The sequence below is a fragment of the Xenopus tropicalis genome, chromosome 1, assembly GCF_000004195.4.
Source record: "Xenopus tropicalis strain Nigerian chromosome 1, UCB_Xtro_10.0, whole genome shotgun sequence".
NCBI classification, from domain to species: domain Eukaryota; kingdom Metazoa; phylum Chordata; class Amphibia; order Anura; family Pipidae; genus Xenopus; species Xenopus tropicalis.
In genome coordinates, this window is record NC_030677.2 from 47,275,089 (window position 1) to 47,347,177 (window position 72,089).

General features: G+C 38.5%; 2 protein-coding genes and 1 long non-coding RNA gene across 4 annotated transcripts; 2 read left to right on the forward strand and 1 right to left on the reverse strand.

Moving 5' to 3' along the window:
• Window positions 1-5,087: 5,087 nt before the first annotated feature.
• aga (aspartylglucosaminidase) lies at window positions 5,088-26,341 on the forward strand. 2 transcript variants are annotated; one of them, XM_012955649.3, is made up of 9 exons: window positions 5,088-5,307; window positions 6,777-6,930; window positions 7,900-8,012; window positions 8,586-8,698; window positions 10,272-10,389; window positions 10,853-10,928; window positions 13,453-13,560; window positions 13,990-14,123; window positions 25,990-26,341. In XM_012955649.3, exons 1-9 carry the CDS (start codon window positions 5,181-5,183, stop codon window positions 26,034-26,036), a joined length of 990 nt encoding a protein of 329 aa, XP_012811103.2. In that variant the 5' UTR covers window positions 5,088-5,180; the 3' UTR covers window positions 26,037-26,341. The 2 variants fall into 2 exon arrangements, with proteins under 2 accessions (XP_012811103.2, XP_002934303.3); XM_002934257.5 differs by lacking the exon at window positions 25,990-26,341 and adding an exon at window positions 16,991-17,882 and having other exon boundaries at window positions 5,089-5,307.
• neil3 (nei-like DNA glycosylase 3) lies at window positions 20,240-34,135 on the reverse strand. The gene is given in 10 exon segments (NM_001017201.2): window positions 20,240-20,586; window positions 20,766-20,937; window positions 22,178-22,586; window positions 24,816-24,985; window positions 26,523-26,689; window positions 27,123-27,197; window positions 27,507-27,720; window positions 29,074-29,220; window positions 30,114-30,223; window positions 33,943-34,135. Coding segments are annotated over 10 exon segments (1,725 nt in total). The 5' UTR covers window positions 34,048-34,135; the 3' UTR covers window positions 20,240-20,430.
• A 28,540-nt stretch (window positions 34,136-62,675) lies between these two features.
• LOC116408295 lies at window positions 62,676-63,906 on the forward strand. Its single transcript, XR_004220854.1, has 3 exons — window positions 62,676-62,775; window positions 63,198-63,319; window positions 63,812-63,906. It is a non-coding gene; the product is annotated as an uncharacterized LOC116408295 (long non-coding RNA).
• The last annotated feature ends 8,183 nt before the right edge of the window (window positions 63,907-72,089 follow it).

Here is a 72,089-nt window from a genome sequence, read left to right on the forward strand (position 1 = left end):
TTTCCATAATTTGGATCTCCATAATTTAAGTCTGCTAAAGATCATTTAAATATTGAATAAACCCAATAGGCTTGTTTTCCCTCCAATAAGGATTAATTATATCTTAGTTAGGATCAAGTACAAGGTACTGTTTCATTATTAAAGAAAAAAGGAAATCATTTTTAAAGATTAGAATTATTTGTTTATAATGGAGTCTATGGGAGATGATCGGAAATGTCACGAAAATGCTTATGAAAAATCATAATAGTCACGATAATATCGCAATGGCGTTCCAAAAGTCACAAGATTTTCGTATCTGAACAATCGTAAATGGCGGGAAAACCTTTCTGACTTTGAACCTTCAGTGCATGATTTTGGAAGCCTCCCATAGGACTCAATGGCACTCTGCAGCTCCGACCTGGCCCAAGGAAAGTCACGATACTGAAGCTTGAATGAATCCGAAACTTTCTTGCTTGTTGCGACAAATACGATTTTGTCACGTAAATTTTGCCGCAAAGTACAAAAAGTTGCACAAATTAACCAAAAAATTGCAGAAAATACGCACAATTCTATAAATTAGAAAAAACACAAATATTCTGTATTCGGACTCAATCACACTTTGATAAATGTGCCCCTTTGTGTTGGTAAATGTTCAAAAAATCTTTACCGTATCCCTAAGGCTGATGCCACACGTGGCGTTTTTACGCTGCGTTTTTTCTCAGCCTAAAAACGCTGCACAAGCCACACATGGCGTTTTTCAGCCTAGAACTGGTGACGTAAGCAAATCCCGTTGCCATGGTGCTAATAGTGCGAAATAGCAAAAAACGCCGCGTATTTCCGCTAGGTCTGGCAGCTGCCTTTGCATATCCATAGGAATAGCTTGCTTTGTAAGTACTGGCGTATTTCAGCCAACGCTTGAAAAATCCGTGCTTAGGCGTTTTCTAGCGTATTTCCGCTTTGTGTGGTTTGCTGCGCGTCTTTTCAAGCTATTTCTATGGATGATGATATCAGGCGTTTTTCAGCCGCCGAGAGAATTAGAAAATACGCAGCGTAAAAACGCCACGTGTGGCATCAGCCTAAGAAAAGGATCCTAGGATACTATTATGGAAGACATTTTACAGTGTTTTAGTTACCATGTCCCAGTATCTTCTTGCTTATTTGCATACCCACCACAAATGGAAAAACATTCCTATATTTTCTCAATTTCTATTGAACTAGGAAAGACAGAGTAGGGGTAGATTCAAAACAATTGTTTAGGGGGTCACATACCACTTGAATGTAATTTTTGGAGCTCTCTCTTTTGTGGATGATTATATTCAAGTATCTGGATATCTGTTAACCAAGCACTTAAAAATAAACTATCTTCTGACAACAAATGTCTTATTTTTTTATAAGAAAGCTTTAATCAGGGGCAGGCCAATCTGTCCATGGACCCTTCTGGCCAGCCACCTTTCCTCCTCCCACCCTCTACTCCCACATGCGCAAAAGAACACATCCCATGTCATGGGGGGAGCAAAGAGTGTCAAGCGAAGGGGGGCAAGAGAGCGCAGAGTAGGGGTAGGCAAAAGAGGTACCTGCCTAGCACCCTGTCATCATTGTACCTAGGCAGGTGCTTCTTCTGCCTTCTTTGTGCACATTCTAGAGTTTAATATTATAAATCCTAGTGTGTTGGAGTGCAAAAAAGGGCATAACTTAGATATAATATTATGACTAATAGTATGTAGTAAGGACACCTGTGCAAAAGGGCTTTTCATTTCATTTTTCATTTCTTAGTGGTAGATTATAAAACATATTTCTAGACAAACTAAAATTAAATGATGCAAGCAATGCAAAATATGGTAATAAAATGAAACTTTTCTTAAGGATTTGGGGCACAAAAGATACTTAACTGGCAAATAAAGTTTTCTGCTGTGACACATATATATGAATATAAATGGGAGTTTTGATTATCTAATCAGCAATGCTCTGTTAATATTTTTTGGGAAAAAAAAAGCATTCTGAAAAAAATTCCAGCGGGGCCACTCCAGCAGAATATTATGCACCCATCCATTCCAACTGTGACTTCTTGATAGGATTTCAAATACCCTAAAGGAGTTTAACAACATGGAACCAGTCACCAGATGGTCATTTGCGCTACAGTCCTACAGCTGGGGCCCACACTGCACAGCTGGCCTCACTATCTGAATGATAATAATCTAGTTGCAACTATGTCATATGGAGAAATATGTGTACGCTGTGGGTAATGAAGACTTCACCACGCAATCCTTTACAGTTAATGCACACAATATACACTGCTGATTCATAGCCTTAATATTTTTTCCAGGCAATTGATCTTGGCTGGCTTAGGTACTATACGTAGTAAAACCAATGCCATGTAAATCTGACATCTCTCTGGGCTAATGGTCCTTCTGGGTAATTATCGTTGTCGGCTTGCTTTTCAAACAGAAAAATACAGTACACTTGAGCTTCTGTTTTGGAGCTTGATCATTTTTTAATTGGTCATTATGAATATGTTTCAAACAAGGAAGGCAAGCTTGAAAAAGTCATTTGATATAAAAGTTACGTAGGCTTAAAATTTTAAAAATTAAATTTGGACATTTTTTTTCAGGTAACATATAATAACGAATTTTAAAGAAACAGTTCCACTTTAGGGATTTGGTAAGGGTTTTAAGCATCACATTCAAAATTCTAGTAGCTTTTTGTATTTACAATAATGACTAAATGTATCACTAGCCAGTAAGCCCATCTAAATATGGATCTAAAGGGAGTTATAAGGGAAGATAAGCATTATTGCATTCAGTACATTATGGAATTGGGTTTGGGAATGAATAAAATTAAAAGTGTATATCATTCCAGGATAAGCGGTTTTATTATTGTTGTAATTTTAATTATTTATATATTTGTTGGGGGGTGCTCATGTAGTATGGCATAACAACTGAAAAACCTTTATTTCCTGATTGGTACTAATAATTATTTTACATCCCTGCCAAAAAGTGACTAGCTTCTGACTAGTAGGCTAAAATGATACCATTGCTTTATGTAGACAGCCTTTATTAAAAGTTCATGGTCATGTGCCCTGACTCATCAAAAATAATATATTTTATAATTGTCCAATCCTATCGACATCTCCTCCTAGCCCGACTCCAGAAGTCCAAAGTCAATTGTTTCCCTGTACAGAAGGAAGGCCAGGAAGAGATGTCGATCGTCGCATAGTCGGTTCTGCATCTTCTGGATTGCCGCATTTGAAATGACCGGATGCAACGTTTTACGAGGTATTTTCTAATAAAGAATTCAGAATAATAAACGCTGGGAAGCATAGGGCAATTATTGGAGCAGGGTAGAACAGATTTTTTACTTAAAAAATTTTAGTGTTACTTTTCCTTTAACATGATTTATGCTACTTTGCCTGTGGACTGTGAGTATCGATACCCTGCTTTGCATTGTCTTGGACAATAAATCAGTTCTGTTTAAGTTTGCTGCAAGAACCTTTAGTTGTTATACCTCCCCTTGACCCTTTTACAAACTGAAGGCTCATCCTGTGTGTTAGAATCCAATGTAGCCATTCTAGCTGGACATAGTCTTTTTCACTGGCACTAAATCAGTTTCACATTAGTAAAACCTATAAGCTGATATGAATTACCACTGCGAAGCCTTCTGATATAGTGGAGTATCTACAGAGGGCCAGACCCACAAGGTGCCTGGGAAACAGGTGGCCCTTCAAGGGGAGTTGCAGATGAAAAATTCAGTGGTTAAAAAGATCACCAGCACTCCTGGCCTCTTCTGTTTATAGAACCTGGGGTACGGCCTGAGGGAATGGCACCCCCTAGCATTCAATATATTAAAGAATAAAGCAGGCACAACAGGTCTTCATGTAGGGGCATTTACCCTGCTTGTTTATTTCAAAAAGGTAATGTTTCTGGGACACGTGTCCATCATGTCTAATAAAGCGGTGTGTCCCCAAAATGTCATGCTTTAGAAATAAACACGCAGGGTTAATCCCGCTGCATGAAGACCTGTTGTGCCAGCTTTTTTCTTCAGTTTACTGGGTTGCAGGTGAAGCAACGATTCTGAGCGTGTTATGGGTCACCTGTGATTTTATGCAGAGGTGGTGTACAAAAATAACATTTTGCAGGGGAGCCCGGACCCCTGAAAATATATCTACTTCTCTAATAATAAGCTGCTTAAAGGCTAAAATTTAGGGAAAGGAGGGGTTTGTTTGTTTGTTTAAATGGAGATTAGGAACTCTAAACAATTTACTCTGTCTATAAAGTGAAAGGGTAATGTCCAACTAAACATGTGGGCACCGGGAATAACCACGGTGGGCCCCAACCAGTCCAGAACCGCATCCTGCCAGGGACTTGGGCTGAGGGATACATTTGCAGAGCCCCTAGTGTTGCAGAAGGTCTTTAAAGCTAGTAGGAGGGGGGCCCTAGGGTGGCAGCACCAGGTGAGCCCTGCCCATCCCAGCCTTAAGGTGGCCATACACGGGCCGACTATAGCTGCCGATATCGGATATTCGGCAGCTAATCGGCCCGTGTATGGGCAGGGCAGAGTGGCCTGGCCGACCGATATCTGGCCTGAAATTGGCCAGATCTCAATCGGCCAGGTTAGAAAATCCGGTCGGATCGGGGACCGCATCGGCTCGTTGATGCGGTCCCCGATCCGACTGCCCCATTGCCGCCCACATAATCCGATCGTTTGGCCCCATGGCCAAACGATCGGATTATTTTTTTTTTACCTAAATGCTCCGCGTTATCGCCCACCCGTAGGTGGGGATATCGGGGGAAGATCCGCGAAGATCCGCTCGCTTGGCGACATCGCCAAGCGAGCGGATCTGCTGGTGTATGGCCACCTTAACACTGGAGAAGGGAGAGGAAGTTACGTGGAAAACATTTTGAATCTATTTTCTACATTTCTAAAGTATTTTTCTCATTTAGCCATGGTGTTTTTAAGTGTATACCGTTGCTGTTATTTATATAGTGTCACTTTAAGACTAGACGAGTATACTGTACTACAGTGTGCTGGTTTAATTCGTATTCAATAACACATGTATTTATGACGGGTACTTCTGTGTGCAGCATTTGGCACAGCTACTTGGTAGGATAATCATGTAAACCAGCGACAGCGGCGCGCCCGGCATCCCTAGCCCCTCCCCCTGTACGCGAGTGCGCGCATACAGCAACTTCCTGAATGAGCGGAGCATGGAGGGGGCGCCGTGTATCTGCCTTGTACTTTTCCTATTGAAGCTGTTAGCCTGCGTTGTGGAGATGAAAGCTGAGCTGCCCCTGGTTATCAATACCTGGCCTTTTCGAAATGCGACCGAAGCAGGTGACAAGGGGCACGGCTGGTGGAATGGGATAAAGGCGCAGAACACTGCTTCCTCATAGTAAATGCTCTCATTCCATTAATAAATGCCAACAGCAACGGCGGGTGGCACTTGGGCTAGGCTTTGCGTGCTTCAGGCTGCAGGGCTATTGTGGCGCTTATACGCACTAAATGCTGTCCGGGTCATTGGACCCTATATGGGGCGTCACAGAGCATTGACTGTAAATATGGATCTCCTCTGGCTACAGCTTAGTTGTTTCTTAAGCTTCTGCAGCTCCTCTCTTCCACTAATATTTAGCACAACAAATGACATTACATACCCCATCTTTAATTCAGTTTGGGCTTTAGGCTGAGCAGAACCCCCATTCAGTTATCTGAGCTACCTTTATGTCACAGATCTTTATTGAAGAATAAAAGTATGATCATAAAGGGGCTATATGTTAGGCACATTTAGAATCACTTCCTGATACTCCAGGCCAGTGGAAAACTGCACCAGGGTACTTTCATGATCTTTATTCTTCCCTGCTGCCCCCAATACATGTGCAGTAAAGTGAAAAGTGGGCTTTTAAATTCTAATTTCAGCTTTTAAACCCCCCCCATACACCCCATGTATAAAGAAAGCAGCCCCTCCCCCATCTGTCTGAGGGAAGACTTGTCATGTGACATTTACCATATGACTGGTATTCACAATTTTAAAGAAGAATTGTACCATTGCTGTCTTTTCATTTCTATATAATTAGAAAGCAGCCCCTCCCCCTCCTCCTGAGCAATGTACATTTATTTAAATATAGATTTTTTATTTGCATTTTTTCATGCCAACACAAAAACCAGAGCTGTCAACAACCCCATGTCATGAGGGAGGTAATTACCCAGTCCTGATGTTTTTTTTAGGCCTGAATTATTCTTCACTTTAAAATGAAATAGGGTCTCAAAAAAGCCTGATGTGGATCATTATTTCTCTTATGATGTGGGGTTGGTTGACAGCTCTGCAAAAACACAATCAAAAGTGTAACTATGTGATGCTCTAGTCTTACTACAAAGATATTACCCTAAACATTAAATTAAAAAGGGGGGCCACATAGTTAACTGATTTGACTATGAGGCTGTAACTTTGAGAATGGTTGGAGGGTATTATCGGTTTTCCTCACTGCAGGCCAAGTGCATTAAAAAAAAGGTGTAAGATCTTCTAGTTACACCTTAAAGCCTAGCTTGAAGGTCAGTTAAAGGGAGAATTTGGGGGAACACTTTTACCTTTTCTAGATCTTCTTGATCCAGTTGCTAAATGGATTATACACTGATGTTTTATTATGTCTGTAACCTTCTAATGAGCTAAGAGGATACCAAAAATGATGCTTCAAAAGGTGCTTCAACCAAAAACTCTAAGAAATTTGCGGTATTATTATTTTGCTTAAAATAATCTTTAAAAAGTGAGAATAAATGTTAGTTTCTTTCCATGTATTCTTTTCATGCAGCATGGAGGGTGCTGGAAGCAGGCGGTTCTGTTTTGGATGCTGTTGAGAAGGGATGCGCACAGTGTGAAATTGATCAGTGTGATGGCAGTGTTGGATACGGTGGCAGCCCGGATGAAAATGGAGAAACAACTTTAGATGCCATGATTATGAATGGGTATGTAAATCTCAGACTTAATTATACTCTGCTTTACTTCTGTAATCTTGTCATCTTTCATATTTATTTCAGTTGTCTCTCAGAGGGTAGCGTAGACTGGCACACACCCCATCAGCATTGCTTTAGGAGATTAGACCAGTAGTCCTTTTATTACATTTCCTATAAATCAATTTACAGAAAAACTATTTACCCAGAATAAATACTTAACCAACAAATAGTTTATTTCACAGTAAAGGCACAGTAAAGAAACTTACCAAACTGGAATATATATATATATATATATATATATATATATATATATATATCAGTAAATATTGCCTTTTTTACATATTCTTCCTTGAACCACCATTTTGTGATGGGCTGTGTGCTCCCTCAGCTATCACCTGACCGGAAATAATGCAGCTCTAATTGTAACAGGAAGAAACGTGAAAGTAAAAGCTAGAACTTTGTCCATTAATTGGTTGATGTGACATAACATGTATGTGCATCCTTTGTGTGCATCGTGAATCTTATAATCCCACAGGAATCTTAAAACGGCAATTTTCTATTTAGGATTACCCACTGGCACATACTACAAGGTTTTACATATGAGCTGTTTTATATCAGAGGGATATTGAGTACAGTGTTGCCCCAACAGAAATGAACCTCCACTTTTAGAACTGGTGAAAGAAGTACTAGAGTACTGTCCCAAGGTCCATCAAGGTCCTGCTAACAAAAAACTGATTAGTTTACTGTGAAATGAAAGAAACTGGCAACTTAAAGCATATTAGTATCATATTGGTCAGAACTGATGGTAATTCTGGCACAGGGATGCACTTGGAACTCTGACAATGGAATAGTCTGTGTCATATAAAACCAACTCTAATATTTCTGTAACACGTTGTTTCATTCAGGTGCTGCAGGATCTTCTGCCAATGCAGGACAGAAAGAAAATATTTTAAGTTTTATAAATATTTGTGTATATTTCAGTAACACAATGGAAATTGGAGCTGTTGCTCAACTGAGAAGAATTAAAAATGCCATTGGTGTGGCCAGAGCAGTTATGGAGCATACCAAACACACATTTTTAGTTGGAGAATCTGGTATGTGATTAAAAAGTCTTATTTTCTTTTTGCTTATTTATTACAGCAATTACAATTTAAACAGTAAAATAACTTAGTAGTTTAAATCAGAAGTAATAAAATGGATTAATAATGAGCCCAATTTTCCTAAACCTTTAACAAAAATTGCAGTGTGTTGCCTCTATCTTAAAAACACATAACACTGTGTTATACATTCCTATACATGTATATGATGTATATAACTATCTTCTCCCTGTATTTTTATCTACCTATTATGGTAAAAAAAACTAAACCCTGGGTGCCCTTAACATGCAATATTATGAAATATTATTTTCTCTGCAAATCTTCATACATTCATTAAGGTTTTCTATATGTACATACTGATATAAAGCTCTAAAGGGGAAAATGGGCCACATACAAAGCTATGTATATAAGGTCAATTGAGCCCTCAATAAGGATCACTAAATGTACTCACTGGCTACTATTATTGTGTAGTTGTAAAATGAGTAACATTGTACAGTATGCCAGTTTTAAATTAGGTATTAAAACAGACTTGTGTATTACAACAGATGTACTGAATCTTCCACATTTTAGCATCATTGTTTGCTGAGAGTATGGGCTTCATGCGTGAAGATTTAACAACCAACCATTCACGGTCCATTCATTCTAAGTGGCTTGATCAAAGCTGCCAACCAAATTACTGGAAGGTATGTTATGCATGAAATTCTGTATACATAATTGCTTATTAGCTTCATTGCCAGAAGTGGATTTTGTATTTGCTTAAGACACCATTGCTTATCGTTTATAGGTATTTGTAAAGGCATATGAGCAATGCAGCATGGCCAAATGAAATGGGTAAAATATAAAAGATAGATGCAACAAAGCATTGCCATAATGTATAAGTGCTGACACCTTGTTCAAACATCTCCATGAGGTTTGAAAATATTTATTTAGTGTAACACACACACATAACCCTGGTACTGCCAGGCCATAATGTTCCTTTAAAAAGCTCTTCTGTGTAACTTCTTAGAACAGTGTGTTCTAAGTGATCTTACTTGAAAACAATAATGCTTTATTGTATAGAGTTTATACAAAACATGATTAAATAACATAAATTAAATAACATCCTGTCCAATCACATGCCAACATAGTCCTTAACAGTGTGAAATTGAAATTATAGTTAAGATAATTTATGGACACTTGAGAGCCTCTTAAAATTAACAAACATGACCAGGCTTAATTCTGAAATATGTGTGCCTATGGGGCAAGACACACATTATTCACCAGTGAGTTGAATATATGTCAACTGCATGGCATCCAATAGCCATAGATCAATTTCCCCAAACCTCAGCAGCATATTTATAATGAAGTAGAAGTCATACAATATCCAGCATTTTCACATACTTGAAATGCGTTTTCTGATGCTACATATTACTAATAATAGACAATCTTTATACATCTATCCTATGACATGTTCGATATTTATAAGTCTCTTATGGGCTGATTAATCATATTTATTGGATGATAAAAGTACCATGAATGTAAGTGTTCCATCCAGTAACTTACTGGAATGGGCCATAAACAATGTTTCCTCAAATTTCTTTTTAGTCGCGTGCAAAAAAACCAAACAAATGTGCATCCTTTGAAAATTGTAAATAATTGGGGGTGTTGAACTGCAGACCCCAAAACCATGTTATACTTAACAGATAAACTGTTTTCTGCTGACATGCCTGGGCAGCCTGAGCTGCCTATAGTCTGGAATCAGAACAGTTTAGCTCAGTGGAAACACAACAGACACGGATAATCTAAAATGACTTTCTGATTTAGAAGACAAGAAATGTTAATCTGATCTGTGCCCATTCAAACCTTTAAGTAAAACCTAAATCCAGCTTCAATACCAGTGTTGCAAGGAAATAAATTCAATATACATGTGGCTACTTACCTAAACATATTATAATATGTTTATATAGGTAAGCTCAACTTGGAAAAAGGGTTCATCTCTGTAGATCCTTTCATTTCCATCAAATATTTCAGGGATGTACATTAGAATTTTACATCCCATAGTATAGAATGGTGCTATTTCATTGGTTAGGTGGGCAGGCTTGTGATTTTGCAGTAAGGGCAGATTGAAGCTACGCACCTTTGAACACTCCTAAGCATATGTTTTGTCTCTTGCAACAATATTCTGCGTATCTCATTGGGAAATGCTCCTACAGTAAGAGCACAAGTCCAAGTCATTTCTTGTTTTGGTAAATTATATATACTTGTTATGCCTTACAGAATGTTGTTCCAGATGCTTCAAAATCGTGCGGCCCTTATCATCCTTTTAAGGGAGTCAAAAATGAAAAGCAGTCTCCTCTTCAGCAAAAAATAAATGTTCATAACCATGACACAATAGGTAAATACATTTTTCTTTCCAGTAACAACATCAGTGAAAATGATTCTTTTGATTTGAAATATTTTTTTTCTATTCTGTACGTTTGGTGTCACCTCTGTCGTGTTCATCTTTTCATAAGTCGTCTACACACAGCCCAGTTCTAGCGTCTGTTGTGTTATAACATACATATTTTAATATATATCTGCTCAATTTTTTATATTTACAATTTATGTGAAAAAGACAATTTAGCGGCCTTTTACCCAAATGTTTAAACTTTTTGGGTGTAAAATTTCATTGGTTTGATTATAGTTGTATCACGAATATTCAAATTATATTTATTTTATTTTAATTCCTGGTGTCACTAGCCCTTTAGTGCCCACTTTAGCACAATATTATTTACATTTTCATTCAGCAAGCCAGCAGATGGCACCTGTGAGTAATGTGCTTGTTGTATTAGTCACATGATTTATTTTCTTCCTGTTAGGGATGATTGCAATTGATAAAGCAGGGAATGTTGCAGTAGGCACCTCAACAAATGGCGCAACTCATAAAATTCCAGGGTTAGTATTTTTTTTTTAACATTTGGGCATTCTCATTTTTTACATATAGGTAAGAAAAAGTATTTAAGTGCAGCTAGTGCATTTTGTAAATTTCCTACATTCCAGACATTCGAGTTTTTAAACCAGAAACAAACTCGACAGTTGTTCAATCACCCCCTCCTTATGCTCAGTGGTGACTAAGTAGTGCAGAATAATCAGGGGACCGTGTATGAATTTAAGGCAAACTATTCCCATACCGCAGTTGTTCATTTGGAAATAAGTCCAGATAAACAGATGAAACAAGTCTGGAAATCTCAGACTTAGAGGCATCTATAACCTTCTTAATAAAGGCCTTAAAGAGTTCTTCAAATCTAGGGATAAACATTAACTTCAACATTAAAGAATAACCTAACGTATCATCTGGGGGTTTAATAGGACAAGATCCTCTCTACTGATCTGGGGCACCTGATACTAATTTTAAGTATTTGACCTAGTGATAACTGTAAGGGTTACTGTGTACTTTTCCAAATGAAATGCAGTAATTTCATTTATTTTTATTTCAGTTACACAACTGACTACAAAATATAAATAGTGTCTGATATTTGTTATATTATGTCACCTTTATCTGTCAGTATTCTTGAAATAAGATTGAAGGTCTATATGTTGAAAAAGTCAAAAATTGCATGACTGAAGTATTGCGATTGCTGACTGTTACAACATCTGAGTTTGTGATGATTAGACAGTATGATTTACTGACCTGACAGTGCTTAACGGTAGTATCAAAAGGCCATACACAAGACCAAGTCAACAACTTATCAGCCCATGTATTGGGACCGGTATCTTTCTGGATATATCTGCCAAATCAGATAATCTGACAAGGACTACATCAACACATCAGAGCTGTCCAAATGGCCATCATAATGGGAGCTTAGGAGGACCTAACTATGGGATAATACAGATGTGGTCCAGCACATCTACAAACCGGATTCCAAAAAAGTTGGGACACTAAACAAATTGTGAATAAAAACTGAACGCAATGATGTGGAGGTGCCAACTTCTAATATTTTAACAACATATGCTCCCATCTAGACGTCATCTCTTTCAGGGAAGACCCTGCATTTTTCAACAAGATAATGCCAGACTACATTCTGCATCAATCACAACATCATGGCTGCATAGGAGAAGGATCCGGGTACTGAAATGGCCAGTCTGCAGTCCAGATCTTTCACCTATAGAGAACATTTGGCGCATCATAAAGAGGAAGGTGCGACAAAGAAGGCCCAAGACGATTGAACAGTTATTAGACAAGAATGGGACAGCATTCCTATTCCTAAACTTGAGAAACTGGTTTCCTCGGTCCCCAGACGTCTGTTGAGTGTTGTAAGAAGAAGGGGAGATGCCACACAGTGGTGAAAATGGCCTTGTCCCAACTTTTTTGGGATTTGTTGACACCATGAAATTCTGAATCAACATATTTTTCCCTTAAAATGGTACATTTTCTCAGTTTAAACTTTTGTTCCGTGATTTATGTTCTATTCTGAATAAAATATTAGAAGTTGGCACCTCCGCATCATTGCGTTCAGTTTTTATTCACAATTTGTTTAGTGTCCCAACTTTTTTGGAATCCGGTTTGTACATAGCAATTACTTTTAGACAAACTACAATGGTGGAAGTGACTGTAAACAATTTTCAATATATTTCTAGCCCATATAACGCCTTCTCAAATATCTGAGTCTCTATAATGTATAATATTATAAACAAAGTTATATGTTTTATTTAATGATATATCTTATTGTTTGCTTAAAGGAAAACTATACCCCCCAAACAATGTAGGTTTCTGTAAAATAAATTGCATAACAAGCTCAAATGTAAAACCCTTCTTCATCTAAATAAACCATTTTCATAAAAATATATTTTTTAGCAGTATGTGATGCTGGGTACACCGTAATAAAAAACTGCCATTTTAAGAATTATGGACGCATCTTGGGATCTTAGAATTCACAGTGCACACAAACAGGCCAAGGCAGACATACATGCTAGGCCCCATCAGCCAATTAATGGTCAGTGTTCTGTCTTTTGCTTCCATACTTCTCTGAGGGAGCACAAAGGCCAGCACTAAATGGCGGCTCAAGGGAAGGATGTAAAAGGGCAATATTTACTGATATATGTATCCCAGTTTGGCGAGATTCTTTAGGGCACATAACATAAACTATATTTTGGTAAGTATTTATTCTAGGGGTATAGTTTTCATTTAACAAATTCTATGACTTTTGACTATGTTTTTGTTTGTTTGTACATTGGTGCTGCTATATATTTTATTATGCTAAATAGATAACTTGGATATAACCGTCCTCCATAGTTTGTCCTACAGGATAATCACATTACTCCCAGGATTTTAAAGCCAGTGCAGGACTTTGCACGATCCTAAGGCTGCTATGAGACCATGTTTTTGACAGAATCCTTAGAAGTAGGCTGATATGAATCCAGTTGTGTTGTAATTTTTAGCGAATCTATTATAAATTTGTAATTTCTGAAAATATTTCAGCCGAGTTGGTGATTCCCCAATACCGGGTGCTGGAGCATATGCAGATAGCGTGGTGGGTGGTGCTGCAGCCACAGGAGATGGAGATATCATGATGCGTTTTTTGCCAAGGTAAGCTTGCTAATACTGCTTGCAGAGTTTGTATTAAGCATTTTATACTTTTGACCTCCCATGTCTTGTAAAGAAAGGTAAGGGAGGAACAAGTTAAAAGCCTTGTGCTTTTTTTATTGATGTTTCTTAGAAGAATGCTTTTTTAGTGACATGCTGCTTAGCTTAACTGAACAAAATTGTGTCATTGCTCAGACACTTCGTCACTTGATGTATGCCAATGAACAGAGCAGTAGGAAATGGTGTATTAACATATTGTTTCTGGAAAAAGATTGTTCTCATGCTTTGATTGTGTACACACACACTATCAAAGCATGAGAACAATCACAAACAATAAATATTGTGTAAATTATATCCTTATAAACAATGCTTAGTGAAGTCATCATTTACTATGTTGCATCCTAAATTGGTCCTGGTAAATGTTCTTTTTAGTTATCAAGCAGTGGAGTACATGAGGATGGGAAGCGATCCTACTGCAGCATGCCAGAAAGCTATTGGTAGGATCCAAAAGTATTTCCCAAATTTCTTTGGAGCTGTTATTTGTGCCAATTCAACTGGAAGCTATGGTATGTGTCTCCTACTCTTCTGTTTATTTATTTCTATAAAATAATTAAATCCCTGCTCTTTCTTGAGTACACTTTTAATTCCAGACTGTATTTCTCTCATTCTTTCATTTATCCAAGATGCACAGGGTGATTTGGCTATAGTAAAGCTCTGGATCATACAGAAGGGAACTCACAACCTTTAGTTAGACACAGACACATAGCCCAGATGTGCCATTTGTTAGCTTGTAAACCCTTTGAGACTTTAGCTTTTGGTAACTACTGTTTCCATGATCCTCATCCAGCTCCCAGTGACTTAAAGTATTGGCTAAACCTTTACTTTGTTCTTTATAAGGCATGAATGGGAAAGCAGTAGCCAAAAATATGTTGTAACTACTACCACACACACATGATGAAAACTATTATGAATATGTCAATAACTGTAAGATTAACCCTGACATTACACTGGGAAATCGTGGCAGCTTTTACCTTTAGAAATTAGCACAGATATACAAATAAGGAAAGAAAGGATTGGCATAGTTGTCCATTGTTAGTATATGAGTGAATCATTTTAAACTGTTAATAATAAGGATCCTAAAGAGCATAACCTTTGCTGTGATAGAATAACAAAGTACAAAAACTGAGGTAGGACTGAATTAAGTTTATTCTCTGAAAATATTAAATGCATTTGGATCACAAAAAGTTCTATAAATAGGGCAATGCATTTCTTCAGTGTCTCTAACAATAGGCTCTAAGCCAGCTGTTTATGGGAAGTATAGCTTTTTGAATTTCACACATGAACATATCAAGGGGGAACCAAAGGTGGAAAAATGAAAGTTGTTGAAGCCAAGACTCCAGTTCCCACAATGCCCTGCATACTTTGTTAGAATTGTAGAACATGCAAGGCATTATGGTAACTGATATCTTGAAAAACAAAATGTAGCAGAATTTAGTGCTCCTCTATCTGAAGCAGTGTAGGAAAAAATTGCTTTTTCCCCCATTGTGCAAAAATTTCATTTTTCTTCATACAGCTGGTTACCCTTTAAAAAAAAGGTAGTGGCATCTGTTTGCATTGATATCTTCACAGCCTGTAATTCACCTTTTATTCTTTTGAGATGTATCACATGAGCATTGACACTTTTTCTTTTTTTTATTGTGCTCATAGAACAGGATATCTGTATACATGAGATTTAGTTTTGTATCGCATCCAGTAAGTGATTCCAGTTTGGCAAGTACCTTAAGCAAATCCTTGAGAAATCCATACTACAAATTATTCACAAGAACTACACACAATGATGGAACATGACATTTAATTCTGGCAAAGTTTGCATAAATCTGCAGAAAGGCCCTTCGATGACTCCATAACCACTTCAAAGCCATCTGAGATCAGTCATTGTGCAGGGGGCTCATTAGTGTGCTTTAGTTCAGCAGCGAGTACAATTTACCGATCAATAAGGCTTATTAGATCAGACTGCTTATTTCATACTTTGATCTTTCGCTTCCCACAGTTTTGTGCATGGATGCTGCGGCAGAGCAACTCATTACTCTTTAATCATTATTAAGATGCACTTTTCATAAGTTACATGGATAGTTATGCGCTAGCATTTCCATAGCTCTAAATGTGCTACATCTCGTAAATTCAGATCAAGAGGGCATTTGATGTTCATTTTGAAACTTTATTTTAATAACTCCACTTTTGATTGGAGTTTACAATTTGTCATGCAATGCAGTGGTTTAACTCCTTACGTGCCACAGATCATAAAATGTACTTAATGTAACTAGATTTTAAGATCCTGGGTTACAGGTTAATCAGTATGGTACACTTCTCACAGCAGTCTGGCCATTTTATCATACTGGTTCATTTTCACTGAAACCATAAAAGTACAGCAACAGACTGATATAAAAAGCATCAATGAAAAAACTTTCAAAAAGAATAAAAAAAAATACGAAAACCTCTAAAATCACAAATTAAATAGTGTAATAAATTTACCTAGGACAACTCCTGTTGACTTCTACATGATAGTAACAGCTTTTAGATGGCTTAGAGAAACAAAAAAAAAAATACAAAACGTTAGGGCTGGGCGATATACCGTTTAATACCGGTGTGTTTTTTTTTTTTAAAACTATATTCATTTTTCAGATACCGCAATACTGGGGTATCAGGGTACTCACCCGTGCGGCCTGGTCTCGCGTGCGCGCGGGACGTTGCACACGTACATGTCAAAGCGTGCTTGTCCGCGACGTGCTGACCGCGCCGGTTCTGCGCATGCGTGGGGGGTATTTAAAGCTATCAAACGCCTCCTCCTGTGCTATGTTGTCTGCGGCCTTGCCTGGGAAACTAAGCCTGCCTGATTTACCTTACGACTTTCTGTTGCTGATCCTTCGCTTGCCTGACTTTGGTTTTCAATACTGCAGTGATTATTCTCTAATTTTTTAGGAAATGGGGTTAACACCTAATCATGCATGGAAAAAAAAAATACCGTCAAATACCGTGACACCGATATAATTTTAAAAAAAACCGTGATATAAATTTTTGGTCATACCGCCCAGCTCTAAAAGACGTTGATAAATCTGGCCCAAAGGGTTAATGGAATTACTGTCCTTGCATTAAAATATATTGTTTTTTTCTTTTGAGGTGACCTACAATTTTGTAGCAAGTAAAGGACCAAAGATAACAATGTATTTGACCTAATAATATTTTTGACTTTTTAATGTTAAAGTTTGTTGTCCAAACAAGCCAATTTGTTTTACATTTGGAAAGTAAATATCATATTTATTTTATTATCCAGTGGTAAATAAAAAAGTAAGTACTGTCTATAATTAGCAGAGCTGTATATAATAATTATTATAAAACCAAACCTTTTCAATCATTTTTCCCCTTATCTTTCTAGGTGCTGCTTGCAATAAGATTCCTGGTTTCAAAGAATTTCACTTTACAGTCTTTAGAATGGGACTTTCAAAACCCATAGATGAAGTAGTGATTTGCATTTAGACTCAATATAGCACGTTAGTATAGGTATGGGACCCTTTGGAAACCCATTATCCAGACAGCTTCAAATTACGTAAAGGACATCTTTTATAGACTTTATTTTAATCAAATAATTGACAGCTATAGAAAGATCCTATATAACTGCATCTTTGAATTGGCATAAATGGATTTCAAAATGTTATTGCCCCAAGGGTTTGGTTTTTTGTGAGCAGATATAAAAGCCCACTGCTGCTAGGCTATCTATCAGGATATTATGCAGTAAATTCAGATTTGTTTCATTCGATTGTCTCACATCCAGGAAATTTGCAATAACATTGATATAAAGCACCAAATTCCTTTGCCTAGTTAGCCCCTCTATTCTGAAGATTAGGCAAATATGGATGATTTTAGATAAGTCCACCAGCTACAGAGAACCTCTGAAATTAAATTAGAAAGGTTATTAATGCAATTAAAAGTGGTCATTTAAGGCACTTGAATACTAAGAAGCATTGCAAGACCAATGGGAAGCTGACAACCACCTTGGCAAGGCTTAGGAAGACAAACAAAAAGTCTAGAACTGAACCAGCACAGACCTGAAGGAGCACTGATGATAATGAATGAAGAAATGAAGGGTGTAAAACTGGCTATACATGCTAAAATTTGCTCATTTGGCAAGGTCACCAAATGAGCAAATCTTTCCCCAATATGCCCACTTTATGACAGGCATAGGAGTTGTTGGACCACATCAATGAGGTGATGTGCTCCCTGATATTCGGCCAGATATAAATCAGGGAAGCCCGTCAGGGGTTCCTATACACAAGCAGATAATCTGCTGAATTGGTCTAAGGGACTCGAATTGGCAGCTGAAAGGAGAAGGAAAGGTAAAAATTAAGTAAGCCATAAGCACTCACAGAAAAGCTGCTCCTCTATCAAAAGAAGCACTGGATTTCTTGTCTTTTTTGTGTATACATGTACTTTGGTATCGGACTTCCTCTCAGAAAAATTCTTCATTCCTGGGGCCAGAGTCTGTGCAGTTCTCTCCTCTTCCCCCCTCCCATCAGAATGTGTGATCTGAGCTACCAGTGGCTAGAGCTGCAGCAGGAAGCTATGGAGACTAAGCTAAAATGGCAGCGGCCATCTTAAACAAATGGAAGGAGCTTCTAGGGCTCTTTACTCAAGTATGATAAAGTTTTCTGCAGAATAAATATAGTGTTCTAGGTGGCACTAATGTGGCAAATCTATTGCCAGTAAAATACCAAAATGACTTTCCTTCTTCTTTAATCTGTCTGTGTATTGCCACTTTAACACTGGTACCTTGCTAGATAGCCAAACAAAAAAAGGGGCTGGGGAATAATTTGGATATACAAATTAATGTTTGTGACAATGGGGATGTATAAGTATTATAAGATAACTATAGGTTGTATACAATTCTATTAAATATGTTAGCACATACAACAGCTGAATCTACCAAATGCACTCTGATTATAGCTATTGTTCTATAGTTGACAGATTGTGTTAATGAAGGAACTTTGCTTGTTAATAGTTTGGTTGTACATGATTAAAAGTACTGTGCTGAAACTATGGTTTGTACATACGAGATTTGGCAATTAAAATATTTTCATCTTTATTTCAGTTATATAAAATGGACCCAGAGTATAAATACTTATGTTATGGCTAATGGTAAACAGGTGTTAATCGCTGCTCGATCTATTATTATTTTATGTATTTTTTTTGCACAAATGTGGCTGTGACCAGGCCACTCCACCCAGCAGGCCATGTTAATGTTTTAATAAAGGTTGCATAATTTAGAGCTCCGACTAAGCAAGTGGGTTCAAATTTTAACTTGTGTCTAGACGTATAGATTTTTGAGGTACTGGCACAAGAAGCAGTAAAGTAGCAAATGAGTTTTGTTATCCTTCCAGTAATAGATTTGGGTCAGTGCCAACCACATTTATGGCAATGGAAAAAAAAAATTATTATACACAGAAGATTATGTATTGCAACAGTCGATGCTATGGCATTTGATACTCCTGGCTGTTAAGTACACTTAAGGAATACTGTCCTGGGAAAACATGTTTTTGTTTTTTTTTGTTTTTCAAAATGCATCAGTTAATAGAACTTCTCCAGCAGAATCCTGCATTGAAATACATATTTCAAAAACGCAAAGAAGTTTTTTTATAATTAATTTTGAAATTTCTAATGTGTAGTGCTGGCTCCTTTTGAAAGCTCAGACTCAGGCACAGTCCACTAAGATGGCGCCTACACACCAATATTACAGCAAAAAAATACATTTGTTGGTTTAAGAATAACATTTATAAATGGTAGAGTGAATTATTTTCTATGTAAACAGTGTAATTTAGAAATAAAAAGTATACCATAAAAATCATGACAGTATCCCTTCAAACTGATTATTAAAGTAGATGGTAAATAGTAAAGTTTTTTTCTTACACAATTATTAAACAGGTAGTTAAAAATTATAATTAGGTTTCCCTCTAGGTCTGTGTGGCACTTTAAAGGGGTTGTTCACCTTTAATGCCCAAACCTTACTAAACCACCAACAATGCTCTCTTGATTTAAAAAATCAATTTTCCATAAAAAAAAAGTAAAAAGGCTGCTGTAAAAGCTACTTTTTGTACCTGTTAAATCAGTCCTTCTGTCTCTGATCAGTTTTCTGAAGGGATGGGAGTGGCCTATTTTGACTGACACACTGAACTTCCTTTATCCATCACGTCAAGGCTTTGCCCCCTTTTTTTCTCCCTATGGGACCAATTCATTGGTTGCTTTAGCACTCTAACCAGTTGCATAAATTTAAAGGTCATTGGTTAATTTCTCCCTTGCAATGGCATAGGCAAACAGACTCAGCATATCACAAATCTAACATACTGTTATGTTAGATTTGCAGCACTGCACTGGCTCGGGAAGCAGTGTCACTGACAGGAGACACAGCCAATAGGAGTTAAGTCTGCTGCCAGTACTATGTGTGGCATCATATAAGGAAGTAAAAAAGCAACTGTAGTGTTTATAGGGGTCACTGACCCCCCAAGCACAGGGACAATTCTGAGGTGAATATCTCTTCAGCTGCACATTTTCTGTTAACTATGTATATGGCAAAGATTGTTCTATTAATGTGAACTGTTAGATTTGTAAATTATGTACAGAGGTGAACAAACCCTTTAAGTTAAAACAAGTTTAATATATGCTGCATCAGGCAACATCAGAACATAATCTGAGAAAGACACATAAAAGAAATGACACTTTGGATATTATGATCTCTTCTATTAAAAGCTAGCACTGGGGTGCTTTGTCTTTAGAAACAGAAAAGTAAAGAGTTCATAAACAGGTAACAGAATATCTGCTTCATGTCTACTCAGTTTTTGCCCATTCAAAGAAGTTACACTGTTTATCTTTCCCCATTGGGCAAACGTAGAAATTCTTCCCATTGTTTGGGCCAAGCTTCAGCACTGTTCTTACAATACACCGTTTGCCATGGTTGCAGAATGGAAAATGCAGGTCTGCCCACTGTAAACAAAATAAATTCATTATGATCTGTTTGTGTTTGGTTTGTTCAGCTCATTGCATTCAAATATTCCAAATGGCATCTGTTACTGTACATAGTATCCATTCACTGAATAGAATAAAAACTAGTTTACAAAAGAACTAAAATTTAAGTCTCAAGAAAATTAGACAAATTGACTTACTTCAAAAAACTGACAACAACGTTCTCTGGGTAGGGAACAGGTATAAAATGATCTCCCCTTGTTTTCTCCCTCCTTCCTCACAACCTGGAGAGCACAGGGAACATTGTGTGTGCTGCAGTTTGGGCCGCCAGTGTTTGTGGCAGCATCTCTTGCCATTGTACTCTGAGAGGAGCTGCAACGCAAGTTACAACATTGGTGCCGTATCTTGTAACAAATACATGGAATTATACAGAGAGTCTGGGACCAAAATTTTTCTGAATAAGGAGTCTTTCTGTAATGTGGAACAGAACACCTTAAGGCTATTTAAACTGAAATATTTGAAATACCAAAAAGTAAGAATTTTTTAAATTACTTTTGGCTGTGTAAATTACAGCCCTGTTCGGATAGCTATGCCAGTAAAGGCAAGACATGGCCATGGCCTGCAACGCCATATCACTCATCTGCATCTTGCAATAGGACTAAGATACTGGCTGGCAGTGAGAAAATGGCTCCTTACATAAGGTTGCAAAACTTCAATATGAATATTTTATTAAAAATGAAGCATAATTGAGCTTTTTCAACTTTTCCACTTTTTTTTTTTTACTTTTTGCAACTTCATTGTTTATGTATTATGTAGCAATGGAATAACGACACATAAATGATAGCATGTACAAATGATAGTACTACTGAGTTCAGCACTAACAAAATCATTGATTAATTAAATACCAAGCATTCATTCTTTTATTTTCTCTTTGCACTTGTTTACCAGATATCAGAGGGGAAAAAATCTTTTTTTCTATCTTCTATTCTACTGGCTCAGGTTTCTGTAGCCTTGCTTATAAAGCTACTGTCTCTAACTAGCTGTCAAAGACCTTACTTATTAAAATCTTGCATTGCACTATGGGCAGCTGTTTGCGATTCTATGTATTCATTGGCCAGGTTATAATAAAAATGATATAATTCACATCTGTCAAACAAGTTCTTGGGCAGTCACTGGGCTAAAAATATCTGAGAGAGCTGGTAGTTACCAGATATGATGCTGTAAAGAACAACTTTTGAATCTATTTTCAGAAATGTAATTTAAAAAAAACAAAAAAAAACTTAGTTTGGAGATACAACTTTACGGAATGTGAAATAGTCAGCATGAAAGATATATTGAAATCCTGTACATATTTAAAGAAATTTTTCTTTCAAATTCATCAGTGTGGTATGCCAATCTCGGTTATCCAGTCAAACCCTCACATGGCTTGTTGTGGTGATGTAACCTTAAGACACCACATATTAATGAATAGTGGTCCTTTCATAATTGATTCTGTATAAAAGATCCCATCCATACACACTATAAAGTGTTTAATATAACCTTAATTGTATCATTAATTATACACTTAAAGACAAATGCTATTACCGTTTTGCACTAGTTTCTCAAAGTTTACCTTATTGTGGAACGGATATTGGTTTTGTTTGGGGTTTGGTGTACAGTCTTAAGTTTCTTTTGTGGATGATTGAAAACGTTGTTGCTTGTTCCTGAACCTCCATTTAGTGCATTTAGAGTGTTTGTCCAGTGCTCATTTTCATTACTTCTCTTATTTGAGGAGTTTTTCCCATTAAAGTGCTTGCTTAATGGCACATCAAAAGTGGAGCTGTTCAAGCTGTGCTGTTGAATGTTTTTATCACTAAGATCTTCTTTTGCACCAAAATCAGTCAGCACCAAGGTTGTATTTCCAAACGCTGTTCTTCTGTTTAATTTTAGTTCAGGAAGAAGTTTTGCAAAATTATTACATGGGTATTTCACAAGGTCAGCGTCGAGTTCTGCTGCTTTATCACTTTCTGCAAGAGACGAGACTGGAAAAAAGGAGGAAAATAGATTACAAACTTACAATAAATTAAACCCTCAGTAATTTCACGCAATTTCAATAAGACCAGCCCTCGCTGACTTTCATGTCAATTGAAATTACAACTGAATCTTGCGCTCTACTTAAAGGAAAACTAAACCCTAAAAATCAATACGGCTAGAAATGTCATATTTTATGTACTGAAGTTAATTGAACCAGTCTAAAGGTTCAGCATCTCTATAGTAGTAATTATCCAGGCCTTCAAAGTTGTCACAGGGGGACACCATACTGGACTCTGATAGCATACTCAGTGTGCTATGAGCAGCTGTTGAGAAGCTAAGCTTAGGGGTCGTTGCTAATTTTCTAGCAAAAAATGAGGTTGGCCTGTCAGAGGGTGACGCTACAGGGCTGATTATTAATTTCTGAAGCTAACTGTATTGGCTTCAGAGCCGCCATGCACTAATAATCTGTAATTATTTACTAATCAGCCTTATATTGTGACATTTATATTCTATACACACAATATATTGTGAGTCTGTCACTACGGTAAGTGACAGCAGCACAGAGGCATGTGGCTTTAGTTAGGCTTTAGTTCTCCTTTAAGTTAGGTTGTTGTGTTCTAATGAAGCCTACTCAGCACTACACTTCCATGGTTTTAAAAAGTTGCAGTTGCAGGAGATTTACTGGGAAGGCATTGAAGTCATGGATACTTTGCCTGATCACCTGATTACCAGAAGGTTTAATTATGATTGTGCAGACAGAACATGCCCAAGGCCCTTTATTGCTTGAAGTAAATTGTAAACGATACACTAGATAATGATAGTGAAAAACATTTGTCACCAGATTAAACCAGGGATCAGTGCAAGGTTATACTCAATAGACTGGGTGCTTATTTTAATCTTAAGTCTGGGCTCCCAGAATATTCCTGATCACCTACAGTGTCCAGGTTGGCAGTGATTAATGGCCAGGGGCATGGACTGCTGACCTGTTTTTTTTTTCTTCTGCTTTAAGGGCTGTGGCACACGGGGAGATTAGTCGCCCACGACAAAACTCCCTTGTCGCGGGTGACTAATCTACCTGATATGACATCCCACCGGCAATTTACATGTAAATCGCCGGTGGGATGGCATAAGCTCCACCGCGATTTTAAGAGGCAACTTTCGCGCTGCGCGTATGCCATCCCACCGGCGGCGATTTACATTCTCGCCGGTGGGATGTCATATCGGGGAGAATAGTCGCAGGCGACTAATCTCCCCATGTGCCACAGCCCTAAGAAAGAAGTGTGTATCGTCCAACTAAGCTTTTTTTTAATCAATGTTTATATTTTTCCCCCCCGAGATTAAAGTTTTTTTTTGTGCTAAAAATCCTAAATTTGAAAAATAGTTTTTAACAAACCCTCACATTTTATTTATTAAGCAAAAAATATGAGAAAAATGAGCAGCAGCATCTGAAACCTTGCGGGATTCAAGCTTGTTGACATATTAATATGAGGAGTAAAATACAAATTTGTGATACTTCAAGTTTTTTTCATGGCTGTATTTAATTGTGTTTTTTTTATTTGCTTGTTAAAAAAAAAAAAAGGGTAAAATCTGTTTTTTTCAAATTTGAGGTTTTTCGATAAATAAACCCCTTAATGTAAGGAGAAGTACTATATAAGCAAGCTATTTTTGTTCATGGGAATGCCAGAAATTAAGATGGACCATCTACTTGGGAATACATTTGACAAGCAAGTGTTTTACAAAACAGTTAAAGAGATTTATGGCTCAGTTGAAATTACATTCTAAGGATGCATGGGCCATGCATTCTTAAAGGGTAAACTGAAGCCAATTTATCAACAGATAAGAGATTAAAAATTGTAATTACATAATATAAAATTCCTGGCCCATATAGAGAAAACATTTAAAACAAATTATACGACAAGGTTCCCGTTTGTTTTTATAGCATGGTATAAAAGGTCCATACAGTTTAAATAAATGAATGCGATGTTAGAGCAAGGTTTTTACCCCCACTGCAAGTAGCAATGCATAAGGGCTTAAGCTTTTATAAACTTGGGTAAAGCAGACATTTTAAAGAATAACCCAGGGATAAGTTATTACATATTCACGTTGATGTATCTCATATGTGCCACTATTCAGTTTGTGACACTAAAACAATCTTTATATAAGAAATAATTTCACCCTATAGGTTTGCAAAATAAACCCTGGGTTGTAGGTGTGCAAATTTTACATGCAAACAATACCTTCTGGTCTCTGAGTGAGGCAGGCATCACATTGTTTATCGGATGGCTTATTTATGAGTGTACAGACTGTACATGCCCAGTGCTCTTCTTTACTGGTTGCCACGTGTTCATTTGAATGTGGTGGTATTCTCTGTACCCATCCAATAAGGCTATTCCTTTTTGGCAATTTGCTTTTGAGATAAAACATCATTTAATGCTATACACAAGTTACACCAATAAAGCAGAAAAAAAGTAGTAGAAAAAGTAATATGCTATAAACCTAAGTGACTTAACGGCAGTGACAAAATGCCATCCCACTGGAGATTTACATTCTAATCGATTTACACACTAATTTTCACGTATCAGAAAGGTCTATGTAAATATGCCCATAAGCACTCCTCTTTCAAAAGATACAGGATGTCTTGTTTGTTTTCCTCTGCCAGAGACACGCAGCTCTCTCCTGCTCGCCCCTCTCTCAAGAATGCTAAGAACTCCCCCCCCCTTAGGAATGTGTGATCTGAGCCAATCAGCAGGAAGCTTCCTCATTGTCTTACAAACTGTGTATGTACAGTATGTCTTGGTGCAGAAGCGAGGTATTATGGGAACTTTCTTTACAGAGCTCAGGGTTTTTTTTCTCTATGAAATATGGGGAGACTTAAGGGCACTATTGAGAGAACTGAAGGTAAGCCTGCAGCTTGAGATTAACTCCCTTTTACATTTAATGGAGAAGGAAAGGCTGTCAGTAAAATGAGTGCAATTGTGCTTATGGACTTTGTATTGTTTCTAGCCTCAGCATCTGACCTGTTTCCTTCCACCCCCACTCCCATCCCCATATTTTGAGAAAGTTTTATTAGTTCAACCCAGTTCCCAACACAGAAATGCCATGTGATAATATGCTGAGGTGGGTATAATCATTTTACACAGAAGGTAAAAAAAAGGAAAAAATTCAAGTGCATTAAAATAGTAGTAAATAATTTGTGTAACTTAGATCAGTACAATGATGCTGGCTAGTGAATAGCAATAAGCAGAACATTAACCCAAATTCCACATCTTCATCACTAAAAAATGCACCCATCTGCCACAGTAGAAAAGTAAAATTTAATGGCACATCAATAGCATTCATGCTTTTGACAAAAAAAAAGCTGTGTATGAACAGCAAGAAATCATAATTAATCCTTCCTTTTTTATTTTCCAGTGACTATTTGTACAGTGGTTTGTCGGTCACTGCTCTCTGCCATCTGAACAACTTGACAGCTTTCCTGCCTGTGTATGGGGCCCTCGGGAAGGTTTGTCCAATCTTTATCTGCCTGAAAAATTGGATTTATCACTGAGCAATTTTGAAAATTCTGCTGAGCGAGTAGATGGAGACTTCTTCTTATGGGTCTCATACCCCATTATGATCTGATCATTGGCCTAGGGGCTAGACGAGAAGATCTTACCATTTATGCCCAACTAAGTATAAATCTAAAACTATAATGTGAAAGAAAATAAGACTACTAAAGCTTGTTTAAAAAGTGTAATAAATATTATAACCCATTAGAGTTCAAGATAATAGTATTCCTTTATGAGGAGTGTAATAAAATAGTTCATAAAAACAGGGCATTTTGACATTTGTCTGGTCTGGTGTGAGCCACCTATGAACTAGCATTTGATTTGGCTTTTGGTGCTAAAATGAACATTATTTCAAAGACAAGCTCTGTACAGAAGCAGGAAAATACCAAGTCATACCTTACATCAACATGCTGAGGTTTATCATTTTGGCACTTGGGACAAAAATAGGTCATCCTGTTGTTCTCACCAAGACGACACACAGTGATCTTTTTATCACACTGGCCACAATTAGGTCTTTTGTAAACTTTGTAGTGTTTATAGAGGGCGGAACCAGACTTTCGACACTGTGGGAACATTGCATAAAAAGTAATTCTAGAGTTTGTGCTCACAAATACAAGCATTCTAAACATTATCGTGGTATATCATACTAAGGATATTTACCCACAGTCAGTTATAGCCAGTTTAATACTTCCTTTGCTTATGGCTATCAGCTATAGAATTAGGGTTCTGTCCTTTCAAAAGGAGATTGAATCATCAATTGCACTAAAAGGTTGCCTATTGCTGACAAATGAATGTTTCAAGGGACATCAACTGAACTGTAGCAAAATCTGTCCCCTGAGACAACAGGAAACAAGGAATGTACCATACAAGGAATACATGTACCCCTAAGCCTGAAATGTGCTTGGAAAATCGTTGCATCAGTAATCAGTAGCATATTATAAGACAATGCAAGCAAATTCACATATTCAAATACAACTGATAATAGTAGGGATTTACCTTATAAAAAAGCAGAGTGAAATCACGAGTCATTTTCACAAGGTGACTCACTTGCATGTCTGTAAGCAGACCAGCCTATTAGAAACAAAGTGTTGTTTTACTTATTAGTTCTCAATAATAAAATCAAATTATAAAAGCCTACGTAAAAGGAATAAAAGGAATTAGCCAATGCTTAGACATTAAAATTACTGATGCTTGAAAGAGTGGTACTTTTAATAAAATGATTGTCCAAAAAGGAGGAAGAACAGAAAAAACTTCCTTGTTTGGTGTCTGATTCTCCTGCTACACACCATATATTTACTTTTTTATGAGTAGAACTATTGCTACCCTTCGACATAGGGGTTCTTAACCATTTTTCCTTGAAGCCCAATAAAATACACATACCTGGACTCCAGGGTGTAGACCACTGTCAAATAAGGCTTCATTTTTAATAATGTTCCCAACCCCAGGTAAAATCATCTGATCAAGCAGAATGTCGCACAGCATACGAGCCTTTTGCTTCTTGATCTCACACTCTGCTCTAGAGAAACTAAACTTAGAAGAGCAGACATCTAGTTCCTCCAAGAATCTTATTTTTTCTTGACATTCTGATACATTTCTAAAAAAAAAAAAAAAGTTTTCAATGTTAAAGGTTGTAGGAGGGCTTGGTGGCACAGTTACTCCACAGGTTTTATTTCTAATGAATTTTTGTTTTCCCCTGACCTGGCTGATCTGCCTTCTGAGTGATGTCTCTTTTGGATTTGTGGTTCCCAGTTTGGAAACAAAGTAAATAAGAAAGAATATTTCTAGTGAATGATAATGGATTATAACCCAGCCTGAAGCCAGTCCATGTATTCTTTAGAAATGACCATATATTCTGTTATCGATTAGAATGCATACATATAGAGAGTGACTACAAGTTATTGTTCCTACAACATTTATTTATAAGTTATATCAAAAGCAAATTGTAGTTTTATGGGAATGTGCAAGTGAATGCCCTAAAGTTAATGTTTAAAGGAAAATTATACCCCCAGAATGAATACTTAACAAACAGTTTATATTATGTTAAGAGACCTATTAAAGAATCTCACCAAACTGAAATAAATATCAGTAAATATTTACATCCTTTCCCTTGATCCACCATTTAGTGATGGGCTGTGTGCTCCTTCAGAGATCAGCTGACAGGAAATAATGCAGCTCTACCTGTAACAGGAAGTAGTGTGGGAGCAAAAGTCAACTCTGTCCATTAATTGGCTGATGGGGCCTAGCATGTATGTGTACCTTGGCTTGTTTGTGTGCACTGTGAATCCTATGATCCCAGGAGGCGTCCCTTAATTCTTAAAATTGCATTTTTTTATTTAGGATTAACCAATAGCACTTACTACTAATAATGTATACTTCTTTGAAAATGGTTTATTTAGATGAGGCAGGATTTAACATATGATCTGGTTTATGCCATATATTTTTTATAAAGATCTACATTGTTTGGGGGGGGGGGGGGGTATAGTTTTCCTTTAACTATAACTCCCACTTCACTTGTCAGCTCACTTGGCATGTATGTTTTAAACTGCTGAGCTTTTGTGCCAATTAACTTGATTGCTGCTGCTCAGCAAAGAAAAAGCAAGTGATATATGGTTACTTTCATGTTTCTCATAAATAACCAAGAAATAAAGTTCTATATGTGCCTTAGTGACTCAGGTGAGTGAGACGGAATGTGTCAGACAATGTAAGGGGGAATTGGGTTGAATTTTTAGCTCTTCTTCAAAGTCTATTCCAGGTCTTCTATCAGATAGAAAAGATGGGCAGGTGGGGGTTCTCCTTTTAAACAGTAGACAGCAATTGGAAAAAGTAGTAAAAACATGATGTCCAGAGGAGTCAAGAGCTATGATATTACACCATGCAAATATCTTATACGTCACTCCCCCTCAAAGGGGATATTTTTGTGAATTTTCTTTAAATTAAAATGCCTTACCTCACATCTACAGTGGACTCATAAAAGCAAATTAAGTCTTTTTCAAGCTGTACTTCTAAAACAGCTACAGGCATAGGTCTACTGTTTTCTTGGCCCTTTTTTACTGCTTGATTTAGCCGTATTGATCCATTCATTCCAAAATGTACACTACAATAAGATAAGGGAAAAGGTTTAGTAAAATACAATATAAAGTCAATAAAAAGTGGACCGACCATTTATACATTACACCTTCTAAGATGCGATTTGAGTAACTTGGGTTACAAAGTTAAAGGAGCATTCAAGAACTGAAAATCCAATTTCACCCTGCACACAGAACAAGAATGTTAGTGTTTTGTTTATTCAACTGCCTCTGAATTATTTAGAGTTACTTCATCTAGTACTGTTGATATCTTAAAATATTTATACAAGGTCATTTTAAGAATGCTACATCTTAATGTGTCTGTAATGACACTGCTTTGTTACAAAATGTGTAGCTACTACTTATTGGAGTTACCAGCAGTAATATCTTCATTAAGTGCTTCATAAATGCATTTTGGCTCAAAGGTCCTGAGGCATAATAGGAAAACGTCTGGTCTAAACACCTGCATCAACATAGACAATTTATTGGTCCTGGCTTTCATTTTTTAACACTTTAATATGGATTTCTTGGAAGACAGTTTAGAAACACAGGGAGGCTACACAGACCCTGTTAAACGTCAGTGGACTACAAACTCAGCTAATAAGCATTCTTCCACAATCATGCTCAGTCAAAACAACAAGTGACATGTTGGTTCAGTATTAAACTGAAACCAAACTGTACTACTTGGGACCCTGAAAGTGCCCTGAATGATCTACCTGATTCTAAAAAGCAGAGTAACATAGCAAGGATGTGATCGCTGACCCAGAGCATGCCAGGTCCGGATTGTCTTCAACTACAAATGTCACTGTCAAGAAAATGCTAAGAAAATGAAGCGGAGTGGGACGGTGCCGATCAGTGCCACTGCACTACATCATCATCCACAGAATGATGTAATACAAAAGAAAGAAAAAAAAAAACGTACCGTATTGCTTTCAGTCCAAAATACATAAAAAGCTCCTTTCCTAGTGTTTGCACTCCTGTGTAGCTGCATCCGGTAAGTGAAGATAGGGCATTATAGCAGGAGGAAGGAGGCTAGAAACAAAAATCTATATCAATAAAAACTTCAATAAAAATATCAATAAAAACTTTATATGGCTGGGGTAAACACAGATGACATAAAGGCCCTACGTGCTTAATATATAATGAGCAGATTACCGTATTTTTCGCCATATAAGACGCACTTTTTCTTCCCCAAAACTAGGGGGGAAAAGTTGGTGCATCTTATACGGCGAACTGTCTTCCTCTCTGTGCCGCGGCTCTCTGCCGCATCCTCGCTTTTATAAGGTTGCGCCCGTGGCTGGGAGCCGCGGCACAGAGAGGAAGACATCACGGGAGCCGGAGGCAGGTGGGGGTAGGTTAGGGGGGAAATGGAAGGTGCTTGGGGGAAGCTGAAAAATGCTGGGGGTGCCGTGGGGGAGCTGGAGGATGCTTGGAGGCCCTGGGGGACGCTGAAGGATACTTGGGGGGGGGGGCCCTGGGGGAAGCTGAAGGATACTTGGGGGGGGCCTGGGGGAAGCTGAAGGATACTTGGGGGGGGGCCCTGGGGGAAGCTGAAGGATACTTGGGGAAGCTGAAGGATACTTGGGGGGGCCCTGGGGGAAGCTGAAGGATACTTGGGGGGGCCCTGGGGGAAGCTGAAGGATGCTTGGGGGGGCCCTGGGGGAAGCCTCATTATGTGCGAGCCCAGAGACAATTAACTTTATACAGTTGATATAAAATATTTTACTACAGTATTTGGTTCTTTTTTTCTAGATTTTTCTCCTTTAAAATTGGGTGTGTCTTATATTCCGGAGCGTCTTATAGGGCGAAAAATACGGTACTTGCTACTACGTCTGTTCTCCCAATACATATTTTGTTTTGGGCTTTAGATGCCTTTTGTATTTACAGTTAACTATTATTGCTGAAAGCATGGGCACTGGTAGCAGGCAGGAAGCATAACTATTTGAAACAGTAGGTCAGACTAAGCGGCCAATTTACCAATGTTCGTATTTTTTCGTTAGGGTATAGTCTGATAGCACTTTGAAGCAAAACAGCTCATATGGAAAAAGAGCACATTCCCTATATGAAATTAAATACGATCGATGGCAAATCAGTCCAAGAGTATAAAAAAAAAAACACAGTTTATTAAGCTAAACAGGTCACCCTGTAAACATTCCAAACACTAGTAATACATCTAGAAAAATGTAGGTCTGCAAAGAAACATCTTTACACAGGCTAACAAGGTCTCAAAATTCTCCCTATGGTCCATATACTGAAATTAAAGAAAACGTAATGGGTATCAGAGGAAACGTTATTAACATTACTTCCCACTGCATTCTATCGTTCCTCCTTCACTTATCCCGTCATTTCTCAACAATGTATGCTAGTCACTGATATGTATATCCCATGCCATTTCTTTGGAGAGTGTGTTTCATGCTGAAACGATCCTTTAACACTACGGCAGTTATCCAAAACAGCATTGCCAGAATATTTGTTTAAATAATTTAAATGTAGTGAAATGGCTTGCAAATCACCACCTGCAGCCATCCAAGTGCTAAGCACTCCTTACTATGCCCAGGAGGGTGACAGCAGCATTGACATGAAGTCAAATTTCTGTAATTCCACTGAAGTTCAAAATAAAATCGAACTTTAAAAAAGTATTGGACTAGAAAAATAGCCTACCTTCTCTTAATGAACAAGTACACTCCTACGCCTGCTTTATTGCTTGCTTTCTCTGATTACAAGTGTGTTATTGGCATATCAGGTCCTGTGCTAATTACAATTCAAGACGGCAACAAGCTATAGAATATCAGAACTAAGCCATATGGAATACTTAAATGGTTCCTCCACCAAAAACTGCATAATGAAACAAATTATAATTCCAAGCAAATTTTCAATGTAAATTAATTAAACTGTAACTGGTTTTAAAGTTATTTGGAAATCTAATTGCTATTAAATGCAGTACCTGTCTGATGTTAATTGACTCCTGAAACAAAGTTGCAGTAACCAGCTGTTAGCAGCCCAGAAGGAGAGCAAACATCTGGAACACTGTCTTAAGAGTCAAGACCAGCAATGCAGAAGGGGTCAACAAAAATACTGCTTACATTTGCTATGAATTTAAAAGTAATAACATTTCTTTTATGAGTGTAGGTTGGAAACTTGCTTAGAGTGACATTTTCTTTCATTATGCAAAATTTTATGTCTCCATTTAGAGCCTATTTAATGTGAATCAATTATAATAAAATGAACGAAAAACAGAGTAAAGTGCTGGAAAAGGGTGAAAACATGATGCACCAGAGTACATTGATTGGTAACCTAGCTGTCTCACTAAAGAAATAGGGGCGAGGTCACACAAAGCATATATCCACTTCTGTACGCTCCTCTGTGTGCCTTCTACGACAACCGCCCAAGTGCAGGCACGCAGAGCGGAACAGATCAAAGGTTGACCTCAAAAACACGAAAGTGGACGTTTTTTGGCTGCCTGCCGATCCACTCTCTCTGTGTGCCCACACTCGGGCAGTTGCCATAGTTTTTAATAGGGATGCACCGAATCCAGGATTTGTTTCGGGATTCAGCCTTTTTCGGGAGGATTCGGCCGAATCATTGCCTCTAGCCGAACTGAATCCTAAAAAACACGTGACTTTTTGTCACGTAAACACGGAAGTTGAAATTTTTTTCCCATTTCTTTTCCTAATCCTTCCAAAACCTAATTAGCATATGCTAATTAGGATTCGGTTCAGTATTCAACCGAATCCTTCACGAAGAGTTTGGCCGAATCCAAAAAAAGTGAATTCGGTGCATCCCTACTTTTTAATGCAGGGGAACCTTGGAGCTTCTGTCTGGTCCAGAAGAGATAGTAGCTGCAGGGTTCCCTGCATCAATAAGCCTAACTACATTTTATTGCACCTTCTGAAGCAAATACCTTTTTGAATGGGATTTTTTTTCGTGCAGCCGATTGTAAATTTATGCAACTGCTCTATCATGTGTAAATGAAACCTGCAGTTTTCTTAAAGCAATACCAACATCCAGTAAACCTTTTTTTTTCCTCTCTCAGTCTGAAGGAAAAATGCAGGCTGCGAGAGAATAGGAGCATACGCTTTGTGTGGCCCTAAGGCCAAATACCAGGAGGACTCTCCGTCACACTTCTGTACTCGCATATTAGCTGCAAAGTTACGCTTGTTTAGAGCATCTTCTGACTAGTTAATAGTAATTTTATATCAATTTTCACATATATTATAAACACAGTGTTGTAATATGCTGTAACATAACAGAAGTTTGCATTACCTACACATAGCTACATAGCAGTGGCCCTACATCTCACAGTAATGACTTGTGTACTCAACAGGGGTAACAGGAACATGAAAGCTGCCAGCTTCTAACAGCAGTTTATGGCAGTGGCTTTCTTATGTAATAAGAACTGATTACTGATGACCCAATTTAACTGACGTGTGAGATATCAAAGGGAAGCTGAGATTCAGCCTGCCACAGTAACTGATGCTGGCCTGTAAGTGGGAGCCCCTGCCCGGAAGTGGGAGCCCCTGCCCGGAAGTGGGAGCTACTTTCCAAGAGAGATGTGGATGGCAAATGCTTTTGGAGGTATAACTTGGCTTACAATGCAGCTGTATCATTATCCCATTAGCATTTGCACATCCTCTGAGATTCATTGACGCCTCATCATCCCTTACTGCAGTATTTGCTCACTGCTCCTATTTAGGGAATGGTAGTAGGACTCCCATGATGGGGGGGGGGGGGGGGGGGTGTTTGGAACTCACCGTCCCGCTCACAGCGCTTCCCCGAAGCTCCACCACACTCTGACCCTTCTCAACCCGCGCTCTGATCTTCTCCCCATTCAGCGTGCAGCCCGGACCCTCCACCATAACTCCACTCTGGCTGTGAGACCAACCAGCAACTACACTGTCATTCTTCCCGCCACAGTTACTCAAACGCGATGGCAAAGTTCCCTGACCCTGATTGGCTACACCAGTTTCTCTCCTTACTGGCTTAGAGTTCCACTACCCTGATTGGAGCAGGAAGTGAGACGGAAGTATCCGCACTTATGATTGGCTTAGGCTGCGTGTCCATGTGGTCATGTCGAGAGAGACATAATGGTCTTTTGGTACTTGTCGTTTCTGACGACTGTCACGCCTGACTGCGACTCTCAATGGCTGTTTGTATTTATTACAGAACTCCCTGGCGCCGTAGGGCAGGGATTCCTGGGACATTCAGTTCCAAATTGACCAAGTGGGTTGATTCCTTATTATCAGCATTCAGCTCTGCCCTCTAACGGGGCATGTGTAGCTCATTGAGTTATATACGCTTGGGACATGGCGTCCCGTTGTATCAGCATAACTTGTCCCTTTGAATCTACATGGTACTTGGCTACTTCTAAGTGCCATACATGGGAATGAAGAGAAGATAATGGGAAATGGGCAGAAATTAAAGAGTGCCACAAATGGCACAGTGCCAGGTGTTTTGCTGCCCAGACATATATTAGGTTTTGCAGGCAGGTAACAAAATGCCTGAAGTAATTTCCTATTAATTTCAGTGGCAGTTGGGCCTACTCATGCAATTGTTACACTGAACCCTAGGTTTTATCTTCTCTTCATTCCCATGTATGGCACTTAGAAGTAGCCAAGTACCATGTAGATTCAAAGGGACAAGTGCTTCTGTGCTAATTCTCAGAAATAATCCCCAGCACCAATTAGGCTACATTCTACAGTCACAACAATTACTCATTTTAGCGCAACGGAGACTAAAGGTGTCTGTTTACTAAGGTGCGATAGCGATAATGACTTGGGCCAGAAAAGTTTTTATTGCCACCTAGCGAATGGCTCTATGTGAAAGAAAGCAAGAAACTTGTACAGTGATATGAAAAGGTTTGGGAACCCCTCTTTATTCTTTGGAGTTTTGTTTATTATTGGCTGAGCTTTGAGAGTAGCAACATCCTTTTAATATATAACTTGCCTTATGGAAACAGTAGTATTTCAGCAGTGACAAAGTTTATTGGATTAAAGGAGAAGGAAAGGCTAAGTCACTTGGGGGTGCCAGAAAGTAAGTGACTTTAATCGCTTACCTTGTACCCCGGGCTGGTGCCCCTGTTAGGAGAAAACCGCACCAGCCCAGGGTACCTGTAGCGACTTAACCCTTTTAGTGCCACAGGACGTAGAATCTACATCCTGGGTACCAAAGTACCTAAGTGCCACAGAACGTAGATTCTACGTCCTGCTGCACTTCCGGATTTGGGAGCGGAGGAACGGCTTTCAAGCAGCTCCTTCGCTCCCTGCTCGTTCCCCAGCCTCTAGACAACAGTCAGAGGTGGGGAACGAGTGGCCCCCTGGGTCGCGATCGCCCAGGGGCCCCATAGGAAGTACCTGCAATCCTCCTGGCTGTCCCGGCAGTGTTTTTCTTTCTGCAGCTTCCCCCTCTGGCCCCCCCTTCTTTGCACCCCTTCCCCCGCACATGGACTGCTGCTGCTTCTACTGCTGCCTGATCGTGTTTCTCCTGCAGATCCTCACCTAGACCTCAAGTAAGTGGCAAATACACACACAATCACACACTTATTACACTAATACACACTTATTCTTACACTTACACACATGCATTTTTGGGGGGGTTGGGGGTTTTAACATATTCAGAACACTTAGAACACTCACACTTGCTTGCACACTCACACACATGCACACAAAACACATTTTGCCTAATGTACACACACACTTACACACTTATGTAATTTTGTAATTTTTTTTTTTTATCGCATCGTTTTTATTCTTGCCTGAAAAAAATGTTTTATTGCCATTGTGGGTAGTGTATTCGCTAACCGCACTGCACAATACCTTTTGTGTATTATTTTGGTATTTCTACTACATTTTCTGTGATTTTGGTGCATTTTTGGGTATTTTATTGCATTTTTAGCCATTTTATTTTCAGTTATGTATAGTTGTTGTTCGCTTGACTTTTTCTGTAAAACTTATTTGCCCAAGCCAAAATACTCAAACTGTGATTCTGACTGCAGATATTATTAAAAAAAAATATATGATTTTAGTGATTTTTTTTTATTTTTTATCAATTTTATTGCTTTTTATATTGTTCTTTGTTACTTGTCTTTGCACATGGACATTTTGTCTGCTGCATTTCAATTTGGCATCCTCTGTACCCCACATAATTTGGTAAATCTATTCATATTGGGCATCAAACTGTTCAGTAGACCCCTGGCATTCATATTTAGAGTGTTTTATGTTGGTACGTTACTAAATGGGGGGTACATAATGGGGCAACATGCAAGCTTTGTGACGAAATGTCAGAAATGTCACAAAAACCGTTCTGTTTAGCATGGCTTTGTAATTTGGTAGTTTGCAGTAGAAAGTTTTATTTACCCATTTTTGTTTTGTCAATGTGTACTTTCGGAAAATATATGGTTTTCTAGGCTCTCCTTACTGTTTGGGGGGTCTTATGGCACATAATACACATACCGGGTGCAAAAACTGCATGAGCCTAAGCATCTTATGTGAAAATTCATATGCACTATTTTTACTTGGGTGCCTCTGTACCCCACATAGTTTGGTAAATCTATGCATATAGGGCATCAAACTGTTCAGTAGACCCCTGGCGTTCATATTTAGAATGTTTTATGTTGATATGGTACAAAATGTGGGGATACATAATGAGGTAAAATGCAAGCTTTGTGACAATTTTCAGAAATGTCATAAAAACCGTTCTGTTTAGCATAGCTTTGTAGTTTGGTAGTTTGCAGTAGAAAGATGTATTTACCCATTTTTGTTTTGTGTGTACTTTCGGAAAATATATGGTTTTCTAGGGTCTCGGTACTGTAAGGGGGTCTTATGGCACATAGTACACATACCGGGTGCAAAAACTGCATGAGCCGGAGCGTCTTATGTGAAAATTCATATGCGCTATTTTTACTTGGGTGCCCCTGTACACCACATAGTTTGGTAAATCTATGTATATAGGGCATCAAACTGTTCAGTAGACCCCTGGGATTCATATTTAGAATGTTTTATGTTGATACGGTACAAAATGTGGGTGTACATATTGGGGTAAAACGCAAGCTTTGTGACGATTTTCAGAAATGTAAAAAAAAAAAACGTTCTGTAGAAAGTTGTATTTACCCATTTTTGTATTGTCAGAATGTGTACTTTCGGAAAATATATGATTTTCTAGGGTCTTAGTACTCTTAGGGATTCTTATGCCACATAATACACATACCAGGTGCAAATATTGCATGAGCCGAGTGTCTTATGTGAAAATTCAGTAGAAAATGCAGTAAACGTGTTGAATTTTCAGTAGCTAAAGAGACCTCTGGGGCAATTTCTAACACTAATTTCTGCACTAACTTCCTTATGGGGTCTCTAAATGCCAGATACAGTGGTGATCCTATGCACAATGGGCATCAAACTCTTGGCTTTCATATTTAGGGTGTGTTTTCTTGATACCTAATGTTATGTGGGAGATAAGGTGCTTGAAAGTGGAAGATTTGATGTGATTTTCAGGTATTTCACCAAAACTGGCAATTTTGGGAAAGCACCGCGACTCTGTAGTTTGGAGTAGAAAGACATGGGTACCAATTTTGAATTTGTCCGAATGTGTACTTTCCAAAAATATATGATTTTTGGGGGGGTCAATGTATTTTTTTTTGTTTTTACCCCACAGAAAATGCAGTAAATGTGTTGAATTTTCAGTAGCTAAAGAGACTTCTGGGGCAATTTCTATGCACTAACTTCCTTATGGGGTCTCTAAATGCCAGATACATTAGTGATCCTATGCACAATGGGCATCAAACTGTTCAGCGGACTCTTGGCTTTCATATTTAGGGTGTGTTTTCTTGTACCTAATGTTATGTGGGAGATAAGGTGCTTGAAAGTGGAAGATTTGATGTGATTATCAGGTATTTTACCAAAACTTGCAATTTTGGGAAAGCATTGCGACTCTGTAGTTTGGAGTAGAAAGACATGGGTATAAATTTTGAATTTGTCCGAATGTGTACTTTCCAAAAATATATGGTTTTGGGGGGTCAATGTATTTTTTTGTGTTTTTACCCCACAGAAAATGCAGTAAATGTGTTGAATTTTCAGTAGCTAAAGAGACCTCTGGGGCAATTTCTATGCACTAACTTCCTTATGGGGTCTCTAAATGCCAGATACAGTGCTGATCCTATGCACAATGGGCATCAAACTGTTCAGCGGACCCTTGGCTTTCATATTTAGGGTGTGTTCTTTTGGTACCTAATGTTATGTGGGAGATAAGGTGCTTGAAATTGTAAGATTTGAGGCGATTTTTTAGAATTTTCATAATTTTTTATAGAAAATGCTAAATTCAGTAAAGCATTGCTGTTTGGTACTTAGGAGTTGGAAGACATAGTTACCCATTTCAGATTCGTCAATGTGTACTTTTTAAAAATGTACGGTTTCCTGGAGTTAACCTAATGTTTTAGGATTTTTGGCTTTGGAATCTAAAGTATGCCGTATTCTGCTTTAATGCTTTGAAAATTTAGTAATTACTGCTGGGAGTTTTTGATCTATAGAAGTCAGAAATCTCAATAAAACTATACATATCAGGTATTGGCACGTTCTGGAGTCTTTTCTAAATCAGTTGAATTTTTGTCCATAAAATAAAATATGTTTCTGGTATAAATCCCTATATCATGAAAAATAGCATTTTTTCTTTTTTTTTTTTTTTTTGTATTTCAAGCTCTAAATCTTGTTCCAGAAGTGGAAATACACAAAAACTCAGGCATATTTGGAAAGCTCAGGTTCTCCTGAAAAAAAACAATATATAGTTTGCCTACCTAAACTTAACCCTGCCCCCAGTAAAAGCCCCTAAATTGAGAGAGCACAGAATGTTTACAAAACGTCTGGCACTGAGGGGAACCGAAATGTCAAATTCTGCTGGCACTTAAAGGGTTAAAGGAGAAGGAAAGTCATTTTGGCATTTTACTGCCAATAGAGTTGCCACATTAATGCCACCTAGAACAATATATTTATTCTGCTTCTAACAGCAGTTTATGGCAGTGGCTTTCTTATGTAATAAGAACTGATTACTGATGACCCAATTTAACTGACGTGTGATATCAAAGGGAAGCTGAGATTCAGCCTGCCACAGTAACTGATGCTGATCTCTCGCCCTGCTAATCTGTAAGTGGGAGCACCTGGTTGTCTGCTTACCTTGTACCCCGGGCTGGTGCCCCTGTTAGGAGAAAACCGCACCAGCCCAGGGTACCTGTAGCGACTTAAAGGAGAAGGAAAGTCATTTTGGCATTTTACTGCCAATAGAGTTGCCACATTAGTGCCACCTAGAACAATATATTTATTCTGCAGAAACCATTAACATACCGGAGTAAACAGCTTTAGAAGCTTTCTCCTTTTGCTTAAGATAGCAGCTGCCATTTTAGGTAGCTTCATTCCTGCAGTCTGTAGCCGTTATAGCTGAGATCACACATTCATGGGGGGGGGGGGGGGAGGGAGAGAACTGCGCAGACTCTGGTCCCAGGAATTAAGGCTGTTTCTGAGAGAGAAAGTCAGCCACTGGAACATCATGTTTACAAAAAAAAGAGACAAGAAATCCTGTGTTTCCTTTGATAGAGGAATAGAGCAATACTGTAAGTGCTTATGGCTGTATTTACATAGACCTTTCTGAGAAAGCTTACTTAGTTTTTACCTTTCCTTATCCTTTAACATAATATAAACTATCTGTTGGTTAAGTGTTCCTTCTGGGGTATAGTATTCTTTGTACAGAAGTACAGAATACTATACGTTGCACTGCACATAACTTTTCTCTATATTGCAACTACTTTTGAAGCTACTACTCACATTGCTGTTCCCATAAATGAACAGCCTGGCAGAAACTTAAAGCCTAAAAAAGTGATTCCTGTTATTATATAGACAGAGAGCTGTCAGACTGTAAAAAGCATTTGGCTGGAAAGTGTATTGCCATCAGAACAAACATGTCCTTACCTAGTTCTGCAAATTAAAATGATTATTATTTTATCCAGACAGAGGTCTGGCAGCTTCTGACTTCTACAAATTGCTATGTATACCAAGTAAATATGGTAAATTATTAAAACATATGGCTAGTATTATCCATTCAGATCACATTGGCTTGATGCCTGGATACTCTTCAATGACAATTATATGCCATCTGTATGCTAATCCTAAAATAAATAAACAAAGTTGATGTAGCTAGTTTTCTTTAATATGTCTTTCCAGCATTCAGTAGAAAAGTTTACTCAAGATCAGCCACATCATGTCAATTATTCCTCAGTCCTGCAGGTGTATTCCCATAAATATAATATATATATCTTAATCCTATTATATCAATAACATGATGTATTGTGTTTAAGATTACCTGTGTTAATTAACATGCGTTCAGACCCCCTCCTTTTAGCTCATCCCCGTTGTGGGCTATTTGTCAGCTACAATAAGGGACTATTCACTAACAGTGGGATTTTTTTTCCCAGTTGGGGTTTTCAGTGTTAAAAGTCACCAAAAAAGGGATTTTTCCAAGATTTGCTATGCGACAAAACTGCTGAAGTCCAATTCCGACAATTCACAATTGTACAAATCTTGACACAGTATCCAGAATTGCATCAGGTGCATCTACCTCTGGTGATCTTATTTCAGTATCATATAATGAATGGAAATAACGACATATATACAGGTATCGGACCCCTTATCCGGAAACCCGTTATCCAGAAAGCTCCGAATTACGGAAAGCCTGTCTCCCATAGACTCCATTATAATCAAATAGTTCAGAATTTTAAAACTGATTCCCTTTTTCTCTGTAGTAATAAAACAGTACCTTGTACTTAATCCCAACTAAGATACAAAGAATCCTTATTGGATGCAAAACAACCCTGTTGGGTTTAATTAATGTTTTATTGATTTTCTAGCAGACTTAAGGTATGGAGATCCAAATTACGGAAAGATCCCTTATCCGGAATACCCTTGGTCCCGAGCATTCTGGATAACAGGTCCTATACCTGTATCTCAATATGTAAGATAACAGCAAGATGCTTGACAAAGTGCTGAGAGTCAGCATTTTCATTGGTCAATTATTTTGAATTTAAAATGAAATTTTTGATCAGTAGAATTCTCATTGGTGAATTTTCTTGCATTTATAATTACGTTTTTTGGCAACTTCTATAGGAAGACTAGGGGCGCAGGGGGTTTATTTAAATCGTGAATGGTGTCATTTAAAATGTTCAGTATTTCAAGGCAGGGCCATGTGTGTTGTTAAAGCTGCACATGTATGATCAGCTTTTCCAATGAAGCATCTATCTGTAGTGTCAATTGGGTGATTTCATTGAATTGTGTGTGCTTGCTCCAGACACACAATGCTCTTGAAGTAACAGGGAATTCAGCATCTACCTTTGTAGAAAACTGCATGCAATAAGTTCAGTAAGCCCATGGTCTGACACATGAGGGCTCAAGGAAGTCCACAAGTGCAGTTGTGGTAAAACCACAGTTGCACATAAAACCACTAACAGGTGCCAGAGTCAAAATGTACTCCTTCCACTTCCATATACTCTTTGCTTGGTGCTACTTTGCATTTGCTTCCTGCCTTCCGTGACAAATCGAGTACTACTGTTCCTACTGACGCAGGAGAAGCCTAGAGCTACTGCCACATTCTGACCAGGAGATAGCTTCTGGAATATCAAATATCAAACACTGAAGTGACACCAGCAATTTGAGACTAAATGCTTGCAGTTGCGGTAGACACACTGCAATTGTGCCAAATGCATCACCCCCTTGCAACCACGATGATACTGGAATTCTAGGGAAAAACGCTTTGTATTGGAGACCTTTTTTCATGTAATATATAGCTCTTTACAGTAGGGATCAAGCTAAAGTCATGGTAGTGGTGTTCAGACAAAAATACAAAATCATTGGACAGGCAAGCTGGTTGCATCTAGAATAACAACTCTGGAATAGTTACCTGTCTGTCTCATGTGCTTATGATCCTGTTGCCAGAAAACCTGGAAAATCTTATGGACTGTTGCTAAGGAATCCCAATGCCAACAGCATGCAAGGGCACACGGAGAGGATCATACACTTTCCTCTGCCTATGCTTTTACCCAGCCGTAGGAAAGTGGATGCGCTGTCATGTGCCCCCTCCTGTAGCTCCATTGACAGGCAAGGTGTCAGCCTGTGTGAAGTTACACAGATCAGATATTGTCACAGAAACTCACGAGTATGCATTTTCATGCCAATATCTGCGTTGTGAAGCCCCACACAAGCTGACACTGCCTGCCAGTGGTGCGACAGGAGGGGGCTCATGACAGGATCCATTTTCCTTGGTAAATTCAGGCGAAGAAAAACATATGATCAGCTCTGTGTGCCCCTGGCTCAAGTGACTTACTGTGTCTAATCAGTCTCTTCTTAAGGGATCCCTAGAAGATCCTATAAAACTACTGTGAAAACCCTAGCTTTTGCTTAGCACTATGTTTTGTCTTAATTGCACATTCCCCACACTATGCTGTATCCCTTTCCCTTATAATTGAGCTACGATTTTACACCTCACACAAAAAGATGTTTTCCGAACACTTTATGCCATAAGTGCAGACAGATACGCAGATGAACGTTGGTAAACCAGAGTGTTAATTCACTAATGAAAGTCATTCCACCTACTCAACATATGTCTCACCTTCCAGGAGACAAAAGCGGGAATGCATTTGGCATTTTGTGAAGCTGCTAGTTAGAATAAGCTTGTTAGATTTCTATATGACAACCTTTGGCATATTAAATTCAGTAATATATCAAATTATCTTTCAAACAATGACATTTTTTGTATCCCTGAGAGACAGCAACACTAAATAAGTGAATATGTGCTATAGAGTCTGAGAATCAGCATTCATTAAATTTGATAAGTGGGCTACTATACACTCACAAGAGATTATTATTATCTTTTTCAGAAACAATTTTTCAAAACAGTGGGGATATATGCCTTTCTTCTGAGCTCCTGCACATGTGCAACAGGTAAAGTAGATGAGCACAGTTTTAAATAATCCTTTGTGCTGAAACTCTGAAATTATTATTACAGTATCTTCCAATGTATAGCCAAGTGGTACAATACATATGAATCATACAAGACGTATTACATTTTTGAAAATTAAATATTGTATCCATGTAATATAACAAAAGAATATATTGTAACTAGGGATTTAGCCTTACTCCTGATCCTTCATAAAAGATTCAGCCTAATACCAAAGCAAATCCTTATTTATATATGCAGATTAGGCTATGGAAGGGTCACAATTTTTTAACTTTGGTATTTGTGTGATGAAAAGTCACCTGATTTTAAGAATTTGGATTAAGTTCGCCCAAATCCAAATCCTGCTGACAAAGGCCAAATCTCAAACCTGGGGTTTTCCGAAAAAGGGGTCTTTCTGTAATTTGGATCTCCTACCTTAAGTCTACTAAAAAAAATTAGTAAAATAGTAATTAAACCCAATAGGATTAATTATATCTTAGCTGGGATCAAGTACAAGGTACAGTTTTATTATTACAGAGAAAAAGGAAATCATGTTGAAAAATTAGAATTATTTGCTTATAATGGAGTCTATGGGAGATGGCCTTTCCGTAATTCGGAACTTTCTTAATAATGGGTCTATGTAAATACTGCTGCACTGACTTCTCTGTGAAAAGATTTCTTGTGTCTGAAATTCATGTGCCAGAGACACGCAGTTCTCTGCTGTCTCCTCTCTCCTGCTCCCCCTCCCTCAAGAATGAACTTAGGAGCCAATCCCCCCCTTAGGAGCCAATCAGCAGGAAGCTGACTCAATAGTCTAACTGAGCATGTTCACTTGGTCTGCATGTCTGTGCATGAGCGAGGCATTATGGGAACTTTCTTTACACAGCTCAGCGTTTTTTCTTCCTGTTTGGCTTCTGATAATCTGAACAGGTGAAATATGGGGAGACTTAAGGGCACTATTAAGACAACTGAAGGTATGCCTGCAGCTTGAGATTATTAGCCTTTCCTTCTCCTTTAAATAAGAGCTTGCACTCATATAATAATAATGACAGGCACAGTGGTAGTATTAAGAAGTAATTATCTTTTATATAGTATAGAAAAGGATTAACAAAAGAATACATTAATTAGTTTTAATCAATACAAGCGGATACACTTGCCAAAGATGAGAATTACCCCAACGTTTCGGCACAGAAATCCTTTCTCAAGGGGACTTTCTCCTGTGATTATTTAAAGGAACAGTAACACCAAAAAATGAAAGTGTATAAAAGTAACTAAAATATAATGTGCTGCTGCCCTGCACTGGTAAAAGTTGTGTGTTTACTTCAGAAAGTCTACTATAATTTATATAAATAAGCTGCTATGTAGCCATGGGGGCAGCCATTCAAAGGAGAAAAGGCACAGGCACATAGCAGATAACAGATAAAACACTATTGTATTCTACAGAACTTATCTGTTATCTGCTATGTAACCTGTGCCTTTTCTCCTTTTTTCCAGCTTGAATGGCTGCCCCCATGGCTACACAGCAGCTTATTATATAAATTATAGTAGTGTTACTGTAGCAAACACACCAGTTTTACCAGTGCCGGGCAACAGTGCATTATATTTTTATTACTTTAAAGCTCTTTCATTTTTTAGTGTTACTGTTCCTTTAAGTGCAAGCCCTTATTTAAGTAAAATATATTGGGCCCGATTCACTAAAGTCCGAAATAAGGAGTGCTACTTATAGCATGCGTTAAAAATCTTATCACTTCTTATTTTTCACTCGATTCACTAAAAGGACACTTGTCATAATTAAGAAGCGATGTTCTTGGCGTTATTTATCTTACGATGACATATTTTCAAGCAATATATTACGCAGCGCACAAGATATTACGCAGCGCATGATATTTTACGCAGAGCGCAATATATTACGCACGTAACCATTACTTTCTGAAAACCACCATTTCCCTGAAAACTGGAGGCTGCATCACTCTAGGGCCAACATATACTTGAAAAAATACGACTGCAAACTCCATGTTGTGTTGCCAATAGCTCACGAACCGCAATTTTCTTTAAGTACCGCCTGCCCCAAGTAGGGTTAATATTCACACAGATTAACACGATATTTTGCACGTTTAACGCTTCATATGTGTTTGTGAATCATGCGTTAGTACTATTTCTATTCGCTAATTAACGCAATGCGTTTTTTTTGTGCATGCGATATGCGGATTAACACATGCGAAATGACTTTGATGAATCATTACTTAATTATCGCATGCTTTTTAATGAAAAAAACTATGCCATAAGCGTTATTGACCTTTAGTGAATCGGCCCCTATAACGCTTATCGCATAGTTTTTTTCATTAAAATATGTCGTCGCAAGATAAATAACGCCAAGAACTTCTTCTTAATTATGACAAGTGTCCTTTTAGTGAATCGAGCGAAAAATAAGAAGTGATAAGATTTTTAACGCATGCTATAAATAGCACTCCTTATTTCGGACTTTAGTGAATCGGGCCCATTGACTCTAGTACCCTATATGGGGGTACAATTTTTGGGTTGTTTTTGCACCACATTCCTATATTGCTATTTGTGATGTGAGTGCCCTCCGTTCATTTCTATTTATTATAGGCAATATATGATTGACAGCTGGAATTTTTAAATACCTTTATAATAGGTATATTCTAATTTTTTTTTTTTTGCGAGCACCGGCGTCCTATTTTTATTGCAGCAGAGTGGTGTAGTTTAAAAACACCATCTTCCTTCCTTTGTCCATTGTGACCCATGTTCTACCATCACTAGCTGGTAATGCTGGTAAAACAATGCACTTTTAGCCAAGACAGAGTTACACAAAGTCTGAGTCAAACAATATGGTTTCTTGTGCAAGTCCAGCAAATCCAGAGAATTATTACATAAGTTTTGTGCCCCATTGTAAAAAAGTGGTTGTCACCTCAGAGTTTCTAAGTTGTTCAATAAAGAAAACACAAAAGACAAATCACAGAAAAAACTTGTCCTGCATTACAAACACATTGTTTGATAGAGATCGAGCTAAGAGAGACTTCTCAAACTTTGATAAATCTGTCCTTAAAACTTAGTCCAGAAATACATTTTTCTCATCCCATTGAATCTAACACTTTATCACAGCTGTGATCTGCGATCACGGGGGCCCTGCTGTGATCCGAGCTGTTCAGTGTAGATTTGAGAGCAGATACAGAATAACATCTTTCATGGTTTTTTGTGATGGTTCATTTAAAGGTACCTTAATCTGCGGAATTCTGCTGCACTGATGGAGATAAAGCACACCAAGCCAATATGAGTGCATGCCATACACACAGCCTTATTTTAATTAGCTTTAAGATTCTTAGTTTAGATTGCATAACAGGGGTCCCTAATTATCTTCACAAGGCAATAATTGTCACAAAATGTGAGGAGCAATTAAGGCAGCAGGTAGTTGGATGCCAGTGTTCAGTCACATAGTTATGAGCTGAAGTTCCTAGATAAGTGCAATAGATAATAAGACTGCCAACTAAATACGGGATGGAATGTTTTTGCTGAATGGGTGTTTAACAATGTTATCCTTGCAATTACATTTAACAGTGCACGATAGAAATACGCAGATAAGAAGGACAGTATATTCACCAATTAAATATTTTTGGCTTGGCATTATCATAGTCTGCCCTTTCCTGATTTAGAAAAAATACACTTGACTTAATTCTGCCTGAACCAGATATTTTAGGCTAATAGGTATATTGGAAAACAGGACTCTCTTAACCAGATGGAACCTAGCCATGTGCTGTGTACAAAATAAATAAATAAAAATAGGATGCCATATGTTCTTGCAAACAAACATAAGGGGTTTTATTAAACCGCACACACTGTATGGTTAATACTCATAGCCCAATAAGATAGTATAATAATTAATCAGATACATTCTTATCTAGAGCAGAATTGTGTGGCTATGAAGATGCTTGGTAGGTAACTGTTGCCATTGATGCTAATGTCCTTGAGAGAGTCCAGAATCAACTGTGAGAACACCCATTAAGACTAACAGCTAGTGGCCCGGATCCCCTACAATGGAAACTATTCAGGAAGCAATATGCTAAGCCTGAATTCCTTCTGCACTGTGGTCCCTTCACTTTAGGCCAGTGATGCCTAAGGAGAGCTCAACCAAGGTTACCCTTTTTAGCTATGCTTAGCTATTTTACGTTTTTAGAATGGGCAGATCTCTTCACTGGGCCTTGTTGACACCAAGTCTCCTCCCCAATTGGGCAAAAACAAAGATATGTAAATAAGGTCACTTACCGTATTTATTTAATCCAGGGATCCCCAACCAGTGGCTCGTGAGTAACATGTTGCTCACCAATCCCTTGGATGTTGCTCTCAGTGCCCCCAAACCAGGTAGTTATTTTTGAATTCTTGACTTGGTGGCAAGTTTTAGTTGAATAAAAACAAGATTTCCTACCAAATAAAGCCTCCTGTAAGCTGATAGTGTGCATAGAGGCTACTTCATAGTCAATCTTAACTTAACTTATTAGTTAGAAATATCTAGGGATTCTTGCGACCCCACAACAATTATTATTTTGTTCAATTACAAATACCTTGTGCAACTCCAAGCAACTTGTGAACCTGGATATCCATGACAAAAATAGTGTAAAGATCTTTCACTTTTTTTAATCATTATCATATAATCTTTGATTTTACCCAAACATGCTGGGTACTTGGCAGGTTCCATTTCCTGGTGATGCACAAATGTACTCTAAACGGCTAAAAGAGAAGCTAAATTGGAAATTGTATTCACTGACCTGATACTGCTAATGGATTTGAATAGTTATGCAGAAATTCAGGGTTACATTTAAAATCCTTGACTAAAATAGATGCACTTATGCGCTTGTTGTAAAAAATAATAGCACAAAGCTAGGGAAATAGGGTAACTATAGTAACACCAAAAATAATTACTTGGGATATGTCAGGTGCATGTTTATTATTTTGACATACTGTGTTTGCATACAAAATAGAAAACCTATGAACTTGGTAAAATTACACATCACTTCATGATTAAAATATGTTGCAGTATTCCTCCTATAGGGCAGATCCCATATAAACAGAGCAGAATTTGATTTACAGATCATTATAGAAGCCTAGGGTGCAGTCGCTGCTTATCAATGTCCTTGTCTACTTTTCCTTTGTGCTTTGATGCAGTATTGATATATTGTGTATAAAAATACACCTGGGACTAAAGCTAATTATTTTATGGCGCAACCATATATTTGCTTATTTTTTTTGTATCCCAAGTTGTTCATATATTGCGTTCCCATTAACAGTATCCCTAGCTAGTAGAATTAAGTCTAAAACAACTGGGCTTTTCTGAGTTTTTTCTTGAAAATGTTTAACCTTAACTCATCTGAGTGACTTCTTCAGTTCAAATGGCTGCTAGGGAATTCCTTGGCATTTTAACCCTTGAGGATAGTATAGTCTAGTGTTCCCCATCCAGTGGCTCCTGAGCAACATGTTACTCCCCAACCCCTTGGATCTTGCTCCCAGTGGCCTCAAAGTAAGTGCTCATTTTTGAATTTCTGGTAAGGAGGCAAGTTTTAGGTGCATTAAAACCAAGTATAATGCCAAACAGAGCCTTCTGTAGGCTGCCAGTCCACATAGGGGCCATTAAAGAACATGTAAAGCCTACATTTGCCTACAATGTATATCAGTTGGGCACGTCTCCCCCACCCAAATGGCATCATTTGTACTGCATATATCCCCTCCGCTTGCCAGCACAGCTCACATTTTCCTAAAACAAATAGTAGCTTTCACCCGGTGGCTATTTTTCCTCTGATACATAATCAGATACATTTATATCTGCAAACAGCATACACACACAGAGACCCTTATTCAACATACATTTCATCAAGAATACAGGCTTACACAGGCAGAACTGTCTGATAAAAGCTCTGCTTTGTTTGAGCTGAGCTCAGGAGAGGAGGTTAGGGGAAAAAAAAGCAGACAGCTATAGCTGAGTTTCTATGGGAACCAGCAATGCCATCTCTTCATTGGCTGCTAGACTGGAGTAATCTGAGTTTAGAACAACTGAGCATGCCCACAAGCTAACAGCCAAAAAAAATTCCTAAGGGAGGGGACTGAGTGGGTTACAGGAGGAGAAGAAAATCTAAGTCAATAAGGGGATGTTGCAGCCTTACCTATTAACCTCTGGACAACCACAGAGGCGATTATTGAAAGATTTAAAAGAGGCTGTTCACTGATTACATTTTTGTGTGTGGGGTTTACATGTTCTTTAAGTAGCCAATTATAGCTCTAATTGGCACACCCATGAACCTTTTTCATGCTTGTTTGCTCCCCAACACTTTTTCCATTTAAATGTGGCTCACGGGTATAAAAGGTTGGGGATCCTTGGTATAATCACAGACAACCAATCACAATGGTTTCATTTAACTTATTTAGTTAGGCGTTAGCTGAAACTGACAGGTGTAAGAATGTATGATCCAGTCACAATGGTACCATGATTCTCATTGATGCAGGTGTTAATCCTTGAAAGTACATGACTGGAAGTGTGAACTGTTGTGAAACCGCCAGGGTAAGGATGTCAAAGCGGCATTGTATGTTGAAGACAAGGGGTGTTGCAGGCCCCCTCCTCTGTTCAGTGATGTTTTTTTCCAAGCTGGCATAAATGGCCTCTTTCACAACTCATTAAAACCATCTGTCCTCTTGGTCCAAAATAAGCACATCCACATGGTGAAAGGGTTGAAAAGAGCACTTTTCTGAAAAAATTATTCTGCTTATTTTATTACCTTTTCAGTTATAAAGCACTGATAGAAAATTGTGCTGAACTTCCTACTCTAATATGTTTAAATGTAGATGATGAGCTCTGTTTAAACAAACAACTCTTCTCCCACAGCTAAGGCCAGACAGGACAGGCTTTGAGATATGCATACCCCAGAAGCACAGTTAAAAGCCAATCTTTAGTTATATTGGCCATACAGGGGCCAGTAACAGTTAACATCCTGGTTCCACCCAATCCATGGGTCCCTCAGGATTTACTTTCTGATGTCTGGCTGAAAATCACCCAGATTTCTACCACTGATGTGGCATTGATGCAGTCTTTTTCCAACCGATTTCTGTAGGCCCCCGAGCTAAGGATCAGATCAGCTTTAATTGGCGCAGGTTGCGGGTGGCAGAGATCCACCTGTTTGTAGACCCTGCAAAATGAGCATTTTTTCCATATATTGCCAGTTGCTTCCAGTTCCTTGCTTCTTTTAAAAAAATCTCTTTAAAATTCTTAGTAGTGGTACATCCTGGCAATCCAAAAGTCTTAAGAGGCTTTCACAATTTTCATGCAAATGGTACGCCCCGTGCTCCATCCAACTGCAGCAACGTCACTCATAAAGTGATATAAAAGATAATAATTGTATGCTTCTTTATATGATAAGAGTATTCTTTATTTTACTATGTATGGGTAGAGCTTTGCTTTACTAGAACATTGCATGATACAGCTACTTCATTTCAGTCACCAAGTGGCTGTAACCATCCCATACCTTTAAACCAAACTTCAGAGGTTGTTGTTCAGGTATAGGATCTATTATCTGAAATGCTTTGGGTTTTCCAATAAGTGGTCTTTCTAGCAACGTTAGTCTGCTAAAAATCATTTAAACAATAATAAACCCAGATGGATTGTTTTGCCACTTAACTGGATTCTTGCAGCTTATTTACTATCAAGTAGAATATTACAAAAAAAAGAAATAATTTTCAAATATCAGAATTCTTTGCCCATACATGTACTTGCTATGTGAGGTCTCCTTGGGGATAAATAAGTGAAATGCAAGCACTTATTAATGGGCTTTATCACTGTTAGTCACAATCACAGAAAGGCTCAAACCCGTGGCCATTGAGGAGTTGGGGAAATATTACACTATAAGGCAGATTTATCAAACTGTAAGATCAGAGCTCACCACAGAAAAAATCACTGACTGTCTATTTATTCCTATGAGATTTTTATAAGTGTATTTATCAATGGGTTCACCATTTAAAGAATACATATGCACAGTAGTCAGAAACTGATGTGATGGTAGGGATAATGGCACACAGGGTTAACCTATGGGTAAATCTGGGCTACTGCGGGGAACAAACCCCCCTGCATGCTTTCCCACCAGCGATAAAGTGAATCGTGAGTTGAGAAAACTTCAGGTGCTTTATCTCCCCGTGTGCTATCTATCACCCTAAGACGGAGAATAATAAAACAGAGATGAGGGATCAACAAACAATGAACATATTTGTTTTAAAAATATAAGTTTTTAGCTCATTGCTAGTGTATCTTGTGTGTGTATATATATATAACCGCCTTTATAGTGTCTGCACTCCAAGGCTCATAACTTGACGGGGTGCACATCCAAATTTTAATCACAAAGTATTTTATTTTCTCAGATTTGAATATTACTATAATATGGTAATAGCCCCCAAAATTTAAATATAAATATCCTGTCTGTTTATTGTCTTGTGTGAGGCTTTGTGCTTTTAAATCCACAACGTACAAAAAGCAAGACACAGCTGTAATGAGAACTGATTGTAAAGTTTGTGGTACTGTATTACCCTCTAGTGGAACTGCTACTTATTGCACAATACTATCAGGAAATAGATTCCTGTGTTGGCTTTCCACCTAATTGGCTTTTCCCCTCTATTACTGTAAAGCTTAAATGACCTATTATTTGAGGAATAGGCAGAGATATTAAGCAGTGGTACTTTACAGCATCGGCTGCTACATTTCGTGTTATTATAGGCAATGATAATAAAATAATGAAATTGAACATACTTAGGAAACAATTGGAAGAACAGTTTAAGGTACCTAAAAATGTATTCATCTAACAGTGGGCTGGACTGATTGCAAACCAGTGCTTTCAAATGAAAAGGAATCAGTGCCTCCTTTTTAACTAAATTGTGTTCCATGATTTTCATGAGTTCTGGTAACATTTCAGTAGAACCCTAATGTTATGCTTTCTGGAACCAGTGTAGTGTGTTGTAAACTGTAGAAAAATGAATTCAATAAAATTAAAATGCATGGTGCATGTAATTGCCAGTACATCTGGGCACTGCACGCACATTTCCCTACGACCCCAAGTGCAAGGACACACAAGGGCTCTTGTTTGGGGGCCTATACAGTGGAGGAAATAATTATTTGACCCCTCACTGATTTTGTAAGTTTGTCCAATGACAAAGAAATGAAAAGTCTCAGAACAGTATCATTTCAATGGTAGGTTTATTTTAACAGTGGCAGATAGCACATCAAAAGGAAAATCGAAAAAATAACTTCAAATAAAAGATAGCAACTGATTTGCATTCCATTGAGTGAAATAAGTTTTTGAACCCTCTAACAAAAAAAGACTTAATACTTAGTGGAAAAACCCTTGTTTGCAAGCACAGAGGTCAAACGTTTCTTGTAATTGATGACCAAGTTTGCGCACATTTTAGGAGGAATGTTGGTCCCACTCCTCTTTGCAGATCATCTCTAAATCCCTAAGGTTTCGAGGCTGTCTCTGTGCAACTCTGAGCTTGAGCTCCCTCCATAGGTTTTCTATTGGATTAAGGTCCGGAGACTGACTAGGCCACTCCATGACCTTAATGTGCTTCTTCTTGAGCCACTCCTTTGTTGCCTTTGCTGTATGTTTTGGGTCATTGTCGTGCTGGAACACCCATCCACGACCCATTTTCAGTTTCCTGGCAGAGGGAAGGAGGTTGTCGTTCAGGATTTCACGATACATGGCTCCGTCCATTTTCCCGTTAATGCAAATAAGTTGTCCTGTGCCCTTAGCAGAAAAACACCCCCAAAGCAAAATGTTTCACTTGGTGAATTTTTGACATGCTCAATAGTTGCAGTACTTTTGCAAAAAAAAATTGCCAATGGCGAAATGCTGAGTTTCGTATCCATGTCTGCCGAAAAAAATCTGCTCATCACTACAATAACAATATTATGTACTGAAAAATAACTATTAGTGAATATATTTAATATAAAAATTTATTTCATTTGATTGGATATTTTTAAACCCAAGTGCAATATACTGTCTCACCAGAAGATGTCGCCAAGTCCATTAAAATTGGGTCCATGCACAGACAGAATACTTAAAATACCTTTGTAAATTTATATACATTTTTTTATGTAAAGCAAAAAATAACACAGATTTTATTACTGAATGGTAATTAGTTTGCCTGAAATTCATGTATGTACCATAATAATGCTCAGGTGTCCAAGCAGGTGTTCAGAATAGGACAGTAACACCAAAATAGTGATGATAGAGTGTGGTTTACTGTGGGAATTGTTTTTGTTATTACTTCTTACCAAAACTGGTCTGAGTTTGAGTTTGAACTGGTCTGAAATTGCTATCTTCAAATTACTCACCTGTTTGTTTTGTCGTCTTTACTTCTTAGGGTGGTGGAACATTGGGAGATTTTTTTTTTTCTTACCCCAGCCATTTACCTCTCCTAGGAAGGGGGAAAAATTTCTACAAATCTCCCCTTCTTCACAATAAAAGGGCATAGGAAATGCCACAACTGTGCCTTGTTCTGTCTACTGATGGACATGCCATATTGTTACTGTAAGTACATAGCAAGAAAAAAAACAGCTATATATACTGTATATATATATATATATATATATATAATGTAATATATTTTCTTAATATTTACCTTTTCTGTTTCTTTAAAAGGACAGTTCTTAAGCTGAACACAAATGTTTATGTTCTTTCACATTTATTGTAAGTGCCTGTCTCCATATAAAGAAGCGATACTAAAGGAGAAATGGCCTGCTGTAAGTACCGCACATGTTTTACAATAACATTGATAAGAAAAGTAGAATAATCAGCCCAGAGGGCACCAAGCCATGTCTGTCACAGGCCAAAAGGATTTGCTAGTTCTAAAAATTCCTTGTTAAACAGAGCTGCTGACTTAAGCATTGCTGTGGCTCTCGTATTATCAGGTTATTTCTATGCTGATTTTGCTGTCTGCCTTACACCAGTAACCTAGTAGCTGGGTAATCAAAATCCCCCATTATTTGAATTTCGAATATAAAAAGTTGAAGCAAGTATTAAAAAAAATAATGGATATTAATTACCCATATCTGAATTGAGTAAGAGTACTGGCATTACATTACATTAATGGTAGCAGATTTTTTAAAATTACTACATGACAGTTTCATGTTACTAATTGTTAGGGACCCAGCTAGTACCCCTTACTGCAAGGGAGCAATGCTAAGCTCTGGGTTACTGGACCTGGGAAAACTTACAGGGTTGGACTGGGCCGATGGGCCACAAGAAAAGAACTGGGTGATCCAAAAAAGATCCGTACCCTGTCCGCGCTCCGCGCTTGATCAGGGGAGGACGCCGAGCTGTAGCTGGGGCCGCAGGGGGGGGTTAGGGGTTAGGGGCCGCGGTGGGGGATGTGGCTAGCATTTGGATTTGCAAAACATATATTTTACTGCACTTTATTTAGTTTTTACAAAATTTATCATTAAATGATTACAAGCACTTTCTTAGCTTGTTTTTGTGAAACCATTTCTTGACCTAAAGGGATGCAAAATAACTGTTTGCTTAACACATTTGAAACTTTCTATGCCATTTATTTATTTACCTGCCAAATGTTGATGTGAAGTATGTGACCTTCACAGAAGGCAGAAGGGTAAAGGCAGCCTGACATTGCTTTTGCTGTTTCTGTAATTGAGTCAGAGTTCAGCTGGCCTTGATAGGAACAGGCTTTCAAGGGGTTTTAGAACCTGTCTGTGCCTTTGAATGGGCTGTATACTTTTCTTCTGTGAAAATTTGTATCACAAGAATTTTTACTTGTGAATTTTCTCTGTTATTTGGTACTTTTATTGTTCACCGTTCATCAGTGTTGTACAGACACTCATAAAAACCGACTTTCAGGTTGGTAAAGGAAATGTTTATTATGATACTGAACAATTCTGAATAGGCTGATAAGTTTTATTCTCCATAGGCTTTCACCTACTCTTGGTTTCCAAATTTTAGACCTGGTAGATTAGCAGCCACATCGCTGCCAACTAATTTAGAAACATATTATACACAGGGTTGCCTTGAAATAAATAAAAGGACGACAAAGCAACATAAATAAAAAAAAATAAATAATTGCTATAGGCCCAGGAGTCTAACACAGAAAATAAACTGCTGTAGCTCCATCAACAGAAATACTGTAGCTCAGTGGTTTGGTGTATGGAGTGTTCATTGTTTTGGGGTACAGGTATGGGACCTGTTATCCAGAATGCTCGGGACATGGGGGTTTTTCCGTAATTTTCCGTAATTTTGATCTCCACAATTTGTCTGCTAAAAATCATTTAAATACTGTTTTAAGTACTGTTTTATAATTACAGCGAAAAGGAAATCATTTTTAAAAATTAGAATTATTTGCTTATAATGGAGTCTATGGGAGATGGGCTTTCTGTAATTCGGAACTTTCTAGATAATAGGTTTCCAGATAAGGGATCCCCTACTTGTATAGAATACGGCTCATTTGTCTTGTTGGTTCATTGCGTATAGCTAAATGGTTTTGTTTTTGGAGTTTATCTCAATGTTCTGATGAATGGGGTGCAGCTCAATGATCTAGTTCATTAAAGGAGACATATCCTATAAAAATTATGAATGTACCAGTGAATTATACTCCTCTAGATATAGAAGGATTGTCCTTAAAAAAAGTTGTGTTTCAGACTGATTTATGGAGAAACTCCACCAAAACCCCATTAGTCCCGCCCATCTGTTCCACTTCCTGCTGGCTGAATTCTCTGGATGTGCATGGGGGCCGCCGTCTCTCAGTACACTGCACTGTAGCATAGGAACCAATCAGCAGCAAGGCTGACCTGATAGGGAACTGAAGCCTGTCTGTGCTTGTGTGACTGGAGGGCTGTGATTGGCTCTCCCCCCTCCTACTGTGCTTCTGGCAGGGACTGTTAGGACACGCCCACTCTTCATTTCAAACTTGGACAGAGAAGAGATAGGATCTATAGGGAGCTCCAACAAAGGGGCCAACACCGTACATTATTCATGATTGCCTACAAAATTAGGGTTTTTCCCATTTATCCTATATGTCCCCTTTAAGAACCGTTTTGTTTTCGTGAGTGTAGCTCAATGGTCTGGGTCATTGAGTGTAGCTGAATTGTCTGGTGTATAGTGTGCACTTCAGTGGTCTGGGGCATGGAGTGCAGCTCTGTAGTTCAGTGAGTTTAACTAAATGGTCTGGTTCAGTGAGTGCACCTCAAAAGTTTGGTTCAGTGAGTGTGGATCAGTGGTCTGGGTCAGTGAGTGTAGCTTACTTTCAGTAAGTGAAGCTGCTTGGTCTGGTTTCTGGAGTGCAGCTCAATAGTCTGGGTGAGCTAGTGTTGCTCAATGGTCTGGGTAAACAAGTTTAGCTCAGTCGTCTGGTTAAGTGATGTAGCTCAATGGTCTGGGTCAGTAAGTTTAGCTAAATGGTCTGGTTAAGCGATGTAGCTCAATGGTCTAGGTAAGCAAGTTTAGCTCAGTGGTCTGGTTAAGTGATGTAGCTCAATTGTCTGGGTCAGAACAGTTAAGCTCAATGGTCTAGGTCATTGAATATATCTCAATAGTTTGGGTACCAAGTCTATTTCTATAGTCTGGTTCAGCGAGTGTAGCTCATTCTTCTGGGGCAGCGGGTGTAGCTCTATGGTCTGGCTAATGAAGTAGATCTCACTGCTCTGTATCATAGAGTATAGCTCAGTGGTTTGGTGTATGGAGTGCTCATTGTTTTGGGGTACAGGTATGGGACCTGTTATCCAGAATGCTCTGGACCTGGGGGTTTCCGGATAAGGGATCTTTCCATAATTTGTATCTCCACAATTTGTCTACTAAAAATCGTTTAAATACTGAATAAACCCAACAGGCTTGTTTTGCCTCCATAAGGAATAATTATAACTTAGTTGGGATCAAGTATAAAGTTCTGTTTTATAATTACAGAGAAAAAGGAAATCATTTTTAAAAATTAGAATTATTTGCTTATAATGGAGTCTATGGGAGATGGCCTTTCCGTAACTCAGAACTTTCTGAATAAGGGATCCCCTACCTGTACTACATCATACACACTGATTCCTTTCATTACTGTTTAACATCCCATTTACCAGTTGTCTCCCTCATTTCTAATTCAGTACATCTTCTCTTCCCCAGTCTGTAATTCTGTGCCTCTTCTTCTCTTCTGTAAAGAGAAATACATTAGTTCATACAAACCATTTACAGAAATAGGACCTGTTATCCAGAATTCTCGGGACCTGGGGTTTTCGGGTTAAGGGATATTTCCGTAATTTGGATCTCCCTAACTTAAGTCTGCTAAAAATCATTTAAATATGAGGTTAACCCAATAGGACTGTTCTGCCTCCAGTATAGATTAATTATGTTAATTATTATTATTATGTTAATTATTATTAATTAATTAATTATGTTGGGATCAAGTACAAGGTACTGTTTTATAATTACAGAGAGAAAGGAAATCATTTTTAAAAATTAGAATTATTTGCTTATAATGGAGTCTATGGGAGATGACCTTTCTGTAATTGGGAACTTTCTAGATAATAGGTTTCCGGATAAGGGATCCCCTACTTGTATAGAATACAGCTCATTTGTCTTGTTGGTTCATTGCATATAGCTAAATGGTTTTGTTTTTGGAGTTTATCTCAATGGTCTGATGTATGGAGTGCAGCGCAATGGTCTGGTTTAATGAGTTTAAATCAATGGTCTGGTACAGTAATTGTCATGTGGTTTAGGTAGTGCACCTCAGTGATCTGGTTTCTGGGAGTACAGCTCAATGTTCTGGTTCAATGAGTGTAACTTATTGGTCTTTTTCGTTGAGTGTAGCTAAATTGTCTTGTTTATGGAGTATAACTCTGTGGTCTTTTTTTTTGGATTGTAGTATAATATTCTATTTGTATGGAGTGTAGCCTCATAGACTCGTGTATGCAGTGTAGCTTCATAGACTGGTGTATAGAGTGCAGCTCAATGGTCTACTGCTTGGTGAATAGTTCAATAGCATGGTCTAGGGCTTTGGTTCAGTGAGTTTTGCTCAATGGTCTGGTCCGGTGAGTATAGCTCAATGGTCTGGTCCGGTGAGTATAGCTCAATGGTCTGGTCCGGTGAGTATAGCTCAATGGTCTGGTTCAGCAAGTGTAGCTCAATGCTCGGTTCAGCAAGTGTAGCTCAATGCTCGGTTCAGCGAGTGTAGCTCAATGCTCGGTTCAGCGAGTGTAGCTCAATGCTCGGTTCAGCGAGTGTAGCTCAATTGTCAAGGTTATCAAGTGTAGTTCAATTTTCTAGCGAATGTAGTGAAGCGCATTGTTTTGAAGTATTGAATGCAGTTCATATTTGCTTCAGTGAGTGCAGCTAAATGGTCTAGGGTATGTAGTGCAGCTCAATAGTCTGATTCATTGAGATTAGCACAATGGTCTGCTGAATGGTCTGGGCCATCAAGTTTAGCTCAACAGTCTAGCTCAATGGCATGAGTCAGTGAGTGTAGCTCAATGGTCTAGTTCAGCGAGTATAACTCAGTGGTCTGTTTCAGTGTGTTTTGTTCAGTGGTCTGGATTAGCAAGTGGGGCTCAATAGTCTGGGACAGAAGAAATGAGCTCAATAGTCTTGGTTAGTTTGTTTAGATCAATAGTTACAAGTGTAACTTTATTGACTCAAGCCTAGCTCAGTGGTCTGGCTCAGTAGTCTAGGTCAGCAAATTTAGCTTAATGGTCGAGTGTAGCTCATGGATCAGCGCGTGTAGCTCATTGGTCTGGGTCAGTGTAGCACAACAGTCCTAGTTAGTGATTGTAATTCTTTGGTCTGTTGAATTAAGTGTAGTTCTATGATCTAATGTATAGAGAATAGCTTAATGGTCTGGTTCAATGAGTATAGCTTAATGGTGTGGATCATTTAGTGTAGGTCAATGATCTGGATCAGCTTGTGCTCTGGGTCAGTGTCACTTACTGATCTGAGATATGAAGTGCAGCTCAGTGTTCTGGCATGTGGAGTTCAGCTCTAGTCTGGTTTAGTTAGTGCAGCTAAATGTTATGGGTCATTGAGTCAAGCTCAATGTTCTGGTTCAGTAGTTTAGGTCTGTGAGTCTAGCTTAACTGATCTGGTGTATGGAGTGTAGCTCAATGGTCTAGAGTATGTAGTTTAGCTCAGTTGTCTCATTCTGAGAGTAGGTCAATGGTCATGTTCAGTTAGTGTAGGTGAATGGTTTGGGTCAGCAAGTGTAGCTCTCAATGGTCTAGTTTAGTGAGTGTAGCTTAATGGTCTGGGCCAGTGAGAGTAGATCTGTGGTTTTGGTCTGCAAGTGTAACTACATGGTCTGGGTCAGTGAATGTTACTCAATCATCTGGGTCAGCAAGTGATGCTGAATAGTTGGTTGTATGGATAGCAGCTTAATTATCTACTAGCGAAATGGTCTGGTTTAGCATGTGTGGCTGGGTCATCACGTGTGGTCAGCTTATTGTTAAACTCAGCGGTCTTGATTAGCGAGTGTAGCTTAGTGGTCTGGGTTACGAGTGTAGCTCGTGGAGATTAGATTAATGGTCTGGTTTAGTGAGTGTAACTCTATGGTCTTCTTCAGTTAGTGTAGCCCAGTGGTCTGGGTCAGCGAGTGTAACTCAGTGGTCCATGGATCGTAGCTCAATAGTCTGGTGTCTGAATTATACCTTAGTGGTCTGGTGTATGGGGTCTAGATCAATGGTGTCTTTTCGTGAGCTCAGTTGTCTGGTTCAGCAAGTGTAGGTCAGTGTTTTCAGGTGTAGCTCAATGGTCTAGTATATGGAGTGCAGCTCAATGGTCTGGGTCAAAGAGTGTAGCTCAATGGTCTTGTTTAGTGAGTGTCACTCAATGGTCCAGGAGTTTAGCTCAATAGCCTTATGTATGCAGTGTAGCTCAATAATCTGGGTTAGTGAGTGTACCTTAATGGTTTGAGTCAATGAGCGCAGCTCAGTGGTATAGGTCAGCAAGCACAACGCAATGGCATTGGTAAGCAAGAGCAGCTCTATTCTGTAGAGTACACTTCATTGGTCAGGTTTAGTGAGTTCATCTTAGTGTTCTGGATTAGCGAGTGTAGCTCAATGGTCAGGTGCAAATGAGAATCTGTTCCCCAAGCCCACATAGGGGCAAACAGAATATTAATACAAATCAATCAATTACTCAATGCACACTTACTAACCACAAAGAGGCAGCAAATGGTATGTTTTTTTTTAACTTCAGGCATTTATTGAATTTTAATTTTCACAGGATTAGTATATACAATGCTTGAGTAACAGTATTGCAATATTAGTTACACAATAATAGCATCGTAGACATTTATCACATAGTATAGCATAGCAACAATATGTTATGGTTTAACCCATTTGAGTCATAAACTGATTTTGCCCCAGCATCACACAGTGAGGTTGCAGCTTAAGTAACCCAGTCCAGCCATTTATCCCATATTCTGTGATATTTTTTGGGGCTACCCCTCTTTCAATAGATAAGATTCTCCAGGGTGGATATATACGTTTAACTTCTAAAACCCATTGGGATGAATTGGGGGTTGTGGACGGCTTCCATTTCCTTGTAATGGGCTTCTTTGCTGTGAATAGTGCTTCATTATTAAAGGTGCTTTAATTCCTATACCCAGCACTGTGTCTATGGTATCGAAGACCTCTTTCCAACATGTTGCTAATACTGAACATTCCCAAACCATGTGTATAAAGGTGGCTTGTTGTGTACCACACCTAGGGCGTTCTGAGGGGGATCCTGGGAACAGTTTGTGTAGTTTGGCAGGATAACAGTAGGCTCTATGAAGGAAATATAATTGGATCATGCGGTCTCTATAGTTCAGGGATATCAATAAAGGGGATTCCAACATCTGATCCCATTCGTCATCATCACATCGGCCTATATCTCCTTCCGATTGATCTCTAAGGGTTTTGAGAGGCTTATTATGCGGTTTAGTAATGAAGTTCTTGATACAAATTAGAGATAAGGCCTCTAGTTGAGCCTTGCTGTAGGCGGTCAGTTAGCGAATATTGGGCAAGGAGGATGGTGTTTTTATTGTTTTGTGAATTTAGACATCTTTTAACTTGGATGTATTTCAACCATTGATGTGCAGGTAAGTGAAATAGTTGCTTGAGGGTGTCAAAAGAAGCTACAGAAGCTCCTTGCCAGACATCTCCTGTAGTGCAAATGCCACACCTTTCCCATACGGGGTTACCCCCTAATTTGGCTACGTTTGGAAAATATAGATTTTCCCATAGGGGATAGTATGTTCTTAAATTGCATAATATGTAGCGTTTTTTGCCGGATTTGATGTACATGCATAATAACCTGGTTGGGGTAAGCTATTGGTTGAGGTCTTTTAATAAGTAGCCTCTGAAAGGGGGTATGGCATGTCCCTAGCAAGGCTTTATATAGATGGTACAGTGACTGATGGCTTGCATCCTCAACCCAAGTTGCTATGTGGCTTAGTTGAGCTGCTATATAGTATAGATATATATTTGGGAATGCTGCTCCCCCTTGGGATTTGCCTTTAATCAGAGTATTCAGGATTTAGCAATGACGAGTACCAGCCCATATTAGTTGTCTAAATATTGTATCTAGTGTAGTAAAAGAACCCTTTTTAATGACACACGGGGCTTGGAGGAGGGCATACGTTAGTTTAGGAAGGAGTATCATTTTGATCAGATGTATTCTGCCCATTGGGACAATTAGGAGAGATTCCCAGGCTTTATTTTTCTTTTGTATATAGTTTTTAACCGGTAGTACATTTAGGTTGTAGTATTTGGATAGGGGGAGTTTAATTACAATGCCTAGGTAAGTGAATTGCTGAACCATAGGGAGAAATATGTATTCTAACATCTATAGCCATGGACTTCCTGCTTTGCCATGGTCACATGCCCCCTGTCCAGTCTGGTGGTTTCAACCGCCATTGAGCTGTCATTTTAGGTAGATGAGCAGAATGGCAAGCAGCCTATTTCTTCAGCAGCCGGGCCCTTGCAAATTGGATAAAGGACAGCACTTTATAATAAACCATAAATGGAGACAACACAATTAAATGGAGACCACACAAACTATATGGTGGGGATAAAAGGCCGCAGCAGCTTTATTGATCTAAATGTATCACAACAATGAATATAACTATTCCATTGTTACCGTATTAAACCATCCATTGAAACAGCCAGCCCCTGATAACCAAGAAACACAGCAGGCCGCCTTGTAACCATGCAAAAATTTCCCTCCAAACACAAGCTTCAGATACCATAACCTTAGCTGCGACAATACCCTTTTTTTTTTTTTAATATAATCTTTATTAAACATTTAAGTAAAATTAACAATGATAGGGTGGGTGGGCGGGTTGGACACCTCTCCAGCTCTTCCAAGGCTGTCCCACGCCGAATAGCAGGTATCCCACAGGAATTCTCCTTTTTATACTCCTTTTATACTTTTCCCGCTCTTTTCCCGTTGCTACCACCTGACCCTGCTTAACAACCAATAGGCTTACTGTAAATAGAGTCCCTTACACTGTGCTCACCCACACTATACTGTAATGTTGTCTGTCACTTTCCCATGACCCTGCCGGCTTATAGCCTACAGGTCCCAGGAGATGAAAAACAAGGAAAGAAAAGGAGAAAGGTGAGAGTGAAGATTGTGATTTTGTGGCAGCTTTTGTTTTGACAATATATGTTTTGGGAAAAGTTTTTCCATTTTCTGGACTAAATCTTCAGTTGGGATAAACCATTTGTCAGTGAATAGGGGGTTGGTTTGATAAACTGCATGCATAAAGCATATCAGATGATAGCACTTATTGTTATTGGAGGAGAGGATAGCCGCTGCTAAGAAAAAAAACATTTCATTTGTCAGGGGAAGTATTTTGAAATGGCAGAATTCAGCAAACTGGTGCATATATACCTGCACTGTTATTATGGGATGCTGCGGGCAATGTCAGCAGACAACTGGTATTCGACCGCCACACTGCTGTCATGCTGAGTAGGCAAAGGGACAGTGAGAGAGAGAGACTGGCACACAGCAACTTTTTTAACTAATTTTGGGCACAGGTCTTCAAAAAATCCTAAAATCTGAGGAGATAGAAATGAAGAGGAGGAAAAAGTCTGGTAGAGAACAGAGTGAGATTTGTTGAAAAGCAGAATCAAAGAAGAACATGCAAGGAGTGAAGCAAGTAAGTTGCAATATTATTTTCTGTTTATTTATAGGTTGCATTTTTCAAGTTTTTCTTGTAAAATTAATGGCATTTTGTACACTGATTTTATAACTGCTTTTGTTTTGACAACTTTTGTCATTGTGGGGCTATTATTTTTTTCAGTTAGGAAAAATTATAATAAATAGGAGGTTGTGTTTTCAAACAAGGTGCTGCATCACATGGGCAATGCAAAGCCATTTTATTTGCATGGGGTGGTATTTAAAGGAACAGTTCAGTGTTCTTTACATTTTTCTTGTAAATTTACTAGCATTTTGTACACTCATTTTGGGGCTATTTTTACCATTTTGTTGGCTTAGTTTAGAGTTTGGATAAACCATTTTTCAATGAATAGGAGGAATGTTTATTGAACTACATATATGCAGTAATAAGATACTGTTTTTTAAGTGCCACAGATCTACCATATTGAGAAGGTTAGTGGACGGTGTAAACAATTCTTTCATATTTTCCTAGGTAATTTTGGGAATGCACGCTTAATTGGTACAAAGAAGATGAATTGAAGATGGAGAAAGAGGAGGACAGAGGAGAGAAACAGACAGTTGAGCGGTACAGGTAAAGTTAATCTACTCTCTTTATATAGAAAAATTGTGTAATCATAAAAAAAATATTTATATAATAATCAAGAAATGTATTGCACATTATTTTTCCAATCTTTAATTATCCAAAATTATCTATACAGTAGTGTGTATATGTATATATATATATACACACACTACTATACAGACTACTGTGTTGCTTAAGTAAAGAGGTCCAGCATACCCAGCCTCTACCTAACCTGCGCAGAAGGACCTCTTTGGTTCAACCTGTCATGTTATTCCCTGCAAAGGGACCTAATATTTTGAAGCCGCATCACTGAAATTGTCTATTTATCTATTAGTCTAAGCCTATATCAATCTATTGCCTAATCAATAAATGTATTAAAAAACATATATTCAGAATGTGGTTAAAAAAGTGTTGTTAGATAGATAATAGATAAATAGTATATAAATATGTATACATATATGTTTATATATATATATATATATATAAAGCAAAATAGGAAGAATGCCGCACTCACGGGGCTTAGTGTAGAAAAAAATCGAGTAGTTTATTCAAACAAAAACCTAACGTTTCGGCTGGAACCTCAGCCTTTCTAAACTTTGAGAAATGGCTGAGGTTCCAGCCGAAACGTTAGGTTTTTGTTTGAATAAACTACTCGATTTTTTCTACACTAAGACCTGTGAGTGCGGCATTCTTCCTATTTTGCTTTCTATACTATGGCTTCAATACTGCACCCAGGCTATCTGTGACTACATCAGACGTGAGTGCCTGTTGCCTGGACTTTTGTTTATATATATATATATATATATATGAAACAGTTTCTCTGTCTAGGCCTATATGAATCTTTTGCCTAATCAATGGTTCAGCGAGTTTAAAGCAATGTTCTGGTTCACTGATTGTAGTTCACTAGTCTGGTTCAGGGATTGCAGTTCATTGTCCTGGTTCATGGAGTGTAGCTCAGTGGTCTGGTGTATGGAGTGTAGCTCAAAAGCCTTTTTAACTCAGTATTAACTCAGTGGTCTGGTTCAGGGAATGCAGCTGAATGGTTTAGCTCAATTATCTGTTGTATGGAGTGTATCTGAATTGTCTGTCAGCGAGTATAGCTCAGTGGCGCAAGTCAGTAAGTGTAGCTCAATGGCCTGGTGTATGGAGTGCAGGTCAATGGTCTAATGTATGGAGGTTAGAATAATGATCTGGTTTAGAGAATGTAATTCAATGGTCTTAGGAATAATTTTATGGTTGGGGGTCACCACAACATGAGGAAGTATATTAAAGGGTTGCAGCATTAGGAAGGTTAAAAAGCACTGGGCCAGTGTATGAAGTGTAGCCGAGTGGTCTGTTTTAGGTAGAGTATCTCAACGGTCTGTTTAATGTAGTTCTGCTTAATGGTCTGATTTATGCTGTGTAGCTCAATAGTCTGGTTCATGGAGTTTAGCTTAAAGGTCTGGTTCAGTGAGTGCTGCTCAATAATTTGGTTTAGCGAATGTAGTTCAATAGTCTGGGCCAGCACGTTTAGCTCAGTGGACTGGTTTCTGGAGTGTAGCTCAGATTTCTAGTTCATGGAGTGTACAGTAGCTCAATTGTCTGCTGTATGGAGTGTAGCTCAGTGGTCTCATGTATGGATTGTAGCTAAGTGATCTGTTTTAGGGAGTGCATCTCAATAGTCTGGTTAATGTAGTGTAGCTCAAAGGTCTGGTTCAGTGAGTGCAGCTCAGTGAATTTAGTTTAATGTTCTGTTACATAGAGTCCAACTTAAGGTTTTGTTCACTTAGTGTAGCTCAGTGGTCTACGTTAGTAAACGTAGCTCAATGGTCTGGTTCAGTGAATGTAGCTCATTGGTCTGGGTTAGTGAGTGTAACTTATTAGGTTGACATATGGAGTGCTGCCCAGTGTTTTATGGTGTGGAGTGCAGCTGAATTGTTCGGTTAATGGAGTATAGCTTAATAGTCACGTTCAGTGAGTGTAGGTCAAGAGTTTGGTTCATTGAGTGTTACTCCATTGTTTAAGTCAGCAACTGTAGCTCAATAGTTTCAGTAAGTAAATCTCACTGGTCTGGTGTATGGGAGTGCAGCACAATCGTCTGGGGATAGCATGCAGCTCAGTGCTCTGGTTCAGGGAGTGCAGCTTAATGGTCTGGCTTAGTAAATGTAGTTCAGTGGCCTTGTTCATGCAGTGAAGCTCAATGGCCCGATTCATAGAGTGTTAGCTCAATGGTCTCATTCTCTGAGTGCAGTTCAAGGGTTTGGTTCAGTGACTGAAGCTCAATGGACTAGGTCAGTGAGTGTAGCTGAATGGGCTGGTGTATGGAGTGCAGCTTAATGAAAAATAAAGCGCGTTTAGCTCAGTTGTCTGGGACAGTGAGTGTAGCTCAGTTGTCTGGGACAGTGAGCGTAGCTCAGCGGTCTGGGTCACCGAGTGTAGTCAGCGGTCTGTTTTATGGAGTGTAGCTCCATGGTCTGGTTAATGAAGTGTAGCTCAGTTGTCTGATGTATGCATTGTAGCTTAGTGATCTGTTTTAGGGAGTTTGTCTGAATGGTTTGGTTGATGTAGTGTAGCTCAATGGTCTGGTTTATGCAGTGTAGCTTAATGGTCCGGTTTATGGAGAATAGCTCAAAGGTGTGGTTCAGTGAGTGTTTATATTAGTGAGTATAACTCACTGGTCTGTTTCAGTGTGTGTGGCTCAGTGGTCTAAGGTATGTAGTGCAGCTCATTTGTCTGATTTAGTGAGTTTAGCTTAATGATCATGTTCAATGAGTGTAGCTGAATTGTTTGGGTCTGAGAGTCTAGCTCAGCGGTCTGATTCAATGAGTGTAGCTCAGTGGTCTGGGTCAGCAATTGATGCTGAATTGTCTGGTGTCTACTGTATGGCGTATAGCTCAGCAGTCTAGCTTAGTAAGTGTAACTCAATGGTCTGGTTCAGTGAGTGTAGCTTAAAGGTGTGGTTTAGTGAGTGTAGCTCAATGGTCTTGGTTAGTAAGAGTAGCTATATGGTCTGGGTCAGTCAATATAGCTCAGTTATGTAAGTAACCAAGGGTAGTTTAATGTTCTTGTGAATTGAGTGCATTTCAGTGTTTTAAGGTATGGAGTGCAGCTCAGTGGTCTACTTCATTGAGTGTAATGTAATGGACCAGGTCAATGAGTGTAGCTTAATGGTCTGGGTCATTGAGTGTAGCTTAATGGTCTGGGTCATTGAGTGTAGCTTAATGGCTTGGATCATGGAGTTTAGCTCAGCATTTTGTTGTAGAGAGTGCTGCTTCATAGACTGGTGTATGCAGTGTAACTCAGTGGTCTGTTTTAGGGACTGTTGCATAATGGACTGGTTCAGTGATTTAAGTCTATTGGTCTGGTCATTAAGTGTAGTTTCATGGGATTATAAGTAGCTCAGTGCTCCGAGTCAGTAAGTGCAGCTCAATGGAATGGTTTATGGAGTGCAGCTCAATGATATAGTGTATGAAGCTTAGATCAATGGTTTGGTTTAGTGAGTGTTACTCAGTGGTCTTCTTCAATGAGTGTAGCTCACTGGTGTATGTCAGCGAGTGTAGCATAATGGTCTGGGGCAGTTTGTGTTGATCAGTGGCGTGTTTCATGAAGTGTAGCTCAATAGTCTAGTGTATGGAGTGTTGTTCAGTGGCCTTGTTCATGCAGTGAAGTGAATGGCCTGGTTAATGAAGTATATGTAATGAAGTCATTGCTCTGGTTCATGGATTTTACCTCAGTGGTCTTATTCATGGAGTTTAGCTCAATGATCTGTTGTATGGAGTGTGTCTGAATAGGTCATCGAATTTAGTTCAGTGGTCTGGTGAATGGAGTGCAGCTCATTGTTTTGTGGTATGGAGTTCATCTCATTGGTCTAGTTCAGTGAGTTTATCTCAGTGGTGCATCTCAGTCAGTGTAGCTCAATGATCTGGGAGTGTAGCTCCGTATTCTGGTTTATGCAGTGTTGCTGAATATTCTGTAGGACTGCAGGTTCATAGACAGGTGTATAGAATTTAGTGAGTGATCTGTTTTAGTGACTGTTGCACAATGGTCTGGTTCAGCGAGTTAAGCTGAGTTTGGCCTTTCTGTAATTCTGGATAATGGGTTTCTGGATAAGGGATCCCCTACCTGTACTACATCATACACACTGATTCCTTTCATTACTTTTTAACATCCCATTTACTAGCTGTCTCCCTCATTTCTAACTCAATAAATCCTCTCTTCCCCAGTCTGTTATTCTGTGCCTCTTCTTCTCTTCTCTAAGGAGGCCTTTCTGTAATTCTGAACTTTCTGGATAATGGGTTTCTGGATAAGGGATCCCCTACCTGTACTACATCATGCACACTGATTCCTTTCATTACTGTTTAACATCCCATTTACCAGTTGTCTCCCTCATTTCTAATTCAGTACATCTTCTCTTCTCCAGTCTGTAATTCTGTGCCTCTTCTTCTCTTCTGTAAGGAGCAATACATTAGTTCATACAAACCATTTACAGAAATGGGACCTGTTATCCAGAATTCGTTGGACCTGGAGTTTTCGGGGGTAAGGGATATTTCCGTAATTTGAATCTCCCTAACGTCAGTTTGCTAAAGATCATTTAAATATGAAATTAACCTAATAGGACTGTTCTGCCTCCAGTATAGATTAATTATATCTTAGTTGGGATCAAGTACAAGGTACTGTTTTATTATTATAGAGAAAAAGGGAATCATTTTTAAAAATTAGAATTATTTGCTTATAATGGAGTTTATGTGAGATGGCTTTCCGTAATTCAGAACTTTCTGGATAAGGGATCCCCTACCTGCACTACATCATACACACTGATTCTTTTCATTACTGTTTAACATCCCATTTACCAGTTGTCTCCCTCATTTCTAATTCAGTACATCTTCTCTTCCCCAGTCTGTAATTCTGTGCCTCTTCTTCTCTTCTGTAAGGAGAAATACATTAGTTCATACAAACCATTTACAGAAATGGGACCTGTTATCCAGAATTCTCGGGACCTGGGGTTTTCGGGATAAGGATCTTTCCGTAATTTGGATCTCCCTAAGTACAAGGTACTGTTTTTTATTAAAGAGAAAAAAGGAATCATTTTTAAAACTTAGACATAATGGAGTCTATGTGAGATGGCCTTTCCGTAATTCCCTTTCTGGATAAGAGATCCCCTACCTGTACTACATCATGCACACTGATTCCTTTCATTACTGTTTAACATCCCATTTACCAGTTGTCTCCCTCATTTCTAATTCAGTACATCTTCTCTTCCCCAGTCTGTAATTCTGTGCCTCTTCTTCTCTTCTGTAAGGAGCAATACATTAGTTCATACAAACCATTTACAGAAATGGGACCTGTTATCCAGAATTCTCGGGACCTGGGGTTTTCGGGATAAGGGATCTTTCCGTAATTTGGATCTCCCTAACTTAAGTCTGCTAAAATCATTTCAAATATGAAATAAACCCAATAGGACTGTTCTGCCTCCAATAAAGATTAATGATATCTTAGTTGGGATCAAGTACAAGGTACTGTTTTATTATTTACAGAGAAAAAGGGAAACATTAAAAAAAAAAATAGAATTACAGGTATGGGATCCCTTATCCGGAAACCCGTTATCCAGAAAGCACGGACTTACGGAAATCCCATCTCCCATAGACTCCAATTTAATCAAATAATTCAGTATCCTAAAACTGATTTACATTTTCTCTGTAATAATAAAACAGGACCTTGTAATTGATCCCAACTAAGATATAAATAATCCTAATTGGATGCAAAACAATCCTATTGGGTTTAATAAATGTTTTATTAATTTTTTTAGTAGACCTAAGGTATGGAGATCCATCTTACAGAACGACCCCTTATTTGGAATACCCTTGGTCCCGAGCATTCTGGATAATGGGTCCTATATTTGCTTATAATGGATTCTATGTGAGATGGCCTTTCTGTAATTCTGAATATTCTGGATAATGGGTTTCCGGATAAGGGACCGCCTACCTGTACTACTTCATACACACTGATTCCTTTCATTACTGTTTAACACCCACAAGCCAGAAGCTAAGCTTTTCGCTACTTGTCCCGTCTGCAGCCCAGCTCGACTGTAACGTGGGGAAGAAGGCATACCCCTTTACGGAGGACAGACGGTAGTGCCAGATCACTCGGAGCATGAGGGTTGAGGAGTGTCACTGCTCTATTGAGGGGTAAAGTCAGACTTGCTGCAATGTGAGGGGTAAAGTTGGCCTTGCCACACAGGGTACTTCTCCCACCATGGGTTGCCAGGAGAAGCTTTGGCTGATCCAGGGCTGCACAGGATTCCGCGAAAAAACCCATGCATGGGAGTGGATATCACTGTCTCTCCAGAGTGGTAAAGTCAGGCTTTACAATACAGGGTGCTCCTACCATCATGCAAAGGGTGTTAACAGCTTAGCATTCTGTGCTCTTTCCATTTACTAGCTGTCTCTCTCTTTTCTAATTCAGTACATCTTCTCTTCCCCAGTCTGTAATTCTGTGCCTCTTCTTCTCTAAGGAGCAATACATTAGTTCATACACACTATTTACAGAAATGGGACCTGCTATCCAGATTTCTCGGGACCTGGGGTTTTCGGGATAAGGGATCTTTCCGTAATTTGGATCTCCCTAACTTAAGTCTGCTAAAAATCATTTAAATATGAAATAAACCCAATAGGACTGTTCTGCGTCCAATATAGATTAATTACATCTTAGTTGGGATCAAGTACAAGGCACTGTTTTGTTATTACAGAGAAAAAAGGAATCATTTTTAAAACTTAGAATAATTGCTTATAATGGAGTCTATGTGAGATGGCCTTTCCGTAATTCGGAACTTTCTGGATAAGAGATCCCCTACCTGTACTTCATCATGCACACTGATTCCTTTCATTACTGTTTAACATCCCATTTACCAGTTGTCTCCCTCATTTCTAATTCAATACATCTTCTCTTCCCCAGTCTGTAATTCTGTGCCTCTTCTTCTCTAAGGAGCAATACATTAGTTCATACACACTATTTACAGAAATGGGACCTGCTATCCAGATTTCTCGGGTCCTGGGGTTTTCGGGATAAGGGATCTTTCCGTAATTTGGATCTCCCTAACTTAAGTCTGCTTAAAATCATTTAAATATGAAATAAACCCAATAGGACTGTTCTGCCTCCAATAGAGATTAATTATATCTTAGTTGGGATCAAGTACAAGGTACTGTTTTATTGTTACAGAGAAAAAGGGAAACATAAAAAAAAAAAAAAAAAAATAGAATTACAGGTCTGGGATCCCTTATCTGGAAACCCGTTATCCTGTAAGCACGGACTTACGGAAATCCCATCTCCCATAGACTCCAATTTAATCAAATAATTCAGAATCTTAAAACCGATTTACTTTTTCTCTGTAATAATAAAACTGTACTTGTAATTGATCCCAACTAAGATATAAATAATCCTTATTGGATGCAAAACAATCCTATTGGGTTTAATAAATGTTTTATTAGTTTTTTTGTAGACCTAAGGTATGGAGATCCAAATTACGGAAAGACCCCTTATCTGGAATACCCTTGGTCCCGAGCATTCTGGATAATGGGTCCTATACCTTTACTTGCTTATAGTGGAGTCTATGTGAGATGGCCTTTCCGTAATTCAGAACTTTCTGGATAAGGGGTCCCCTACCTGTACTACATCATACACACTGATTCCTTTCATTACTTTTTAACATCCCATTTACTAGTTGTCTCCCTCATTTCTAACTCAATACATCTTCTCTTCCCCAGTCTGTAATTCTGTGCCTCTTCTTCTCTTCTGTAAGGAGCAATACATTAGTTCATAAACACCATTTACAGAAATGGGTCCTGTTATCCAGAATTCTCGGGACCTGGGGTTTTCTGGATAAAGGATCTTTCCGTAATAGAGGATCTCTCTAACGTCAGTCTGCTAAAAATCATTTAAATAGGAAATAAACCCAATAGGACTTTTCTGCCTCCAATATAGATAAATTATATGTGAGTTGGGATCAAGTACAAGGTACTGTTTTTTTATTAAAGAGATAAAAGGAATCATTTTTAAAACTTAGATTAATTGATCATAATGGAGTCTATGTGAGATGGCCTTTCCGTAATTCGTACCTTTCTGGATAAGAGATCCCATACCTGTACTACATCATGCACACGGATTCCTTTCATTACTGTTTAACATCCCATTTACCAGTTGTCTCCCTCATTTC

Bases quoted from the DNA above. Each gene is read 5' to 3' on its own strand.
- aga (XM_002934257.5), top strand. From the start codon at position 5,181: ATGGAGGGGGCGCCGTGTATCTGCCTTGTACTTTTCCTATTGAAGCTG. The intron at 5,308-6,776 runs GTGACAAGGGGC...CTTTTCATGCAG, and splicing joins TCGAAATGCGACCGAAGCAG to CATGGAGGGTGCTGGAAGCA. The intron at 8,699-10,271 runs GTATGTTATGCA...TATGCCTTACAG, and splicing joins GCCAACCAAATTACTGGAAG to AATGTTGTTCCAGATGCTTC.